At 34.6% G+C, this 72,089-nt stretch overlaps 2 protein-coding genes and 1 long non-coding RNA gene across 4 annotated transcripts; all 3 read right to left on the bottom strand.

The window, feature by feature from the left end:
• Window positions 1-15,160: 15,160 nt before the first annotated feature.
• Window positions 15,161-21,670, bottom strand: LOC127841464 (beta-1 adrenergic receptor-like). Its single transcript, XM_052370290.1, has 2 exons — window positions 15,837-21,670; window positions 15,161-15,621 (listed from the first exon to the last, which is right to left on the bottom strand). The coding sequence occupies exon 1, from the start codon at window positions 19,227-19,229 to the stop codon at window positions 18,288-18,290; it is 942 nt and encodes a 313-aa protein (XP_052226250.1). The 5' UTR covers window positions 19,230-21,670; the 3' UTR covers window positions 15,161-15,621; window positions 15,837-18,287.
• Window positions 21,671-21,989: 319 nt separating this feature from the next.
• On the bottom strand, window positions 21,990-37,517 carry LOC127841463 (delta-1-pyrroline-5-carboxylate synthase-like). 2 transcript variants are annotated; one of them, XM_052370288.1, is made up of 15 exons: window positions 37,350-37,517; window positions 35,973-36,397; window positions 35,032-35,169; window positions 32,663-32,767; window positions 31,301-31,453; window positions 30,751-30,969; window positions 29,700-29,862; window positions 28,895-29,038; window positions 27,386-27,603; window positions 26,909-27,046; window positions 25,752-25,947; window positions 24,511-24,632; window positions 23,755-23,941; window positions 22,581-22,676; window positions 21,990-22,282 (listed from the first exon to the last, which is right to left on the bottom strand). In XM_052370288.1, the coding sequence occupies exons 2-15, from the start codon at window positions 36,369-36,371 to the stop codon at window positions 22,128-22,130; spliced, it is 2,433 nt and encodes an 810-aa protein (XP_052226248.1). In that variant the 5' UTR covers window positions 36,372-36,397; window positions 37,350-37,517; the 3' UTR covers window positions 21,990-22,127. The 2 variants fall into 2 exon arrangements, with proteins under 2 accessions (XP_052226248.1, XP_052226249.1); XM_052370289.1 differs by lacking the exon at window positions 37,350-37,517 and adding an exon at window positions 37,126-37,254.
• A 28,218-nt stretch (window positions 37,518-65,735) lies between these two features.
• LOC127841528 (uncharacterized) lies at window positions 65,736-67,339 on the bottom strand. The gene is made up of 3 exons (XR_008031052.1): window positions 67,166-67,339; window positions 66,022-66,369; window positions 65,736-65,829 (listed from the first exon to the last, which is right to left on the bottom strand). It is a non-coding gene; the product is annotated as an uncharacterized LOC127841528 (long non-coding RNA).
• Window positions 67,340-72,089: the final 4,750 nt, after the last annotated feature.

The raw sequence follows: 72,089 nt of genomic DNA, 5'->3' as shown, positions 1-72,089 counted from the left end.
TGAAAAGTACTCCTTACAGTTTCACGACTTCTCGCGATGTAAATGCTTATGCCATGTCTGTTATTTTCATGTAACGTGACAGAAATCAAGATATTATGTGTGTGTGTTTTCTGTAACATTTTTGACATGAAAAAAGAAATTCTTCTCGCGTTTTCTCCAACGGGACTATTGAGAAGCCGACCAAGAGCTATACATAATAGCAGGTTACTGCACTAGCGTTTTGTAATATATCAGCATCAGTAATCAGTAATTTAGCATCAAAAGCGGCAAGGCTTGTAAACTTCGATAATAAGCTGCTCGCGCAAGTAAACATCATGAAACGACATTAAGCATGAGCATGTGGATAATTACCCTACCAGGCGCCACGAAACTGTTAGTATTTTATATGTGTGAATGGGTGTTTATTTATTTTAGAATTATAAAAAGCCGAAACTCGTTATTTTGAAGTCGATTGAGTAAGATGCTTGTAAATACCGCATATTCGTGATAAGCAAAGCAAAAACGCTTACGTATACAAGGGCATGCCGTTCACAAAATGAAATAAAGTATCGCTTTTGTTCTAAAAAACAACACTTTATGTTAAATCAAATGCATGAGCAAATATTTGTTTTAAAGGTTTTAATTAAAAAAATAATATATATATATATATATATATATATATATATATATATATATATATATATATATATATATATATATATATATATATATATATATATATATATATAATTGACGATTATATTTCTGTAACTAAAGATACAATAATCTGGAGATCGGTGTCTTATCAATATAGATGAGTTATTCCAATGAACAGTTGGATATTTAACTGGCATTACTTACTGGCAAAACATACGTACTGAAGTTACTGCCAATTTCTTAAAGTGCTACTTATTTCTGACAAAGTTAAAGTATAATCAAATAATATTGATATGCAATTGTCAAAGAGGGTAACACTATAAGGAAAGATTAAGAGTGAAACAGCAGGGTGCTTTGGCCTACTGATTTTGCCATTCACCTTTCTAGCCCTTTAAGAAGTATTCTAAATTTGACGTTAAATGTCGATTTAATTTAGATATTTGCTTAAGTGATATAAGCAATTATATTGTATGTTTATTATTTACAATAAGCGTAACTTGTTTTGCTAGCAATCTCGGTTATTTTATTCAAACACTTCGACAGTCTGTTGAAATTAAATAAATACATGTCGATATTTAAATGAAAATTTAATGGACATATGATTTAAATTGTTATTTTGTGAACTCTATTTTCTGAACTGACTAATTACCCTAGAAATTCATTTATATTATGTATGCTAAGTTTGCATCATACATACATTTAAAGATAAAATGTGTTCAATTACAAAAAGCGTGTATCAAAAGGACATTATTAAATTATCTTAGATCTTAAACACATGGGAGGGGGGAGCTTAGAAATTCGCATGGGCAGGATGATACATAATTAACCCCATCGTGACATTTATTTATATGTAGGGGGTCATATAGACTTAAATAAGTAAAATATAAAAAATAATCTTTGGTTAACCAGCGTGTACTTTTATTAGAAATAATGAAAGTTATGTTTTGAAATTTCATAACAAAAATCTGTCAGGTAGATGAATATGCACCGGAAAGAGGCTGCATCATCAGAAAGTATGGTTTCTGCAGAAACAAGTAACAACAAGAATTTAATCAAATTTTAAAATTCGTTATTTGCACGTAAAGATAAATTAGCACTGTTTATAAATAAAGTTAGTATGATAGTTGTAAGTATATAACTGTAATACTCATTTATGCACTATTAATTTCTCACAGTACTCGGCATTTATTACATCTCAGCAAAGGGAACTATATTGAAGTTACTTTGTCGGTCGGTTTATTAGTCTGTTAGTCTTCCATCAAAACATCCTGTTCTAGTAATTGTGTGCAACATGCATATTTAGAAGGTACTTATTTTATCTCCAAAAATTCCCGAGTTATTTGCCGAAGTACTTAACAAGACACAGTAAGGTGGATTTATTTAGAGCTCTAGGTTTCTTAAAATATATAAATTACATTATCTCCAAAAATTATATAAACTGAGAAAACATTATTTTATTCTACATAAATCTTTATTAAAGTTATGTAACATGTGTCATCGTCCTCTATAAATGGTGCTTCCAAAATATGAACTTACTTTTTTACAGTTCAAACATGGCTATATATAAAATAAAACCAAATAATTTATTTACTCCTTCTAGAAGTCACTGAGCATTCCTATGAACATGCCATTCGGCGGACCATATCATTACTGCAAATGTGATTTTTGCTGTTATAGCTGATGGAGTGTTGTGTTCTTGAAAGTGATGCAATGTGTTTTCCAGCGTGCCTGCTGAGTTGCAGAGGACATTATCTCCATACAGTTGTACAAGACATAGACATGTCAATGTTAATATTTTCTTTTATATTTTCCGGTGGTTTAAAGAGACATTTCAGTGAATTAAAACTGACGTCCTTGTCATGACTTACGACGTCATTATTTCAGCAAAAAATACAAAAATCGCTTGAAAGAATACAATAAAAGGAAGATTTGTTAGGTTTGGGGGAATATCGATTTTAATTCACGAATGATCATAGAAAATAATATGTTATATGATATAGAAAAAGTATGAAAAAAATGTCACGTTATGATAGAAATTTGTAGGTGGAATATTTTGGGATTACTTTATTGAAACATGACAGTCACAAAGTGCACATATGTACAAATAAGCTTATCGATGAGGGAGAGATTAAAGAATAGTATAGTTGACACAAGGCCGGGTATGTTTGTATTGGTCAAGCAAAAGTGTTTATACAGATAAAGCTTGTAAATATTTTGGTGGTTTGTTTATCCCGTTCCCAGGGCTTCATTGATTCAGTATCTTTAGTAATCTAGCCAATCAGCAATACGCACGCACAGAACACTGACCAATGGGATTCATAACTGAGTTTCACGGGGTAAATGTTAGAGGGAAATAGTCAGTTAGCATTAAGATCTAGAGGTGAACAAATGGAAAAAGACACAATCATGTAGCAATCACAACGTATTTGTATAACTGAAATTATTAGTTATGTCAGACATTAAACTGGATTAGAAACTGATATATGTGTTGTTGAATATTTTATCCCACATTATGCAGAGAAATTAGCATAAATAGAGAGGGACGGACTTGTCCCATGCGTGACACGGGAAAATGGTAGTTAATGCAAATCTCGTCATCATGGCAATACGCACATGTCGAGATATCGAATGATAGGCTAAACACCAGTAATTTAAGAGTAATGAACATTGTTATAACTATGTGTCGTCCATGAACTATGAACGATTACGTGACACAGGACATTAAATGGTGACCGTGAACCAAGGATTCGAACGAAGAAATACTTCCACTTACGATTACGAAGCCATGAAAAACAACGCGAAGAAACTCCGTTTCGGCAACTTCTGTAACCAGTAACAACGACCGCACATATTCTGCAACTTCCGTTGAGTGACTGTTTTATTTCCTAACGCTTGTATCAAAATGGCAAATCAAATAATCCCTCAATTGTTTCAAAATTTAAATGAACAAATTAAAGATGTTAAAACGGCCATAAGCACTCAGACTATTTCACAGGTTGTACAATCATTTGATGGAAATTCAAAAGAATTTAAAAATTGGATTAAAAATGTAGAAACATATGGAACGCTTACCAATTTAGATGAGAATAAATTAAAATTTGTTGCTTATCAATCTAGTAAAGGGCTTGTTAGTGATTACATACATCGCTTTTTGACCGACGATACGACAGGGACATGGTCAGATTTAAAAGAACAGCTTAAATTAAGATTTGCGGAAATTCTAGACCCACAATACGCTTTCTCATTATTAAAGACGACTAAACAAAAGACCGACGAAAATGTTCAAATATACGCTGAGCGACTTTTATCTCTTGCGACTGATGCATACACAAATATTGAAGGAAATTTAGACATTATAGAAAAATAATTAGTAGAATTTTTTATCGACGGATTAGTGCACGCCTATCTGAGACTTAAATTAATGCGCGAAAATCATGCAACCCTATCAAATGCTGTTAAAAGCGCAATACAGGAACAAAGTATCAGAGCTAGATTTGAGTTGCGATCGCAAATAAATGGACTTGATAACATTACGACCAAGAATGTTCAGACAAATATCTATTTTATTAGGTCATCTATTGTTTGCACATATTGCAAGAAACACGGTCATTCTATTGAAATCTGTCGCCGTAGGCAACGCGAGATAAGTGCCTATACAGTAGGACGGAACGGTCATACGATAAGTCAAAACGGTAACGGGCGCAAGAACGAATATGACAAAAATTGGAAAAATAAAATTGATTGTTGGAATTGTGGTAAATTAGGACACTTAAGTAGGGAATGTACTCAAAGAAAAACGTACATTAATCAAAAAAACTAGGAAATTCTTACCAAAAAGGGGTCTATGGTAAGAATGAAAAAGTCGAGACATATAATATCGCTTTGTGTGGTAGTCCAAATTCTTGTGTTATTTCAACAGGTGGTTTTCAATTTAGGAGCTTGATTGATAGTGGCGCTGAGGTCAGCCTCGTGAGTTAACGTACTTATGATATGTTAAAACAAAAACCAGCACTGATAATTAAAAAAAATAAATATAAAATCGGTAAATGGATACTCATTACATGTCCACGGAAGTGTACAGTTGAGATTCAAAATAGGGAGCATATATAAAGAGCACATGTTTTTTGTAGTAAGTAACGTTAATAGAAATGTTATTTTAGGAAGAGACTTTTTACAAGATAATGTTGTCCGTTTGTACTTTGATTTAGGATGTTTGAGGATTGATAACTGTTATGTACCTCTAGAAGAAGTTGTACACCTTTCAACAATAGCGAGATTAACTAGACATACTGTGTTAAAACCACAAACTGCATATAGACTCTTTGCTCAAGCTAAAAGAAACTGCATACGTTCAAATACAAATTATGAATTCAAAGGAATAAGCAATTCTTTCTTTGATAAAGAACCTGATTTAACAATTGTTAATTCAGTAGTCAAGACAACGCGAGATAGACAATTTCCTATTTTAATTATAAACAATACGCACAAAACAATAAGGCTTAGAAGACACTGTGCAATAGGGCGAATAAAAATCGGTAAATGATAATGAAATATGCACATTACAAGAAGTTATAAAAAATAATCAGCCGAAACCAGGTTTATCTAAAGATGAAATCTTATCAGATTTACGTGTAGATGAAGATCAAAAAGAAAATATGCTCCCGGTACTCTTAAAACACAGAACTATCTTCGCAAGAAATAATTTAGAATTTACACAAACTTCAGCGATAGAATTTACCATAGATACAGGGGATCATCCGCCCATTAAATTGAAACCGTATCGAACACCATTGAACAATAAGGTATTCATAGATAAAGCCATCGACGAAATGCTAGCCGCAAACATAATAAGTCCATCGAGAAGTCCATGGAGTTTTCCTATAGTTTTGGTAGACAAAAAGAAAAATACACATGACTCAAACAAAGATAATAAAGACGAGAAAAGGTTTTGCGTTGATTTTAGACAATTAAACAAAATTACAAAACCAATTGCCTATCCATTACCACTAATAGATGATATATTGGCGTTATTAGGTAAAAATAAATATTTCACCAGTTTAGATTTGATATCGGGGTATTGGCAAATACCTATAAAAGTAGAGGACAGAGAAAAAACGGCTTTTGCTTCGGGATTCAGGGATCTATTACAATTTAACGTTATGTCCTTTGGTGCCTCCTCTGCCGGTGCTATATTTCAAAAATTGGCTAATTAAGAACTCAAAGGTTGTGAGGGCTTCGCTGTGGCGTACCTAGACGATATTCTAATATTCTCACCTGACTTGCAATCTCACTTAGCGCACGTAAATACAGTACTACAGAGTCTCAGTAAACATAACCTAAAGCTTAAACTATCAAAATGTCAATTCTTACAAAGAGAGACTAGATACCTAGGCTTCATCATAGATCAAAACGGTAAAAGGCCGGATCCGTTTAAAGTGGAAGCGATCCGACAATCCCCTTGGCCAAAGTGCGTGCGCGATGTACGATCTATCTTAGAGGCGGCGGGATTTTATAGGAGATTTTGTCCATCGTATTCAGAAGTAGTCGAGCCTCTCATTAATCTCACGAGAAAGAATGTCCCATTTACATGGTCAAAACAATGTACAGATAGTTTCATACAATTAAAAGACTCATTTACGCAAATCCCTTATCTTTCATACCCTGATCCAAAAAAAGCTTATATACTGTATACTGATGCATCTGATAAATGCATAGGAGCCTGTTTGACTCAAAAAAGCGAAAATGACAAAACCGGGGATTATGTGGGTGAGAAACCAATATACTTCTTATCGCACAAATTAAGCCCAACACAATGCAAATATAGTACAATTGAAAAAGAATGCTATAGCATATTTTACAGTCTGAGTAAATTACATCAATACTTACACAACGCTGAATTTGTCATTCGAACGGATCATAAGCCATTAAAATATTTACTGGAAAGTCCGATGCAAAACAAGAAAATACAATTATGGGCCTTAAGTATAGCGGGTTACAACTGCAAAATTGAATATATATCGGGAAAAAAGAATATTATTGCCTACTTTCTAAGCCGACCACCAAAAACCAGAATAAAGAATAATCAATGCGATCAAACAGGACTAGAATTAAATATTAACGATAAACATTTTACGATTAATTCGCAAATAAATAAACAAGATCAAACACGCAAAATTAATGTAATCGACTCCACAAACATTGACCACAAGCAAATAATTGATAATATTAGTACCCCGCAGCCACTCCCAGCCGACGACACGGCGTCGAACGATAACATATCAGGGCTTAATATGCAAATAGAACAAGAAAAAGACCCTCATATATCTGAGATTAAAGCGAGATTAAGATTTGGGAAACAGAACAAGAGTGAAGATGATAGATATATTACGGTTGATGGAATACTATACTACATATCAAACGTAGATGAGGAACCTACTCTCAGGCTTTTTGTACCTAAACACCTGACTGGTTCAGTTGTCAAGCAATATCATGATGAAAACGGTCATCCGGGATCTCAAAGGCTTTTTCATACACTAAAAGAGAAATATTACTGGCCTAAAATGTTCAAAGAATTGAATGATTATGTATCTAAGTGCATTATATGTCAAAGCAGAAAATTAAAAGCAATTAAAGCTCCCATGTCGTCAGATACCTCAATACCACCATTTCCGTTCTCGGTTGTTTCGATAGATATATGCGTGCCATTTCCGAAAACGCTTTCCGGAAATAGATATATAATATGTTTTGTAGATTAATACTCAGGATACATAGAGGCATTGCCATCACCAGATAAATCTTCCGATAGCGTAATACACCTGTTAATGAACGAGATTTATTGCCGTCATAGTTGTCCTATAAGAATTATAACTGATAACGGTAAAGAATTCACTAGTACGGCATTCACTGAAACATTAAAATCAATCAACATTCACCACGTAAAGACGACAATATATCAACCCGCGGCTAATGGCGTGAACGAGCGTTCCCACGGGACTATGAACAATATACTATCAAAACGGGTTCAAGAAAATGTACAAAAATGGGACTTACATTTAAACATGTCTTTAGCGGCAATAAGATTAAGTTCATCCGAGACTTCGAAGCACACACCGTTCTTCTTACTTTTTAATAGAGACCCTATTCTTCCAATAGACAACTTGTTAAAGCGTAGACGTAAATATCACGGTGAAGATTATCATAAAATAATATTAGAAGAACAACACAAATCATTTAAAAAGGTATGTGCCCAATTTCAAAAATCGAAACTTAGACAAGCTGATTATGCGAATAAAAATACGAAAGATATTAAATTCGAAATCAATGACCCCGTTTACTACAAAAACTTTCAACGTACAAATAAATTAGACAGTAAATGGAGGCCATATTATTGTATAATCGAACAAAAGTCGCCGTTAACATACGTAATAAAGAACCAATTAGACAACTCAACTATTAAAGTTCATGCAGACCAGATTAGACATGCTTATATCGATCAATGGCCAGTGATAGATCAGCCGTTAGCGCACCCGATTAGGAAAGCAAATTTAGCCTTTGCAGAAGACACATTATCTTCTGATAACGATTCAAATACGTCAGTACATGGGTTACCTGTTATTACTCAACAGACCCGACAGATTAGAGATAATACGGATGACGAAGATAATATTCCGCTTGCCGAATTGCAAAAACAGTTGAGAAACAAACAATTCGCGGATATACAGTCGAGCTCCAGTGAATCAGATACGATGCATTACGATAACAGTAATTCACAAAACTCACCTGTACGTAGATTTGAAAATGATTCTTCAGATGATCAGATGCAAATTGACGCGGTAGCGTTAAAACACAAAAAACGAAAATTGACAAAAAAGACTTCACGTTCAAATAACGCCATGAAGAAAGCAATTTTCACGTGCCTTCAGACAATGGCTGAAAACATGTTAATGAATGGACTACAAAGCAAAACGAATAGATGTCGAGACTTAAAGACCCCCAAATTTTTGTATATAGAGAAATATGTTTTGAATGTATATGTATTAACTATGTAAATAGAGGATTATAGAGGACGTTATCGTCCGAATTTGATGATGTATCGTCATTAGCATTGATTTCCGGGTTTAGAATGAAATGAAAATGTCATATTTTAGTATACGAATAAAATGTCAATTACCCGTGCTCAATAGCGAATAGCTTGTAACGCGGCTGTATGTTGCGGGTATTAAGGAATTAACATAACAGATGTCAGTTCGGATGGGATATATAATGAAGTTTGAATAGTTGATTATGGAAATATGGTTTTATTTCCCCAATGTAGTTCAATTATCGGGAACATCTGTAATATGGTCTTAGTTCTGGATAAACAATTAGGCTCGTAGGTCAACATTACTTCAAACCAATACATAACAGCCATAACAAGTCCATATTAAGATATGATATATAATGAAATTTAAATAATTGATTATATAAGTGTTATTCCAATTTCCCAAGGTACATAACGATACAAGTTCGGATTGAATGTATATCGGGGTCTGCATAATTGATAATAGAAGTGTTAGGTATCATTTCACCACAACTGCGTTTGTATATACCTCGATCTGGTACAAACATGAAGAGAAAGGTCTCACCTGTCCAAACGACGCAAAATACCTGTATCGTATATCGATCTAATCCTATTGACCGACGCTTTAGTATGTTTGCACAAAGACATTATACAAATATACGCGTATCAGACCAGCTTATGATAACACACTTGACAATGACATTAACTAACGCTAGCTAATGCCCTACAGCGCTCAAGTAAACACCATTTAGGCATAGGTAACATTTTAATACAGTTTGTCAATATCCTTAAAAGCAGAGCACTGTACCTTTTATTAGTATAATCATTAAATTTTTGATACTGATCGTATATGTAGTTTGTTATTTTTCGTTTCTTTATAAGAATGGCTACATTGACACAAGTGATATTTTAGTAAATTTTTGTCCTCTTATAAAATAAAAATAAAAAAATAATAAAGCAGAATGCATTTTATTGAATAAACAAATGTTTATAATTTAAGTGTAACACAATAAATTTGCGTCATGAGAATAGCGTTTCTCCAGCACATTAACTCTATTTGGGTGTGTCTAATCACAAAAACGATAAGTAATCTGAGCGCTAATGCAGCAAGTTTCATTTACTATAAATACGTAGATACGAGGCCCGTTTATCATTTCATGTAATTGACCCTATAAGATTTGCCAATGCGATACAAGTTAAGGAGAAAAAACAGCGCTCCTGACATCGTCGGCGTGGTTTGCCTGCAGCAACATTCGTTCATAACGCATTTGAGATCGTGATCAGATCTTAACGCCCCGACACAGAAGAAGAATATGTCATCGACATACAGATATCTTCGACGACGATGTATCCGTCGAGGATAAGATGACGCAACAGGCGACTTCAACTTGGATACAACATTGTCGACATTGATCCAAATTGTGAACCAGCATCAGTACCATACCACGAGTGGACTGTTAATGGACATTTCACGCGTCGTCGAAAATGATTTTTAAAGATACGTTGATATGAATGGACTTAATGATGAAAATCGCGCGTACTTTGTACATATATTAGGTGAAAATTTTATCGTCTATGAACTTATATATATGTGTGCTACCATAATTACGTGTACATAAACAATTATTATGATACTACAGTCATGAGCGCAGACGTTCTTCAGAACTTTATATAATAGACGTTTGAAGTATTCTAAATCGTGCGACAACCGATGACCAACAGCTTCTCCGACCGACAATCATTGTTATCAATCGGAAGCCGCCGTCTTCAATCGACTGCATGTTACCATCTACAACCAGATGTCACATACTCTCCAACCGGACGTCTCATCTCTTCACCCCGACGCCACATCGCCTTCAGAAAATTGACACTATTCGTATTGGATTTCCCAAATCAGTGACGCATTCCACTTCACTGTGATTGACATTGACTATTCAAATATCCCAACATTTTATTATTTCAGCAGAAACATTCGTTAACAATTTCATTAATAATTTGCAGATTTTCATCATATATATGTTTAGTCACTGATGTTTTCATGTTTGCGTGTTTTATTTTTTCATCGTATGTGTAAATATGTTTTCGTTTACTTCCATACTTAAATTCTTAAAGATTTTTGTGTATCATAAAATACATTAAAATCAAATTGAGATTATAGGTTGTGTCACGTTATGATAGGAATTTGAAGGTGGAATATTTTGGGATTAATTTATTGAAACATGACAGTCACAAAGTGCACATATGTACAAATAAGCTTATCGATGAGGGAGAGATTAAAGAAAAGTATAGTTGACACAAGGCCGGGTATGTTTGTATTGGTCAAGCAAAAGTGTTTATACAAATAAAGCTTGTAAATATTTGGGTGGTTTGTTTATCCCGTTCCCAGGGCTTCATTGATTCAGTATCTTTAGTAATCTAGCCAATCAGCAATAAGCACGCACAGAACACTGACCAATAGGATTCATAACTGAGTTTCACGGGGCAAATGTTAGAGGGAAATAGTCAGTTAGCATTTAGATCTAGAGGTGAACAGATGGAAAAAGACACAATCATGTAGCAATCACAACGTATTTGTATAACTGAAAATATTAGTTATGTCTGACATTAAACTAGATAAGAAACTGATATATGTGTTGTTGAATCTTTTATCCCACATTATGCAGAGAAATTAACATAAATAGAGAGGGACGGACTTGTCCCATGCGCGACACGGGAAAATGGTAGTTAATGCAAATCTCGTCATCATGGCAATACGCGTATGACGAGATATCGAATGATAGGATAAACACCAGTAATTTAAGAGTAATGAACATTGTTATAACTATGTGTCGTCCATGAACTATGAACGATTACGTGACAAAAAGTTTCTTCATGAAAAAGATGTTCTATCGCAGAAAAGATATTTTAAAATCTTTAGATCTTTATAGCTTATTATGATTTTAACACCGCACAAAAAGAAGCGAGAGGGTGTAAATTGGTTTCAGGTTGTTCATGTCTCCTGTATGGGACTCATAGTGCAATAATAATATCTCTTGTGTCTGTATATTTTAATATTGGTTAATGAATTTTAAATTTGGCATATCTTTTTTGAGTTATCAACATACCAAACGATAAGTCGATATGTCTAATTAAAGGGAAATGCCGTGTGTATGAGCGATTAAGCTTGCTTCCGTGTTTTAGAGTAGGGTTTAAAATTTAAATATGCACATTTATATTTTACTGGAACATATGAACAATGCACAATGTTAAGATGTGTCAACAGTGCGCATATCTTTTCACATAATATATATATACATATAACAAAGTCTCTTTTAACCGTTTATAAAAAAATAAAACGCTTTGATTACATTGCCGTAGCTTTCGACCTCTCGGTCTTCTTCAGCGGCATTTATTTTTGAAGCATATCATGTTTAGCGGAAGTGATATAGGGCTATATATTTGAGGAAAGTGCAGTATATAAGAACCATTAGTTTTGCTTTCATAATTGCACAGTTATTGCAGTATGTTAATTTGCATAGATAATATTATATCATGTGTGAATATTAACGAAATGACAGAAGTATCATCATCCTGAAACTTCGAAGGTTAGAAGCTCGAGTTCGGGGTATTTGTAATTTACATTAGCCGTTAATTCTGCACGCATACTTGCGAGGTTATTGCACTTTGTTAATTTCGTACTGAACTGTTAACTCGGACTTTATTTTTTCTGACACAAATATAAATAAAAAATTCTCCAGAAACTCTCCCGTCTATATCTATAAAACCTACTATGTAAAACCACATATCCATCTGAAGAAAATTGGCATGCTGGGAATATTTCAGGCACAAAAGTGAGAATTTAGTATAATTATGAAAACAATCATTCTTGTTTAATCTGATTTAGGATTGAACATATTGTATTTGTATATTTACCTAAATATATATATATATATATATATATATAAATATATAAATATATATATATATATATATATATATATATATATATATATATATATATATATATATATATATATATATATATATATATACGAGTTTACAAATGCATGTGTATCTTTACCATAATGTGTTGACATCTGCTGTTTTAAATAGGTAATTAATGTCATATATCTGATGGTACATACGTATTTGCCTCTTTGTTATAAGACACTTTACGTAGATTAAAAACATAACAAACATCCTTTCAACGAAATGAATGTATAATATCTAGTTAATGTCAAAATTAACACGAAATTATGTCTACACATTTTGAGCAATAATATGTACAAACTAAAAATGTGTCGATACGGCACATGTTCGCGTTCTTTAAATTATATCTTTGTAGATGCTGGTTTGTTGATGTGTTACTGACGAATATATAACGATGTTATATGACTTTTAAAGGATGCCTATTATAGGTTTTTAATTAAATACATTATTGAGGTGACTGTGTAATTTTATTTTTAAACGATGGATTAAAGATAAATACAGTTATAAACAACGTGTAACATGAAGATTTCTCGCAAAAAGTAAATTTCCCACTTCATGCAGTCTTATTTCTCGCAAACAGTGTTTCTATGTTATGTTTTTATGTATCGTTTTTATTATAATAAATTCTGAAGGTTGAATTTATTTCGGACAATGCTAAGCGAATTTTGTGTGATATTTATGGACCAGAAATATTCTCATGGTAGTCATAAAACTGCATTAACGCGGTATATTGTGATATATCACGCTGATAAACATAAAACATATGGACAACTTCTACGGATTACGCATGCATGTGTAAATTATCGAAAAAATCTTCCAAAGTTATGCTTGGTTACGAGAAGGCGGCTTTTAACGTGCAATGTTTGCTTTATATCGAATCGATTGTGAACCTATCGTTTTTATGATATGGATTTTACGATAATGGGTACTTATCAGCAATGACGAACAGTTGTTAAATAAAACTAACTTAGACCGATATTTTTTGCAAAGCTTTTATAATCTGAATTTTAGTTGAACTAGTATTTTAAGCAGTCGGTGATTTTCAATGCATACGTACCATTTAGCAAATACAAAATGATTAACGAGGTAGTTTGTAGTAAGCAAATACATACATATAGTCCCGAGGCCTAACTCGTAAATAATTGATGCAATACAATATCATTTTCATACAAGATTTAATCATTTGTATGGATCGCGATTTTCTTTATATAAACTTCGAGGGATAATTGATTGCATTTGATAATAATTATTTTGCTTTAATGAGTTGATGTGGTAAAATATTAGTAAACACAATGTAAATGACAATAACTCCTGTTAGATTTAACAATTACCTCGCTGATCAGAATTTATTATTTGAGCTTTCAAATAATTGTGTATGTTATATCATAATACAATCTCAATACAATCTCAATATTAGAAACGTTAAGCACTGAGTGTTCACACTCGAGTAAATATTGACATCTATTTCCACGCCAAAATCTATCATTTAAATGAGACCGTTCTTTAATAAAAGCCCCACATTTTTTCTCCATGCAAGTATACAAAATTCGCACACAAATCTCATAAAAAAACAACAGTTAAGCTTACATGCTATTTAATCATTGTTTTTTAATCTATTATTTATTTTAACATTAACAAAGAGTTGTTCCATACATGAAAGCGATCAATAAAACATGACACTCAGGCGAAACAAAGTACATTTTATCGCTTTGGAAACAAAAACAGTGGGATGTGAACATGTTGGTTTTAAAATAAGTTACGAAGGAGAAAAAAAGGTTGCTGTTCATTTTAACTTTAACATGAAAATGATATCACATAGATCAGCTGTGTGTGTGTGTGTGTGTGTGTGTGTGTGTGTGTGTGTGTGTGTGTGTGTGTGTGTGTGTGTGTGTGTGTGTGTGTGTGTGTGTGTGTGTGTGTGTGTGTGTGTGTGTGTGTGTGTGTGTGTGTGTGTGTGTGTGTGTGTGTGTGTGTGTGTGTGTGTGTGTGTGTGTGTGTGTGTGTGTGTGTGTGTGTGTGTGTGTGTGTGTGTGTGTGTGTGTGTGTGTGTGTGTGTGTGTGTGTGTGTGTGTGTGTGTGTGTGTGTGTGTGTGTGTGTGTGTGTGTGTGTGTGTGTGTGTGTGTGTGTGTGTGTGTGTGTGTGTGTGTGTGTGTGTGTGTGTGTGTGTGTGTGTGTGTGTGTGTGTGTGTGTGTGTGTGTGTGTGTGTGTGTGTGTGTGTTCTACCCGATATCCAAGTGTCTAAATTTGAAAACCCTTGAATAAATGACATAAACCAGGTGTACGACATTTGTGGATACACATCAGCAGATTCCCCAACCGTCTCACAACACATCTCTTGCACGTCGGCTACCGTACAATCTCGCTCTGACGGGTCCATACGCGCTATGTGTGTTACACTCACGTGCGGATACACGTCAGAGGTACAATCAACTGTTACATACCAACCTCTTTGGTCATATAAATTACACAGGCAAAATTAAAATCAACCAAAGGCTGTAGAACATCAAGATTTAATCGAATGTGATTTGATAGTTTTGGTCAAAAATGTTTTCATCTACATAATTTTTCGCGATTGTGTTCCCATATAACGCGAACTTCGCGAAGTTTGTTTGTTTGTTTATCAAAAATTACTTTCTCAATGTATTTCAAGCTCATAAACAATCACAACAACACAATACATGTATACGAGAAACACGCAGTTAAATTTGTTTTTGATTTATGACTGTCTCTAAGTATTAACAAATACTAATACACAAACAAGAAAGCATGACTGGAACTATCATTTCTCTAAACAGCGTGATCTTGAGCTTTGAGGTAGGACGACATTTTTCTTATGATGGTTTGTTTTATATCATTATCGCTCAATATATTGGGAAGTCAGAGCTTAGAAAGTAATTTTCTTTAAAGCTGTTTTATTGCAAAAAGAAATATTCGACCACTAAGTGAAATCTGGACCTTTGAGGACGAGACTGAGGACCGATGCACCACGCGAGATGTAGTCTTATATTGGTGGCCATTTATGCAAAGTCCATCAATACCGGGTATATGGGAAAGCTAAAGCTGCGATATGAAATGTCGTACAGACGGACAGACGCACAGATTGACAATGTTACTGATATATCCCCCTTTATTGCAAAATTTATACTTCGATCACTTAGTGAAAGATTGACCTTTGAGGACGATACTTAGGACTGATGCACCACGCGAGATGAAGTCTTATGTTAGTGGCCATTTATGCAAAGTCCATCTATATGAGGCAAAGTTAGTGAATTTCGTACAGACGGACAGAAGCGCCGATTGACACGGTGACTGATATATCCCCCTTATTAAAAAGGGACATAACATTAATTTACCATTGAATAACAGTAACATACAAATGATACGTACACGTAAACTTAACTATACTAAATAAGATTGCATTCACATGAGATTTACTCCGCTAGTCTTAGATTTGAATTTAATTGAAGTGTCCTCATATGTTACATAAGATTAATTGGTTGCAATTATGGCATCGATAATTTATTAATTATGCAGCGCAATTGCCAGTTATGTCCTGTAGACAAACAATAATAACAATTTACACGATGAAAAAGTTGGGATATACTAAATATATTATTTAACCTAAGGTGGTCGTATCAACTGAACGTTAAGCTATGTTAAATATATATACAAACTGTACTAAAATATCAATTCAATGGCAATTATCGCATTACATATATCCTTACTATGAATATAAAACGTGGTAAAGCAACAAGGGTAAACAAAATAGAAACAAACCCATATACAATGACATGTATATGTTAACATATATCAACATCAACGAGAAATAATATGTTGATACAATACTCTTTATGTTAATAATCGAGTCGGCAATTCGTCAATTGTTCATAGAGCATTATTGTAAATGATACAATTTTAAAGGGTTCATAAACTGAATCGATACAAGTTATTAATTGAATAGTATAAAATCATTGTCCGAATGTGGAAGATGCCAAAACAAATGAAATATGCTTATTGATGGCTTTTCGATCTTAAATATGCTGCGACCTGGATATAAGCAAAAAGTCCAAAAGATCTTATCGAATACATTGTAAATATCATTATGCAGAAAACCTGTTTAACATAATAATGTTGACGGATAGAGCGAAGTCGCATATGATGTTACTTTAAATGGTCGAACACCCTTAGGAATTCGTTAGGTATATCACAACACGCAAACGCATAGTCAACCACATCTTTTTTCTTTTTTTTTCTTTTTTTTTAAATTCAAAATCGTGTAAGCAGAATTTGCATGTAATACCTGTTTTAAACACATTTTCATCACAGTGGTGAACCGCGTTCTCACGATTTTACAGATTTTCAGTTAGAAATGCATGCTACGCGTATTTTAACTTAACATGCACACGTTAAAGTTTGATAGAAGTATTTAATTCAACGACCTCAAGATAGCAATCATTGTTTTAATTTAGAAAAGCGGCATATTGCCTTTACCACTCAGAGCATTTCACACAACACAACACTAATTGTCAAACAAATTAAAGATGAGGTCACCACCGCGGAAAATCCATTTCAATCGTATTGGGACAATTGTCTAGGGCCATTGTCAAGTCAGGTCAATTAAAATTCAACTCGGGTATATATGAATATTTTAAACACAAGCTCTGAAGAGCTTTTTTAGCCGACTTATAAACTAAACATTTACATGATAACACCATCGCATATACAATTACATTACTCAAAACACATTATTAAAATGTTAAACATGACAAAATGAACAATACATGGTAACACAATATTGGATAACACAATTGATTATATATCTAACCAATTAATTAATTAATTATTTAGATAATTTAGCAATCATACAATCATTAAAGCAATCGGCTAAAATTGAAACTACTCAAGCACGGATATCTGTAGATACAGATTATGAAACAGCATAATTATTTTAATAGCAGAATAATATATAAAATAAACTGACTAAAGTTATTAAGCACGGATATTTAAATAGCTTTAGCGCAATAAGGTTATATATCAGTAATTTCAATCTGTATTCTATAGTATGAAAATAAAGCAATTAGACGCAAATAGTATTGTATCATCCTCTGGAGAGGGAGAAGGCTAAACTATAACATGTTATATATATGCATATCACATTATAGCATAAGCTTGAAAGAACTTGGTAAGAAATACATTGAAATAAATAAAACAGAATATAGAACTTAAACTTAAAACTCTGCTGATCTTGACCATGGAGGCCTAAAAACTGATCTAAAAGGAAATGAAATAAGACGCTGAAGACTAAATATAAACACAAAAGAGTGACCTATAAAAAGATTGTAAAACACTTATCACCCAAATCAGATTTGGAGAAAACTGATCAGCAGCTACCTCACAGGAAACTCAAATACATGACATTGTCGCATACCTCAGGAAGAATCCGTTAGACATGGTGTTCAATGTCATATTTATAACATGATTTAGTGGTATGTCTTACATATTAATGATAAATGTTCCTAACAAATAGTCATCATATCTATCACAAATTGGAAAAAAGAAAATTATTCAAAACAGCTAGTATTTGCTGTCTAATAACGTGTGACGATTACTTGTTTTTACATTTATCCCCGACCAATACATTTGTTGCATTGCATAAGCAAATATAGAAGTGGATTAGCCGCTGAGTTCGCATATCCCAACCAGAGGGTAAAAATTGTTAAAGTGGTTGGGACCATCCGACCATCGATCGTATCTAAGACGTTTACAACTGTAAACGGCAACCAACAGAACAGAAACGCCCCAGTTAACACTGCAATAGTTACGGTAACTCGAATCCGACGATTTTTAGTCAGCGATTCGCATGATCCCCCCAGGTTGTTATTATTAGCTCGGGTCTTTTTAACGTAGCATATCACGTTTATGTTGAAGTAAAGAACCAGTGCTATAGGAAACACAATGGTTATCAATGAAGCGCCGACCACAAAATATATTCCGACAATGAACTGACATTTCGGTTGGACAACTTGGCACTCAAGTTTCCAAGCCTCCGCTTCGAATGTCTGATATCCTGGCATAATGATACCAAAGGAACATGCAGCCACGGTCACCCATCCAGCTGTATACACTATGGCTAAGCGTTTCTTGCTGCAGACAATCGCGTAACCAAAAGGGTTGCAAATGGCGACTCTCCTTTCCCATGTTAGCATCGTTAAATGAAAAACAGACATGGACGTTAAGGTTACGTCCAAATTGTTTATTACGTCACAAAATTTTAATCCAATATTTGATGCCGCGTCATGAAATAGTATAGTTATTTGCACAGGCATTATAATAATTCCAATACAAATGTCAACACATGCCAATGACGAAAGTAAGAATCGCGTGCGTGTTTTCTTATGGTATTCATTTTTGTAAAGTTTGACAATTACACACAAATTACACACAATAGTTAAAACAAGTAACATAACTAAACAAGCAAGGATTGAAACATGACCTGGATTGTCAGTATCCAAAACAGTTCCATTATTCGTACATGAAGTTTGGTTTTGATTTTCCTCAAACATTGTTTAATAATGTTCAACTGATAGCATGCTCTTCTAAATCAATGCTGACTGATATACATATGACGGAATCCCCCGAGGAATATGATAATTGTTCGAGACTTAAATGCAACACCATTAATCTAAATAATTAATGAATGAAACAGCCACATCGCAAGTATACACTGTATCGACTAGATGCCTCCGGTGAATTGAAACAGGTAAACGAAAGATTTTCTCAACCAGCTGTACACATCAGTTAACACTGACTTGTATACATTCCTCTGTAATTATGGTGTTTTATTGTTGTGTTCCTAATTGCAAAGCTTCAGGATTTGATGAAAATGTTTCCATGTTATTAATTATTTCTTTATCTAAAGTTCAAATTTATGCATAAAAACACATATGTTGCATACTGCCGTTATTAGGTTCAGAACATATATACGCTATAAAAATTACAAGAAAAGATAGTATTAAAATTAAGAATCAATCGATGCTTAAACAGGGCTTTTAGCATTTATTAAATAATATTCTTAGGATGAAGGCTTTTAATATTTATTAAATTATGTTAATTACAAGATTGTGTAAATTACAAGAACATTTATAAAATTTTGTAATTTACAAGATAATGTGAATTACAAGAAAAGATACTATTTAAACTAAGAATCAATAAATGCTTAAACCATGCTTTTAACATTTATTGAATTATATTCTTAGGATTTATAAAATTATGCAAATTACAAGATAATGAAAATTACAAGAACATTTATTAGATTATGTTAATTACAAGATTATGTAAATAACAATAAAAGATAGTATTAAAACTAAGAATCAATAAATGCTTAAACAGGGCTTTTAACATTTATAACATTATATTCTTAGGATAAAACTATATTCTATAAACAGGTTATTGACCTGCAGATGGTAAAATTTTCATGCATTTGTGATTATGTTGTGTTAAGTGATTATTTATTACCGTTGCTGATAAGCATGGCCAATTGTTGAGAATACTTCTTAACCTCATTCAACAGTTGTAAACCACTAGTAATGTCGTGTATTGGCGCGGGAACATGGTCGATACAGTCTATAGCATAGCTGTGTTATTTAACATATCATTAATAAACATGACCGAAACCATTTATGATTTCAATTTTGTAATAAAGAATAATATCTGCACAAAATAATAACGCTACAAGAAGCTGAACAAGTTTGCACACACTTCGTCTGGTTTTACAATTGTGTAATGTATCTATGTAATAATAAATGGTTAACATTCACGAAACTTGCTTTCGATAACTCATAATTATTGCACATGATGTTCTCGACGATAGAGTTTGGATCATTTACATAGCAGGAACATATTATGTGTTATGTTATACCTTTCTTTGTATGTTCAAAACTTTTCTCCAACCAATTGTATACCCATACGTTCACAAACGTTCACATAATCTGTCCTCCTATGAGATGTTGAATACGAGTCAAACAGCAAAGACAGTTTTCAATTTAACACACGTTTCTCATTTAAACACTCTTTAGAAATTAGCAACCCAGCATTCTCCGTCACTAGTTTCGTTTGTATGTAACGAAACAATCGATCACACTCTTCTTTTCAAACCCCGAAACTAACTCTGCAAACACATTGTTTTTATGACATATCGCGAAACGTTTCAAGTTACCTTAAGTGGCTTATTTAATATACAATAACTACAAAAACACGTTTGATACGTTCACAAAATATTTAAAACCTTTTACAAAAAGTATTTTGCTTTTGCAAACTGAAACTATCTGTTTCATTTCCATGGGCAAAATAGGTTTGAAAACAAAGTTATCCATAAACAATATCCCAACAGAATAAAAACGCATTTAGTCGTATGACACATGTTTGTCTAATGTGGTTTTAGGATACGCGTTTTACATTAAAACCGTCATACCATTTGGTTTTGTCGTGAATAATTGTCGCCAAGGATTGTGATCATAAAAACATCTGATGTTTTTTTATACTTTTAGTGTTTTTTTTCGGATGATTATCTAAAGGACCATAATGTCGATAATTGCACTGAATTGATCGCAATACAGGTATTAAATACAGGGCGTGTTTCGAGATGAAAAAAGAACCTCTAGGGGCCAATTGACATTACGTTTGATAACTGAATGTCTGACGTTTTAGCAGAGATCCCGCCAATCGATTACAGTCAGGACAAAGGAGTCGCGTTCTGTGAAAACTTGACATAACGCGTGTGCGTAAAGAGTCGTCCAAGATTAACCTGTGCAGTCCGCACAGGCTCATCAGGGACAACACTTTCCGCTTGTATGACATTTTTCGTTTAATTGAAGTCTCTTCTTAGCATAAATCCAATGTAGGTGGACTGCAAAGGCTAATCTGGGACACTCTAAAATGAAAAAAAATATCCCCACTATCCGAAATCCTTTACCACCCCTTTATATATATATATATATATATATATATATATATATATATATATATATATATATATATATATATATAACATGGCCAATACCATTAAAAGGGCCAAAGATTGTAGGTATCAAATAGGACATGAAAGTACTAAATTTTTATGAGTCACTTTACGATGTTTATCTTATAATGCAGTCCGCACAGGCTAATCAGGGACGACACTTTCCGCTTTTATGGTATTTTAAGTTTCAAGGAAGTCCCTACTTACCGAAAATAAAGTTTAGGCGGAAAGTGTCGTCCCTGATTAGTAATCTGGGATGACACTTTACGCACATGCATTACGCCCCGTTTTCTCAGAACGCGTCACATATAATTCCGAGTTTATTCACAAATGCAAATTGTCATGGATGAACATCATTTTCATTCACTTATAGTAAAACAAAAAATATTAAAGCATATTTCAAAAACAAAATCCTGCATAATTCTTTATTCCCGTATATTCAGAACTACAGTTTTTCGTGGATGTACTTGTACTTCCCCTCAGTGAACTCCTTAACGGTTTGACCTGCTCCTTCCAAGACGTACTTGGTGGTTAGTAGCCCCTCGACCCCAACTGGGCCCCGGGCATGGATACGGGTCGTACTGATACCCACCTCAGCACCTGAGGATGAAAAGGGCAATCTTTAAAAAAACAGTATTTTTACAAAATTGAATTTGCTGAGTTTATGTTTCTTTTAAGCATATTGAGTTGGCTATTTTACAAATCACTCAGTCTTTTATTATTTAAAATATTATGATATCAAATTACAATATATATCGTATATTATATTGTTATACATCAGTTGGTAAAAGCAAGTACTATGCCAACTAGGAATGCATATAATACCAAAACACGTGAGCATTGTCCTGCAAAGTAACGTGATTGAAGTATAGTAACAAAATATCAAAACAACCCCTACCGAGACCATATCTAAATCCATCAGCAAACCGTGTGCTGGCATTGTGGAATACAGACGCACTGTCGACTCTCTCCAAGAAACGCTTAGCAGTGGCTCCTGCAAAAAAACAGGCACATTTTTATTTCATATATGAAATAGCAGATGTGGGCAATTTTAACGACTCTATATTCGATTTGATTTCATTTAGATGCAATATGAAATAAGTGACGAATATACAGATACCTTTTCTTTTTAATATCATTCAATAAATTTCAGAGAGGATATTTGTTGTTTTCAATTTATAACTCAATTCTATTTCATGAGTGGCTATAGATTTCGTTTTGCAAAAGTTATATTCTCTTTTTTTATAAGCACTTGTGAATAAATACACCGTCCGAGACTAAACATATTCGTTGAATGCAATAACACTAAATAACAAAAAATTATGCGAACAAATAAAAGACATACGTTGGTTAATACTGAGATATCAAAAAACGTGCAAAAAAAAACGTCATAAATGAATATGGTTGATAACTAGTGACAGGACTAATATGTGAACCCCTGTAGCTGTGTGCTAGTTTCGTTGATAATTCTTTTGTGGATTAATGATAATACTATTTGAGAATTGCTATGAATGAGACGGGTAAACACATGTTATTGATCGAATCATATTTTTATTTTTTCAAGTGTTTTTCACACAGCGCAAACAAAATAATCTTATATTTCTCACAGAAGTTATCTTTTAAAAATAACGTCCCATATTACACTCAAAAGCATATTTTATCAAAAGCTGTATTTGTCTTATTATATCCTAGGGAGTCTCTAAAAACCACTGAGACAGAGACTCTAAACATTTTATTTAAGACTCTAAAATGCTCAATGGAATTTTAAAAGCCTATGAAAAGTTGTGCATGCAAAGAATAAATAAGTAAGTCCCTATAAATCCAACCATATTTAGCTACTAGACATTAATCAGCTCATTTCCACAAACCCTTAGCTCCTTAATTTTGTTGGGGACCCAATACTTTATTACAAAAGAATACCCTTGTCGTGTATTCACGATTCTCTTTAAAAAACACACACTTATTGGTAGCACATGTAGTCTAAAGGTTATTATACTCCTGCTCTGAAAACCAATCCAAACTGGACGTTTTTTCACGTATTCTGTTCAAACCACAATCGTTCCAAAACTTACGGTTGTTGGTAACGATGGAGTCCGTATGGTTGCTCCCGTACTTGTTGATGTGCGCTATGGCCATTTCCACGTCGTCCACGACCTCCAAGGTCAGTTCAAGGTCGCCGTACTCCTTATCCATGCGCTCGGCTGGCGGTGGGCAAAACTTCATCATAGATTGCAACAGTGGGCCAGAGTAGAGGCGTACCTGAAAGCGAAGCGGGTTTAAATATGAGAGCCTTTCTGGGAAAACTGGGCCTAGTGCGCGTGTGTTGAGTGTCGTACAAGATTAGCATGTCAGTCTACACAGGCTAATCAAGGGCGACATGTTTCGCCTGTAATGAATGTTCATTTAGAAGAGACTTCCTTTAAATATAAAAATTAAATAAAAGTGGACTTGGACAGGCAATTCTTGGACGACACTTTACGCAAATGCATTAAGCCCAGTTTTCCCAAAACGTTTTGAAAGTCTTGTTAGTAGACTAACACAACAAAAATAGGTCAATATCTACAAGCTTTAGGAAACAAAGTCCGAAAACTGTTTTTCGAAAGATGTTTTCTCATTGTTCATTTAATATCATGTAAAGTGTTAATAGCAATGCATTTCTTGGTAGCATTTCCCCTTAAATAAAAGTACGACTTATTGATCACAATTCACTTGTTCATTATTTACATGCAAATTCAGCTGCAGGTAATTTAAAATAACATTAAATTCGATATTAAGAAAATAGAAAGTCAGCTACTAAGACTGTAATCTAAACGAGAGAAAAATATTACTTCATTTTTCTTCAGTTCGTCACAAATACCCTCGAGGACTCCCGAGCGCAGATGTGACTTGTGGATCAACAACGTTTCGATGGAGTTGCATGCTGACGGATAGTCACATTTGGAGTCAACAACTAAAATGATTATGAACATGTCATACCTTGGAGTCAAAAACACATAAAAAAGGAACTATATTTATCTTCAGACAACAACTAATATTATTCTGGAAATGATGGTAATTAAATGCATAAGTTGACAATATAATTTACTTTTTTTAGAAAGTTTTGTTTAAGTTTTCAAGATTCATATTTAAGTACCGAATAAAAATACGTAACAATAATATGTATACAAGCCCATGAATAACAACCAATGAAAAATTTGTGAAAGCCCTGTTTTAAATGTACCAGCTTCAAAAGCATATACTATATTAAATATGAAGGCAAGTAAACCACACACAAAACACAAGTATTATTATTTTACCCCAGGGCTTGTTCTCATCACCATACGACCAAGACCCGTACTATATTGAATTTTAGTGTAAATTTACTATAATTTGAAAAAGCATTTTAACTTTAAAGAGTTTATATAAACTTTGAATAATTATTGATAGAACTTACATGAAGTATACACAAAAAAGACATACAATACTTAACATCAGAATATCCTTTAAATGAAAATTACAACTTTAATTTCATGATATGTGTACTACACAGTTATATTTCCTAACACACGAAAAGCAATCCATAAATTGACAATTAAGATAATGTATTTGGAAGTAAATATTGCCATTGACACATATTGTCATTGTGAATATGACAAAATAACAGCTCTACATTCAGCTAAAAAAAGACCCTGTACTCATATTCGTTCATTAATTCAGGCTTATTCATTGCGTAAATCATATGTGACCATATTAAGTCTTTTTAAAAACATTACAAATAGAGTTTTGTATATTTCCCATATTGATAACGGGGAAAGACACATTATCTTTCTTTTGGGAAAACTGGGTTTCATTCGAGTGCATAAACTATAATTCCTTAAAGCCTGTACAGGCTACTCAGGGACTACACTTTCCGCTTGTATGGATTATTTTTGTAAAATGTAGTCTTATTTTAACGAAAATCAAGCAACAGCAGAAAATGTCGTCCCTGATTAGCCTGTGCGCACTGCGCATGCTTATCTGAGGCAACACTTCACAGGCATACATTAAGCATTGTTTTTCCAGAACAATGCTAAAGTTATCTTCTGCAGACCTATCTTAGTAGCCATCTCAGGGTTGACGTCCTCGTCCACGTACACGTGACAGATGCCCTCGCTGTGACCGAGTACGGGAATCCCCTGACTCTTCTTCTGTATGGAGCGCACGAGACTGCTCGAGCCACGCGGGATCACCAGGTCGATGTACTCGTTAAGTTCCAAGAGATCGTCAATGTCCTCACGTTTGTTGGCCTGGAGAATGAGTTGAGAACATAAGATCATTTCACTGGTACAGAAAGAGAGACTGTTTTACACTGAAGAGGAGAATGTTTCACATGGACAGAGAGGCTGATTAAGATAGAAAGAGAGACCATTTCACCTGGGCAGAGGGACTGTATCACATTGAGAGATAGATTATTTTACATGGGCATAAAATATGTTTTCATTTGAAAAGAAAACATTTCAGATTGAAAAAGAGAACATTCACATGGACAGAGAGACTGATTCGCATAGGCAGAGAGAGAACATTTCACACGGGGCGATGGACTATTTAAAAATGACAGAGAAAACATTTCACATGGGTTAGAGAGACTGTTTCACATTGAAAGCGAGAACATTTCACTTGTGCAGAGAGAATGTTTCATTTTGAAAAAGAGAACATTGCACAGGGGTTGAGAAAATATTTCAGATTGAAAACGAGAATATTTGACATGGGAAGAATGACTGTTTCAAATTGAAAGAAAAAACGTTTCACATGAGCAGAGAGACTGTTTCAACTTGAAAGAGATACAATTTCAAATAGGCAGAGAAACTGTTTCTAATTAAAGAGAGGAAATTCTCATGGACAGAGAGTCTGCTTCACATTGAAATAGAGAACACATCACATGGGCAAAGATACTGTTCACATTAAAAGAGTGTTTATTGTAAATGTGCAGAGAGAATTTTTAACATTCTTACAGATGAAACTAACTAAAATTTATCCAGCGTTTAAATATATATATATATATATATATAGGTTACCATTGATGATTATGTCATTTACAAAATGATTTACACGAAGAAAGATGACGATAGTGAAGCCAAGGTGTATGCTAAGAATTACCCGATATTAATGGCAAACTTGAATATTACAGTCTCAAGAACATCCTTTCTTCCTAAAATTAAGTCTAAGAATTGTTAGATGAATATATGCCCTGATTTGCAGTGTGCCTACCAGAGCCACGGCCTCTTTAAGGTGGACCTTGTCGAGGGCCTCTCTCACCAGCCCAAACAGCAGCTCGTTGCTGTACTGCGCCTCACTGCCCCCCTTCAGCAGTAGACCGTTACCACTGCTGATCGCCAGGGCGGCAACCTGCAGAGTGTTTGTTTATTTAACAGCACTGCGTACAATAGGGCGATATAATTGGACGAGCACCCAGCTGACCTACATTGAGCGAGCTGATAGGCGAGTTCAATTTAAGTATAGTAGCTGTGCATGAGAACAAAAATATCACAGTATTTTACACAACAGTATTGTTTATATTTTGTACATAGTTCAGTATTTTTTTTGTAAATAGTTCAGTATTTTATTTATATGCATTATTAACGTTCAATAAACATAAAAAGTCAAACAGAATATGCTTAGACTTTTCAAAATTTGTTTGCCATGGCAATAATACAATCATTTTCCTTAAAAAATGAAAATTCAAACCTGGGGCAGGCAATCTGGTCGAGATTCAAAAATCACAAGAAGAACGCCGATTGGAGCAGTAATTTTCTTTAGGATAAGGTTGTCGCTGATTTTCGTGGTCTGCAGAACACGGCCAATGGTGTCCTCGCATGATGCTGCTATCTGACGCAATCCTGTTGCGAGCGTCTGCAGCTTGGATAATGAGAGCTCCAGGCGAGATACAAGAACATCCGACAGATCTATAAGCAAGAAAGTGGTGATTAAGGACATGATAATATTAAGTATAATATAGCTTTTATATATTGGACTCCATAGAACTTCCTAAATATTTTATAACTATTTCTTTATAATGGAAAACTGTAGATTATATGTAAAAGAATAGTTCATACACGATTATTTCAAGTATAAATTGGTTATGGACAATATGTCCCTTTCCAGTTAAAAAAGTATGGATTTCAATCAATAAACCGTTCCGTTATTATTGCAAAGAAATTCTCAATTGTTATTCTGTTACTAAATATTATTATCTTTGAGAAAAGTAAAAGAACCACTAGTGAACAAATATTTTCATGTATCAAAATACGACAATAACAAGTACACTTTCAGTTAAAGCAGAAGGGAGTTTAATGCATGTGCGTAGTAAAGTGTCGTTGCAGATTTTCCGGTGCAGTCCACACAAGGATAATCAGGGACGACACTATCCGCCTAAATGATTTTTGCTAAGAAGAGAGATTCTTTAAACGAAAAATATTATTACAACGGAAAGTGTAGTCCCTGATTAGCCTATGTGGACTGGGCAGGCTAAAATGGACGACACTTTACGCACATCTATTAAACTCTTTTTTCACAGAGCACGACCCAATATTTTTATTGCAGGGAAATACACATTTAATGTGATATGTATCACAAATATACCTGGTACCAAGGCATGGCAAGGGCAAATAACACATGAATGTGTGCGTTGACAAGAAAGGAAAATTTGCCTCGCCCCTCTTCACGATGACAGTTTCAGTTCATCCAGTTGAGAAATGTGTTAGCAGTGTGTTACCCTTTTTGGGGGAGGGGGTAATGGTCTTGTTTAGACGACACAGTAACTCCCTCCTCATCTCATCTTATCTCATCTTCGCCTGTGGTCCCGACTGGGGCAAAGCCCACCAACCAGCTTCCTCCTGGCGTCTCGGTTCTGGGCGAGTCTCTCTAGCTGCTAAGCATCTGCAAACAGGTCATGACGCCATGTGTTTTTAGGCGGACCGCTCTTCCTTTTTCCTTTGGGGTTCCATATGAGAGATAACCGTGTCGTATTGGATGCAGGGTGTGGTTAATTAACCGCCAAAGTCTCTGCAGAATGTCTTCTTCAACTGGCTGATGCTTTGTTCTTCTCAATAATTCTTTGCTGGAGATCTTGTCTAGTCAGCGGATCTTGGAGATCTTCCTGCGGCAAGTGTTAATAAAGACCTGTGTTTTCCGTATTTTATTATTGGCCTCACGATGGTATATACTCCCTCCTAGCAAGGTAGAATTGATACTCACTGTTTCTTTTGGCCGCCACTATGTCTCGCTTGTTTGCATTAAGGATATCCGAGGAGCGCTCGATTAGCAAGTCCGCAATATGTTCAATGATCTGGCGACGCTGGGCCGGTTCCAGAGACTGCAAGTTCAAACTTGCCTCTTTGGCTGTACAAATATTAAGTATAACATATTTCGAAACAATTAGACATGCTTTTTAGCAAGTTATAATAAGTGGGTGTCTGACCATTTTAGAAAATGTCATTAAGTAGATTTTGTGATTCGGCAGAATGAAGTCTTTAGAAAATATTAATGTTTGAGTTTAAATTAAGTCACTTATTTGCAAAAAAGAACAAAATGTTGGGCATGTTGACAAATGTTGGCACTATGTTTCTACAGAAAGATGTCTATATGTAGGAGTTCAATACCACAATTCCTTAATGGAGAGTGGGGTGGTGAAAGAAAGGAATTTTAATTCAATTTTAAAGCAGTATTTAGGTTTAAAGTATTTATGTATTATTCACAGCCCACAATACAAGTACATACTAGCATCGCTCAGGGAAAACAGGGCTGAGCGCACAACCGTATTTTTTTGTCCAAGATTAGCGTGTGTAGTCCGCAAAGGCTAATCAGGCACAACACGTTTTGTCTAATCTGGATTTCATTGAATGAAAAATACAAGAACAGCTGACATTGTAATCTCTAATTAGCGTGTGCGAACTGCACAGGGTAATCTGGTAAACATTTTACGCACATGCATTAAGCCCCGTTTTACCAGAGCGCACTCCATATAGAAATTTTGCACTAAAGGTACTGTGCGAAGCGTTACCTTTCACAGCATCCACCTGCACGGGGCTGGCCACGTGCTTGGCATTAGTAAAGAATGTTCCTATGGACTTGCCCTTGATGATATTGGGCAGGGCTCGGTACTCCAGTCCGTTGCATATCACTACAGACACGCCCTTGTCCAGGGCCCATGTTGCAGCAGACACCTGCGGAATTTATGGGAAGGATATATTTTGGCAGCTGGAAGGCGAGGGGTTGAGGGTTGGAGTGAAAAGGTTCAAGTGTTGCGTGACGTTATTGTCAAAATATGCCAATGCAGTTGCACCTTTAATTCCACGTTTATTGACTAATGTTAAAAAAATATTTCTTGACGCGAAATTGAACTTTAAACGTCTTAATGTGGCAATGACCTTTAAGTAAAAGAAACGAGATACAGGTCACACGCAGAACCCATGATAGTTGGTATTTATGGAAAGTAATTTAAAAATTTCATGTTAAGTGACAAAGGTACAGTTCAGACACGCTGTTGTATGGCCATTATCAACCTCTGACCCCTAAGTGTGACCTTGACCTTTTAGGAGAATTTTAGGACATACGCACGGACACTCGAACATAGAAGCAGACTGACAGGGTGATTGTTATATGCCGCCTGCTTTAAATGAGTCGTGTTCTGAAAAAACTGAGCTTAATGCATGTGCGTAAAGTGTCATTTCAGATTAGCATGTGCAGTCCGCACGGGCTAATGTGGGACGACACTTTACGCACATGCATTAAGCCCAGTTTTCTCAGAACGCGACTCAAATGATAGCATTATAATGGACATAAGATTAAGATTAAATTCAACATCTGAATAGTCATGCATTATTAAAATGCATAGTTGCTGTAGGATGTTGGTATTTTTTCTATCTATTGTGTCTGCTAATATCTGGAAAACAAGATAAAGAAAAGGTTTCAAGTTATCATTGTACATCTAAACATCCAACAGTAACATATTCAAAACGCAGACAGTATTACATCTAATTAAACAATACAAACTCACATTAAAAACAAAACAAACATCTTCAGCAACACAAAGAAAAATATAGTTCACATACCTTGGATTCCATTCCACCAAGACCGACACGCGACTTTCCAGCAAAGACTACGTTCCGTAGGTCCAGTTTCGGCGCAAAGGTTTTCATCAGCCTCGATCCCTCGACGTCAGGTGGCGACGTGTAGAGCCCGTTTACGTCGGACATCAGCACCAGAAGGTCGGCATTCATTTCCACGGCAATCCTGGCTGCTAGCGAGTCGTTGTCCTTGACACTGATGACCTTGATACATAGGTTAAAACAGACGTTATGATAATTCTTGCTTTGCGTTCAATAAAGAGAAAAAAAAATCAGGAATGAAAGGAACTTTACAGCGTGTTTTACTGAAATATTTTTGGTTGATTATTGTTTATTTTGGTCGATAATCATTTGTATATCGTGGCATTTTCTGTATTGGCATCGATATAAATTTTGTCCGACCAGTTTATTGCTTTTTGCTTATCCTAATCACATATCCGTTTTTTGTGACAGTTGAACAACCATTAATGGACGAATCCTGTGTCTTGAATATTTGAACTGCAAAAACAAATTTGTTAGTAGGGGCAAAATTTACCCCACGCAAATCCTTGTCTAGTTCAGGTGGTGAGGCAATGGCGTCATTGGTATTGATAATTGGAATGATGTTGTAGATGAGAAGTTCATTCATGGTTTCCGTCAAATGTCTGCTAGTGAACTCATTCTGGAAATCCCGCGAATTCACCAGGACCTACAAGTATATGCACAAACAAATCTTTAACATTAGTCCGCACAGGCTAATCAGGGACGACACGTTCCGCTTTCATGACATTTTTCGTTTAAATGAAGTCCCTTCTCAGTAAAAACCCAATTTAGGCAAAAAGTGTCGTCCCTGATAAGCCTGTGCGGACTGCACAGGCTAATCTGGGACGACACTTTACGCACATGCATTATGCCCAGTTTTCTCAGAACACGACTCATTTCATAGTTTTGTGTATGTTTCTTTATTTCTGACTTTTGCCTACAGTTGATAAAATAAACTTTATTTTAGTTCTGGTGATATGTTACCCATATGTGTTTAATTCAGCCAACCATCTAATTACATCAATCAATAGCAATTTAAGTCCAAAGGCTGACCACATTATCAGTGCTCCGGATAATTGTTCAAGCATTTACTTTATCACCTTTAATTTTCTGGCACAAATAGTGCTTTATTTTTTTAGAAGTAAACATCAATTTGATTCTAATTTTATTATAAAAAGTTATGAAAATATAAAACAATTTAATGATTTTCACATGACATCAGTGATAAGTCACTGTAAAAAAAATAGTATGCGTTATTAAAAGCAAATACTTTTGGGATAATGGTTGCTTATCTGGAGCACTGCATGTTTGTATAATATTAATTACACTACTGATCAAATGAAAAACATGTTGATTCATGAATGAAAAAATTAACACAGCACATAGCATACAACGAATAGATAATGAAAAGATCCACAGTTGTGCAGTGGATAGGCTATGGTGTGCGCATACGAACCAGGAGGTAATCCCACGCTGAGAGCGTTCAAACGATTTCCTTTAATTAATTGAGTACTAATTCTTCCAACGAACAGGACTCGAGAGTGTGTAAATAAACCTAAGATTTCAATAACAATCAAGCTAAAATAAGCTTTGCTCTAATAAATCGGGTTTGAATGTATGTGGGTAAAGTGTCGTCCAAGGCATGCATGTGCAGTCCACACATCAGTGACATCACTTTTAGCTTTCATAATATTTCCATTTATAGGAAGTATGCTCTTAGCGAAAATCAAGTTTAGGCAGAAAGTGTCGCAGTGAATTGTCCGTTCGGACTGCACATGGTTATATGGGACGACACTTGACGCACTTGCATTAAGCACTGGTTTTCAAGAGCCATGCTCGAACATGTTTACACTAAGGAAGAGTGTATTCCCTGTACCTGGGCAGTTTTGAAGCCATATTGCTGGAACATGGCCTCGTACAGTGACATGAGCCCGCTCTGACCCGCTGCTGCACACGCCCTGGGCTCAAAATTAGGTATACTCTAAAAATTGAGAAATTGAGAAAAATGAGTCATAATCTAAAACAAATAAAAATGAGGTATACTCTAAAAATTGAGGTGTAAGCTAAAACAAATCAAATTGATGTATGCTCTAAAAGTAGAAAGAAATAATGTATACTCTAAAAAGATCACCACGAGGTATACACCGTACAGCAGTCGCAGAAAAGATGCAAAACCATCAAGAACCGTACAGTTTTCCAAGGTATTAACTATACTCCCGTTTTCCAAAATCAAAATGTGGTAAGATATGTTTCCCTTAGACCTATGGTCTGACAGCAAAACATGCATGAGTAAAATAAATCTTCAGCAAGGATTCTACTTAAACAGCGTATAATATTTTGAAAATTAACCTAAATAAATAATTTCTAAAAAGAACTAAATAGAAAAAACATACATACACTGTTGCATCTAATTTTGTCTTTTGTACCAATCAACTCAGATATGTTTAAAAATAAATACACATTTTAAATAATGATTGACAGTAAAAACGACAACATTTTGCACAGCTTCGTAATGCCCCTCTTCAAAAGCAAATAAAATAATCAAGACACACATTAATTGTGTATACTGTGCGAGTAGATCACGATTTTTTTTTATCCGAAACAATTCGCTTAGTGCGCATATTGATTTTTAAATATGTTACTGTGTTAAAAGGAGTTAAAAAACTATAAACATTTATAACGCCTGAGCAAAAACACTGCAGGAAAATTAATTATGACATCAAATCATTAGTAATTTGAATGCATATGTTTTTATAGAACTTCAAAAAATCGTATCATTTACGCAAACAGGTAAATTAAAAGGGTGCACTAAGGCCGCTTTTATTTACGGTCTGTGATATTCTATTATATGCCAATATGTGTTTACCAGGTAATATTGGGGTGGCATTGTTTTCCAGATAGATACGACACAAATAACAGATACAAAATAGATGCTACCTCTTCCCCTAACCCTAACCATTTACCCTTCCCCTCACCCTACCCCTATCCCTTCGTGGGAGGAGTTAACACCGCATTCGATTGTGCAATTTCTCTTTGGGTGTGAATCTATTTGGAATACAATGTTCTCGGAAATATCGTAGCAGTTACACAATTAATGACAAATTATTAATGCACAAGTTTATAAAATATGCTAATAAGTTATGCTGGTAGTTAACTAATCATTTTGTCAGTTAACTTTATTTTTCCCTCAAGGAGAACAAATACTCTTTTTAATATTTGTATGTTAATCGCTTTTGTTGAGGTTTGAATAGTTACTCATTTCTTCGATCCTTATCTGTCTTTTGAGCAAATCATGAAATATTCATCAAACACGGTCAGTGAACTGTGCATGTATTAATGTAATGGACCTGGCACTTTCAACATGTAAATCAATCTATCTGTGACATTTCAGATGTAAACCTTTGTCGCAAAACTAGCTCAACATTTCAAAATCTTTGTACTGTAATAGGATATGCGCCATATATAAAACTGATAAAAGGTCAACCACTATAGGTCATCAGAGCGTTGATCGTGTTTCAGACCGGAGACCCAAAGTGCAAGTAGAATCTGGCAGACAAAATACTTTTCTCTCTGAATAGTGTTCACTGACTCATTATTGTAAAATTAAAAATTAAAAGGCTGCATGTATCAGGTTACCTTTTAATTCACGTACATTTTGACGCAAAAATAAAATTCAACAATGCAGATCAAACTACGTGGAAAATACTTTGCGTTGAGTCAGATATTCCGCCCTGTGATAACAGTTGAAAAGGGCATGATTTCCTTACTTATAGTTCCTATTCTATCAGAAATTGTAAGGATTTAGTAATAAAATAAAATATCAGAGTCATGGCAAAATAAGACAGTTTCAAAAACCTTATATGGAGCTGAAAACAAATATTGTCTTGTAATGTTGCTTAGATTGGTCAGATTGATACCTATGCATTTTTTGTATACCATCAATGTATCGATGTTGCAAATACGTTAAGCAAATATTAATATAACATTTTATTTCCATCGTCTCCCAACATTTCAGAGCTGAATAGCTTTTTGTTAAGCAGGAACCTACATGTTTGCCCATTCCTCTAAGAAAATTTGCTTTAAAATGATCATCCAATTTCTATATAACCAGACAAAACTATTTTCTATTTCCCCAACATGTAGAGTTCAGTCCTTTACCCAAAATTAGTACACACGGAATGTATTATTTATTCTAGATGGGCAACAGGAAGGGAAACCGATAAAGGACCCGAATCGCAAGCTTACAGCAGTGACGGATGTAGACAGGGTCTCTCGTACACTCTTTGACATCAAGATCTCGTGTCGCAGTTTCTGCTTGCCAAACGCCACGGCCCCACTGGTGATCAGTGTCATCTGAAAGCCCTGGCTCTGTAGCTCGCACACCTGGATCAGAGAACAACAGTACATTACACGTTACATCAAGTCACCTAGTTGTTATATCAGTTAATGTTAGAAGGTAGTTCATGTCAATCGGAGTCTCTGCTAAAGGCATCATAGTTGGTAACATAGAATCAGATTCAACAAAATAAACAATTTGATACCAAGATATAATATATTATAGACACAAAAAAACAACACGCAAAAAAATTCATATGTTAAGCACAAATGCTCATGACGTCATTATTTACAAGTCAAACGTCAAACATTATATTCAGTGTCATGGCGATTATATTTTTTATTTTTTATTTTTAAATGTGAACGAAGAGGTATGATATACATAATAACTCGTTTATGCTTTTATCAGTGTGTAATATATCAGACTCGGCACGAGTCGCCGTTTTGTTATTCTTAGCTTTACCGGATACATTACGGCAGTAGTCTGTTATTCTCTTGTATACCTCGTGCGACAGTATAATAGGATCTCTTAATGACTTAATATTTTCCCACTGACTGTGTTTCTATTGCATGTGAATTATACGCCGCCGCCTTTTAAATTTCGTATCAGATAACATAATAATTATGTTAAGAATTTAAGACCATTTATCCTGCTTTATATTGATGGACACAGGTTAATCATCATCAGACAGATTATATTCAGAAATGGTTCATTTCTTTTTTTTGCTATGAAAGCAACAAAATAACAAACGCGTCATCAATTAAAAAAAAAAGAAAACATATAGCCTATTTTTCTCAAACTCTTTTGAAAACTAAATGAGTAAAAATATTTCTTCTTTAATTTCACGCACCTGTTCTACAATAGACGCCAGACGACCCAGTGCCAGACCGCATTCGTCCTCTCTTGTGATTACGGCGCTTCCCAGCTTGACTATAATCCGCTCGGCGTTCTTGAGGTCACTTCGGTACAGGAAACGCTCATCACGCGAGCGCTCTGGCTCAGAACCGCTCGGTCGAACGGAACGATAAGACCTTGCATTCAAGTTTGTCAGATCACGAATTGTACCGTTCGACAATGAGGTAAATGATTTTGTATTCAATGTTTGTAAAACTGCTGGAGCTACCTTGAGATTTGACCAGAGTCTGTTTTTAAGCGCTAAAGAATTGGACCAATTCGGCACAGCCTTTCCAACTAGACATTTTGAACAAACAGTAACTGCCTTCGATAGATCTTTCAGGATACGCAGCATTTTCTGCTTGATGTTCACTCAACATCCTATAAATGCAAATAGAAAACAGGTCAGTGATTGTTTTATGCCCAAAATTACCGGCTGTTTCCAAATGGAAAAGGGGAACATTTAACCCTACAAAAAACACACAAATTCCTCCCCAAAAAGCCAAAGGCTTCATATAAAATCAATAAATGGTTTATTGAGTGTGTTATACATGGATATAATTATGTAGCACTTTATACTATTCATTTAAAAATGCAGTTGCAAAGGCTCGTATTAACAATTTAAATCCACTTTTTTATAATCTTATTTATAATGTGTATTTCTTCCCCAACTGTATGTTTTTCCGTCCAATTGTTTTCAATCCAAAATGCACAGGTTGTAAAATATAAAGCAAAAAATATCACTGCAAGTGAAGTTGTCTTTATTTCCTTGGTAAATCTTCCTTATACAGCGCTAGCCTGTAAAGAATATTCAGTGGGCCATCACGGTCTGGTAAACTGACCCATTCATAACTCCCAAATTTAAATATATAATTTTGCTTCAAAACTACGACAGATTATTTACACATCTGAAATAACAAAATTGTAAATACGTGTAGTTCAAAGGTGATAGGAATCTGCTAAAAATAAACTTATTAATACAAAAGTATACACATACACTTAAATTTGTTGAAAAAAAATCTTTTCACCCAATGTTATTTTTGCGTAGCACAAAATATATTTTGAAAAATAAAGTACAGCTGTAAAAATGACTTCAATTTCATACTTACCACAATTACGCTGTTTTATTTGGAAACTTAATTGTTGACAACCATTTGTTTAGCAAATATAATATTTTATCCTCTCTACTCATTTATACACCAATATGTTAGCCTATAATTTATAAATTACAGTTATTATGGTACTCTTTGCAGTTATTGTGAAATCATAGCAAATCATAAATTATATATTAGTTTTACAGTTTCAACACTGACAAAAAACAAGAAATTCTTACCATAGAGCAATAAGCGAACTTAACCCAGTGCCAGCAATTTACAATGAATGCACTTTATGTATTCTTGAACAGATCTCACTAAAAGTCTAATGAATTGAGCCAGCTAACCCAATAGCAAGATAAGGCGTAGTGACTGAATGTCAGGATTCCCACACAATCAACCATTCTTCACACTCTTCATCTATGATAAATGTAGTGATGTCCCATACTATCAACCATTCGTCATACTCTTCAGACATGATACTTAAAATAGTTCTACGTTGACAATTTTGCCTCATGGTTCATTGTTAATTAATATATAAGCAGCGAAGGCATCATTCCTATCAAACGATCCAGCCAACTTATCATTGATTGTTTTCTCATCTATTTGGTAATATAACTTATACCCGTGAAGTAAGGAATGGTAGCGTCAATTTACTTTAAATTGGGAAGCTATATTATAGCTTGATGCATAATACTTTGATACTTATGAATAAGAACATTACGTATGTACTCAGAAACGCTCAAAGCATTCATGAAGAACTAGTATTATATGAAAATCAAATAAGGCATTTACATTTAAAGTAATATTATTAAATACGTCTGTTAACCATTTACCAAGGTGTTAAGATCTTACCGCTGTTTGTTACAATTTGAAAGAAAAATTGAATAGATCGATGCTGATGAGACAAAAATAATTAAACTTGCAAATAATTAGCAGTTATGCAATTTAATGATTATATCATGCATTCCTATTTTTGCCGGTAACACGGGGAACTGACGCGTATCATTTTTTATGGTCGCGAATCAAACATATGGCAAGATAAGGATGCCGTTACACAAATTTAGGGTCAAACTATGGCGTGTTTATATCAAATGGAGATATCTGTTTCAGGCCCAGTCCAATCTAACACGGTAGTCCCTCATCCGGAATGAACACGACAGTCCCGGATCGTCCCGGATCCCCCGGATCAAATTCTGGGACGATCCATGGACTTTTTGGAATTGTTGAGCGTCGACGGTCCCCCAAAGACAATCATTCCGGTGAAAACTCGTTGTCCATCCGGTCTAACCCGTAAAAACACGACCAATCCCGGCATCAATACGCAATTAACACGGCATCCACACGGACTTTCCCGGACCAACATGGCGGAGGTACAGATAGCGCCGGATAAACACGGTGCATGATACACGGTCCATCATGGACCTACTCAACAACCGCACGGATGAACATAGCAGCGATAATGACCAACACGATTTTCACCGAACCGACAAAAATATATCAAAGAAGATTAATTTTTGAAGATTCAATCAATGCGGCTGTCCCGTTAGATCCGTGGTCGGTACTCACGCTTCTAACCTTGCGACCCGGGCTCAATACCCGATTGCGGCAGCATTTTTTATTGTCACCATACCGGACAGCTGGGGTTTTCCTCCGGATACTCCGGCTTCCCCTGACAGCACAAGGCCACACTAATATTCAAATCTTACAGTTAAAAAGCTGGACATTGTAGGTGTGATTCAACACTCGTCAAAAGTTTCGTGAGTGAAGTATATCAATTAGGTAGGAGTGCAGGGACGAACTCCATTTCCTCTTCAAAATGCAACCTCGGGCGCGGAAGGGCCTTATGAACTCCGAAATGCACACTCACACACGCACGCACGCACGCACGCACGCACGATGAATACTGAACATTTACTATGCTCTAAAATAGCCATTATATGCATCTTTTGACGATTTATAAAGCTGAAAATTATCACAAGTTGCAATCGCGGATCGATTGAATAAATTTGAAAGTTCTGTTGATATCGTTATATTATGTGACATTACGAGCATAACTTATAATTATTAAGTATAAAATACACAAAACACTGTATGAGCAAAAATGGCCGAGTGGTTTACCAGCTAGACCTTTACTCCAAGGATCAGGGATTCGATCCCTGCTGCGGGTAATTTTTTTTGTATTCTTGTGATTTTAACCAGGTTTTCGAAGGAAAACACTGGTCATTAGAATAGCGAATGCGGGCGGGCGGGCTGGCGGGCTGGCGGGCTGGCGGTTGGGCGGGCGGGCGGAACAAGCTTGTCCGGGCCATGACTATGTCGTGCATTGTCAGATTTTACAATCATTTGGCACATGTGTTCACCATCATTGGACAGTGTGTCGCGCGAAAGAATGACGTCGATATCTCCAAGGTCAAGGTCACACTTTGGGTTCAAAGGTCAAAAATGGCCATATATGAGCTTGTCCGGACCATTACTATGTCATTCAGTGTCAGATTTTAAAATCATTTGGCATATTTGTTCACCATCATTGGACAGTGTGTCGAGCGAAAGAATTACGTCGATATCTCCAAGGCCAAGGTCGCCACGACTAAAAATAGATTGATTTTGAAACAAGGGGGGGGGGTAACTTTGATGAACAATGTAACAATGCACATTTTGAGTTTTCTCCCTTTATCAGACTTTTTTTTCAAATTTAAATCAAGGTCGCCAGGAGTAAAAATAGATTTAATTTGAAACAAAGGGGGTAACAATGAACATTTTGAATTGTCTCCGTTTATCAGAATTTTTTTAATTGAAAACCTGATTTTGTGATAATTTTGTCCCTTGTTTTTTATTGGAGCAATTAAGTTCCATTGTTCACAGTTATCAATTTAAGTTAAACTAGAAATGGCGCGGCAGAGGCCGACGCGTATCCCCACGCCGAATGTTTGACCTAGGTGTGCCCCAGGGTTGGTAATGGGGCCATGCATAGCTGAGATTGACCGTATTGTCATAAGAGAAGTTCATCATCAATTAGAAGTGAATTGGTGTAGAAATGAAGAAGTTATAGTAAAAGGCAATTTTGGGTGGGTGTGACATATGTGGGCAGGGCGCCCCAGGGTTGGTAATTGTGCCATGCATAGTTGAGATTGACCGTATTGTCATAAGAGAAGTTCAGTATCAATTTGAAGTGAATCGGTGTAGAAATGAAGAAATTATAGTAAAAGGCAATTTTGGGCGGGTGTGGTCTATGTGGGCGGGGCCCCAGGGTTGGTAATGGGGCCATGCATAGTTGAGATTGACCGTATTGTCATAAGAGAGGTTCAGTATCAATTTGAAGTGAATCGGTGTAGAAATGAAGAAATTATAGTAAAGGCAATTTTGGGTGGGTGTGGTCTATGTGGGCGGGGCCCCAGGGTTGGTTATGGGGCCATGCATAGTTGAGATTGACCCTAATGTCATAAGAGAAGTTCAGTATCAATTTGAAGTAAATCCGTGTAGAAATGAAAAAATTATAGTAAATGGAATTTTTTGGTGGGTGTGGCCTATGTGGGCGGGTGCCCCAGGGTTGGGATTGGGGCCATGCATAGTTGAGATTGACCCTAATGTCATAACAAAAGTTCAGTATCAATTTGAAGTGAATCCGTGTAGAAATGAAAAAATTATAGTAAATGGAAATTTTTGGTGGTTGTGGCCTATGTGGGCGGGGCGCCCCAGGGTTGGGAATGGGGCCATGCATGGTTGAGATTGACCGTATTGTCATAAGAGAGGTCCAGTATCAATTTGAAGTGAATCGGTGTAGAAATAAAGAAGTAAATGTAAAATAACCTAAAAAAATGAGTGATAATTTCTGACGCGGCCCCACCCCAACCGCTATAACTTTTGACCCAGGGGTCAGATCAAAATTCCAAATAGTGCAGGGTCGCACATATGCTCATAGCTACCATGTGTGTAAGTTTCAAGGTTCTAGTGCTTTTAGTGTAGGAGGAGATAGTGGCCAGGACGGACGGACAGACAGACAGACAGACAGACAGACAGACGGACGGACGGACGGACGGACGGACGGCGGAGATAACCACAATATCCCCACCTTTTTTTCAAAAAGCGTGGGGATAATGACAAACTTCAATACATGCCAAAAACTGTGAAAAGGTCCCTTCAAATCGAACTCCATGTGTGTTACATTCAGGGTTTAATGCTATGCTCATGTACTACAGAACTATTTAAGTTGTAAAATATCCCACTTTTCAATTCTGGCATGTCAGAATCAATAAAGGACTACACTTTTCTTGAATGAACTATATTTTTCATTAAATAATTCTTGTTGTTCTTTATACTTTACAATATCTCCCAACTTTAAACTAATGCCCACGTGCATGAGTTTGTTTTTAACCGTATCGATTCGGATGATTTAACATTTGATTTTACTCTCACGGTCCGGAGATATTAAATTCGTCAATATTTTAGATAAAGGGGTTTTTACCATTAATAAAACTAGCTCGGAAAAGTAATTACTACGACAGTACGTTCCTGTTGATGCGAAACATGTTCGTGTTATATTGTGTTTAACCTTTTTTAGTTTTAAAGATGTGTTGTAAAAACAGTAACGGATTTATCAACTGGTCACAAGAAAGTACTTCGACCGCCCCAGCTTACATCAAGTAACATGCAATATATATTCCTTATATTTAAAATTTAAGTCGATTATCCATTCACGGCAGAATGCGAGCATGGTTGGTAAAATGTATATCTCTGTAAGAATAACACATATCTGGATATTGCCGCTATAATTTGAAATTCGTCAGAATTTCGTGAATCTAGTAGGAGTGCTGGGATATATTCCGGGTATTTACATCGTGCAAGTATAGGCGCGGATGGCCCACATGAACTTTGAAAAACTGGTTCACAGTTAAATCGAAAACGTATATATTTGAAACAGATTGCTTGACCCTGCGAGAACGGCTTAACCGTGACCTACGCCGTAATGTACCGATGGGGCGTGAGACACGGACACGTTTAGAACCATTTTAGACGTTATCGCTATTAAGCAATAACGGTGGTGTATTAAATGTACTAGGAGAGTTTAAGTTTGCAATTTACACAAAGTTACGGAACATCGTAAGTGCTATCGTGGTTACACATTAAAATCCGAAGGGCGACATTCCGATAGTACGATGGCGACAATGCGATAGTACGATGGCGACAAATAAGAAAATATCATTGTGTGAATTGCTAACATACCGTTTAAAATACGCCTCAAATTATAATAATGTTCTCCTGTCGGTCCCGGTTTCGGATCCCGGGAGTTGCAAACTTGTGTATAAAACTTCTTTTCTCTAGATTTATAATAATGAAAACTGTTCCAAATATAATAGGTTTTTTAGTAAAAACATTTAACACATATAAAAAAAAACTAAAAAAATGTGAGCAAGTAAAATTAAAATCTTTGAAACTATCTACAAATTATTGCTCTATCATTTTTGTTAAAATCCTATACTCTTATCGGCGTGCAGCGATCGATCGGCGAGTTGACTAAATTGCATCCACTGCATGATTTGCGCCGAAAATATTTTATGTCCGAACGGCATTCGTACATACCGGTATACACATGTATATTGTTAACCTAAGCTGGTTTAACTTTGCCGCCTTAGCAATTTTCTACGTGTTTCTGTCGGTTTGTATACGATTTTGAGAAACAAGTAAACGCTTTTAAATAAGATCATGTTATTATCAACTTGAAAGTGATAGTATATTAAACTTCAAAATCAAAAAGCGTTTGAAAGTTGCAATCGTGGTAAAGAATAAATTATACCAAGAGCTTGTCACAGTAGTGCCAAATCCCCGCCGAAATGTGTTTGCTTGTATGACAACATTTGTTTTAGAAAGTAGAATAATATTTATAAAAACAAATAAAGGGAGATAATTCATTATGCTCCGGACAAAAATTTACTTTGAAATTAAATAAAGGGAGATAATTCAAACACAAGGGTAGATAGAGTTATGGTTCTTCGTCACTGCACTTCTCCTTCTTGCCATCTGTTTATATTTCAAGTTTCAAGTAAATCCCTTCAGTAGATTTAGAGTTATGCTCCGGACAAAAATTTACTTTAAAATTATATAAAAGGGGTGATCATTAAAAAAACAAGGTAGATAGAGTTATGGTTCTTAGTCACTGCACTTCTCCTAGTTGCCATCTGTTTATATTTCAAGTTTCAAGTAAATCCCTTTAGTAGATTTAGAGTTATGCTCCGGACAAAAATTTACTTTAAAGTTTTATAAAAGGGGAGATAATTCAAAAACTAAGGAAGAAAGAGTTATAATTCTTAGTCACTGCACTTTCTCCTACTTGCCATCTGTTTATATTTCAAGTTTCAAGTTAATCCCTTTAGTAGATTTAGAGTTATGCTCCGGACAAAAATTTACTTTAAAATTATATAAAAGGGAAGATGATTCAAAAACTAAGGTAGATAGAGTTGTGGTTCTTGGTCACTGCACTTCTCCTAGTTGCCATCTGTTTATATTTCAAGTTTCAAGTAAATCCCTTTAGTATATTTAGAGTTATGCTCCGGACAAAAATTTACTTTAAAGTTATATAAAAGGGGAGATAATTCAAAAACCAAGGTAGATAGAGTTATTGTTATTGATCACTGCACTTCTCCTAGTTCCCATCTGTTTATATTCTAAGTTTAAAGTAAATCCATTGAATTGATTTGGAGTTATGCTCCGGACAAAGTTTCGGCCGGACGGACGGACGTCCGGACAGACGGACAGGACCAATAACTATATCCCCTCCGAATTTTTTTTTTGGCGGGGATAAAAAGGAGGTCCATACCTAGGCAGTCTCCAATGCGAATTTACAAAAAAGAATGATTTCTTTTCCATCGGATGAATGATTGCATGAATGAATGAAAGCATAAAAGACATAAATACTGAATACACGCATAAACTAATGAATGAATACATGAACAAATGACTGTATTAATGAATGGATGAATTAATTATCGCCTTTTGGATGTAAGGACGTCAGTTAACTATATAGTCCCCAACCCGCCCGCGACCGACTTTAGCCCCCGCCCCCCGCCCATCACCACCACCACCACCACCAGGCACGGCTGGATTTCATCTCTGCAAATTCTGCTATGGATCTACATGTAAGTGTCTATGTTCCGCTGCATTTTTATGCTTCTATTATTTCCACGATTAGTCGCATTGGTCTATATCTTGTTAGCAGTTCTCAACCACTTACGTATTATGTGTGTGCTTTCCATAATTGTACCATCCATACAAATAATGTATTCTTGGTACGAGTGCTGGTTACAAGACAAGACAAGACAAACATTTTATTCGAGATCGGTACAGAGTACATTATCTAGAAAATAATGTGATTAAATACAATACATCAGTGGTCAGTTTGTTTAGATAATGTTTTTAACACAAAAAAAATATTGATTCAAATACAGTGTACAGACTACGTAACATACTAATGGAGAGTGATGTACATGTATTACACGGTAACATGTTGTCTGATATCAAGTGCATATTTTATATAGTTTGCAACATTTTTAAGAAACCTGTTTCACATTTTGTGTAACTTGTATATTTTCTTAACACCAGTAAGGTTATAAACTTGTTCATGAAAACAGTCTAACCTCTATGTCCTGCCAAACTGTTGCCTATTCCCACATGTGTTTAAGAACTGATCGTTTTATTGCCATTTAATATTAGTAGTTAACACAGTATCATTAATGTCGGCAAACTGAAATAATAACCACAACTCAACTACGTTGTACATCGGTAGACATCTGCCGAACATGTGAGTTCTTATTTTATTTTCATCTTCCAATTACTAGCTATGAGGGAACACTAATCGTTATATAAATTAATCTTTTTTAAAGTTTTGATATGACGTTCAAACATAAATGTATTTTTTTTTAATGCTTTTATGTGATTTTTGTGTGTGTGTGTGTGGGGGGGGGGGGTATCAATCGTTTTTGACGTCATTATTTCAGCGAAATTCTCAAGTTTAACTCTTTTAAATGTAAATTAATGTTGGAACAAACATAAGATTAAATGAAAATTATCGTATGTCAGAAGATAATTGACATTTATTTACTCGTTGGCCCGCCACTCTTGAAAATTGTTTTTCCTTTGTTCTCTGGTGAATTGTATGTGATAATCTACCAAAACAAACACATATCCTCTATATAAGGCACTCTATTCAGCCAAATGACATAGGGCATGCCAGTTCTCGGAGTGCTCAAGACACAGCTGTTCACATATACATGTACATTTGTTTGTAGTCGTGCATTTTTGTGATCAAATATTGATAGTGGTTAAAATAATTTTATGTTTATAACCAAACTGTAATGAAAGTGGTCGCCATAACGGACCTGTGAAGTTCCATCCGGGTACTCCAATTCCCCACCACTCACAGAGCACAAACCACACATACATGGAACGACTTTTAGTCAAAAAGTAAACAATAGGAAATGGAAGCTAAATTAAACTTGAAGATTTCTTTCAACTGTCGTAAGTCTTCTAAGGTAATTAGGCAGGAGATCTTGGACACTTCGCGTCTTCAAATAAATTAATGCAGCCTCAGGCCCGGAAGTTGCCTAGAAACTTTCCAATTCCCACACGAAAAGTTCGACGCTAGTATTCGTGAAGACTATAGACAAAACCCCGACCAAGGCAACATGTGACGTCAACTAACAACCTGGCTTCAACGCGTTTTGCTGCAAACGGCAGCAGGGGCGATTATATGATCGCTGCATGGAAACGCCGCAATACTTCTTAGTGCTTACTATACCAATACATCAACAAAAGTAACGGCGAATGGTATATACGGCTAATGAAAGACTGGCTACGTAAAAGAAACACAAATCCTAATGTAACTTGACAAATACAGATAGTCGGCAAACGTGAGCATCTGCGAATGAAACAAAACTCTTCTCAAAAGCGAACATAACTGGCATAAAAAAGTAACACGGTGACATTAGGTTAACATACGATTACAGGAAAAAGAGAAAAAGTCGACGCGGTATCATTATAGAAATAAATGTCATCTCAATCACAGACATAATCGTGAGAGCGACGGCTACGAATACGGCAATGTGACAGCAGGTAACCACAGCGACCCCAACAATTGAAGCAACGATCGGACGTTACAAGTGACACGGACTTTTGACGAAAATAACGAATAGTACGATTCCCTTCATCCAGAATATTAGCAATGCGTAAAACAGGACATATTGCCATATTTGTATTTATAAAGTAACAATGGCTTCAATACGTATAAACTAAAAGGTACGCGTCGTCGTAAGTACTGTATTTTCAAGGCGGAATAACACGCCTATATCTCCATTAGCAGTAAGACTCTTGCATACAGTACATGCACTGCTGTCAACTACAAAGCTACAACACTTCAAAACGTTGCTGATTGACAATGTTCGATTCAACAGTTATTATGATTTTAACGCCATTTATAATATTTTATTTTGTACATGAATTGCATATAAATTTACATATATCATAGATTGCAAACGCTCACAAACCTACATATATTATCTGCAAGTATAGGAAAATACAGCATAATAGACTTACTTCTTCAGGCTTATCATCTTAACAGAATTCTCTTTTACTGATTTTACAGACATTTATCAAATTGAAGCTGATATTATGTTAAACAATAAAACACTGTGCATTCATTATAATATACTTAATAAAAACATGTTAGGCAATACATAAATATAACAGTAGTAACAGTAGTAAGAATGTTGAGCGCATTAGATGACCAATTGTTTGAAATTATGGTCATGAATGTATCACAGTTTCATATATTTGTTTAAACAACTAAAAATAAAAAAATAAATCGTGATTAAAAAAAGGGTATTTTCAAAATTGCATTTCCAACGACCCGTCTAAAAGGTTGAAAAAAAGAGTCATTTGTTAAAAATAAGTCTTTGAACTTGGACGTGCATCTGGGAAACCTTGTCGCCTAAATGTCTGTGATAGCGCCTCTACCAACCACTGCGCTATCCCGACAGTTTGCGTGTTCTTGCGCTTTTAATTCAAACGTTCAACGTGCGAAAGAGTGGCTTAACGGACATCGTACTATGTCGTCTGTGTCAGCCATGCAACGAAACCCGCTTCAAAATCATTGTCTATTTGTAGAATGGTCTCAAGATACTATTATTGAATAGTGTAACATAACGCACACAAAAACGCACATTTGGGGCATTGTTGGATTTATATAATGATCGAAATTTGTACCACATTTCATACCATCTTAAATAGGCAGCCATCTGGATCAACAAATCATTAGCCTCGGGTTATAATTACCGGACACGAATATTGCTTACCGTATGTGTCAATCTTCGGTCATTTCCGTATGTATTCGTTAGGTGTCCGTTGCATACGTATATTTAGGTTGCAGACACGTAACTTAACAAACGGCCAATCAGAATTGTACATGTAGACACGTGACGTTACACAGCCAATCAGAATTGTACACATAACAATTATCAAAGCTTTCGTTGTTTATATCTATATTTATGGACAGTCTTACAAAAACGGCCGAACATACAAGTCGCATTATTGCAGGCTTTCGCGTGATGGGCCCATTGCGGGCTTCGCATGTATCTTGTATTTGACAAACATTTTGGAAACGTTGTGTTGTGTTAATAAGCAGAAATAAAACGCAAAGAAATCAGAAATGAACTTTGTTTGTTACTGTGTGATATCAACGAACAATACGCAATTACGCTACAATAGGTATATAACACATTAATAGAAATTTACAACATAAATATGAGATTTTATAACATTTGTACCTACCTACAATATCTTTTTATTATCGTACATGTAAACATATTTTATTATAATATACAGAAGTAAATATACGATATTTATATGCACTTTATCATATAAATATGAATATTGGACAACATATAGGGTCTCAGCATATAAATATGACTTTATTGAGCATCATAATATGTTACTTGTTCATGATGATAATATTAATAACATTTTTTTTTCATCAGCACGATTATCATCATGGACATCACCAACTCTACCACCACCTTCACCATTATACTCATCCTCAAAACACACAACAGAAATAATGTTAACAACACTAATAATTACAGTTGATAATAATGATGATAATACTTAAAGTAATCGTTAACATAAGTATCATATTACACTATTCATTTGTAATATAGTCAGTCTTACCATCACAGAATACAGCAATATCACGATATTTTAGGTTATTTCATGATTTATTATTATAATTATACCATAATCACATAATCGTTTGTATAAAGAATTATTTGATTCATGTAACGCCTTTATGTCATTCTTGGTGACTCGTTTCTGTGTGATTTTTACGACTGAAAATTTATTGTAAGTAAGCATTTTGTGGTATCTTATGGTGTAATATTTTGGCGTCAAAATGAAACTATGATCATGTTTAAATGACAAAAACAATATTGTTCTGTTTCGGACAAACCAAGGATGTAGTTTTCATGATCTGATGATTTTGTTTAAGCCCATAAATTAAAAATTAGCTATGTATGAGAGTTGCATTTTAAAGTCCCTGTTTGGACATTACTCTTAGTATTCGATGAGAAGTAAAGTTAATAACGAAATGTGACTCTGCCCTTTGGTAGCCATGTTTAAGTTTTTAGCCAAAAACATTGTTTATTCCTTGTGGATTTTTAAGGGAGCAGAAACATTTATTAAAGTTTGGAAGATGATTACGCTTTGTGTACGTGTTTAATGTTTCTGAGACTAAGTTTTAATAATTATATAATAATAAAGTACAGACAACACTATGTAGGCACTTTATTTATTGGAATTCATATTATACATTTTACATGTGTCACTGCATACAGGGTAGCTAAATAAGCTCACTTTTGATCTCGATTTCTTGCGATAATTTATGTAGTGGCAACATTGAACGCCATTCAAATTTACATACATTTTCCAAATTTAGCTAATGAAATGATGAAACATTAACTGTTGCATATTTTTTCAATTTACATTAACATGATCGTATTTATTTAGTTTTAAATATAATAACAAGAGTATCTATAGACTACACTCAACATAATTGTTCATAATTTTCTGCAGTTAATCTTATAATCTGACTGTAATGCACTTTCATATGAATCACAACATATTTTATGTGGCAAATATGTGCGTGTCACAATAGCAATTATGATGCTGGTATAAAGCTGTGTGTGTTTTTTTTTATAAAGTACACACTATAAAGTGGTAAATACCTGGCAAACAAATAAAATAATAGCTTACATTTAAATTGTAATTAAATGAATGCATAAAACAAATATATATGTTCTTCACGAGTAAGCTGCCATTAATCTCTTTCTGTTTGAACATGATATAAATTGTTCTAACATAGGTATTTTAACAAATGCAATTTCAGCTATAAGCAAACTAAGATTTATAAGCCCAATATTTGAAAAAATAAACGGAGAATTTAACATGTATCAACTTACTGTTAGTTATCATTTATCATATACCGGTATATTGGACTAGCGTTTGCATTTATTCAAGAATTCGGTATAACTTTTCTTTTCTATCTTCTTCTCATTAAAAAATTGTTGTTTTACTTTTGTATGAACAAAAATGTATATCGTTTTGAGGCCTATTTTATTTATGTTACTTAAGGCAAACTTTCTACAAATTCATTTCAATGCTGAGCGCCTTTTAAAAGACAATCCTTGTCTGTTAATTTCCTACACTTTTTAAATATTCACCCCACATAAGTTTACACACATTGAGTCAATCCATCACAGAATAACCAATTTAGAACAAACACGCATGAATTATATGGAATAAGGATAAAATTCTGAGAACAATCAATAAATGTATGTGTATGCATAGGAATATGAGACCATGAAAAGAATAATATAGAGCACGCAGAAGCATTTGAATACATATACAAAACATGTCGTTAAAACTACACAAAATAACACACCATTTTTTTAAATAAGAAAATCAAAGTTGTGTGACCAATTTCTTGAAAGTATTGTCCTGAACGTAACAATATTTCATTAATGTGTTTAAATTGCTCAAAGAATCTCCATTCGAAATGCATTTTCAAAATAATCAATACACATTGTTGGATATTAATTGTGTTTCCAGCTGATAAAAATGGCTTTATGCAAATAAAAACAACCAGTCATGTTCAGCCCCTTATTTTAAAGCAAACACACTCCTTAAATCATTTTAAGGTATTAGTTATAACTAGATTGTAGATATGCCATTTCTATCGTCTTTTTAATAAAATCTGTGTAATGTCATCCTCCGTTATTCCCTTAACTTTCAGTTCGTCTGTAACTCTGTCAAGGTAGGTATCGTCTGGGTAGCCAAATCTATTCGAAAGAGAAGGAACAGAGATCAGATGCATGAAATAACAAATACATTGTAAATGACGATGCATCTTAGGTGTTTACAAATGTTGGTTGGTCTTGTAAACATATTACTGGCTTCCGTTTGCAGATTTGGAATAAATGTTGACTGAATATTGAATCATATGTTTTTATGAAGCTATGCATTCATATATCCAAACATGTGTAAAGCACCACACCAAAGCCTGAAAAATAGGACCATAATGACCCTGAAGCACTTAATGGTACAACACATTTGACTTTGAGACATATACTTTAGGATTTTATTAACATAGCATTTAAATTGATTAAATTTTGCAAGTGATTTAGGCTAATCCTAATTAGGTCACAAAATATGCATTAAGTGTCTTTCTTTCTGTCTGAGATATGAACTCATTATATAGTTTTCGACACCACTAATTTGTTATGGACTTGCTATTCTCAAGATAAGCATTCTTAACTAGTTTTATCAAAATTAAACATAAATATCACTTCCAGAGAGTAACAGGGCTTTTCTAAGCTTTGACCTTGTGTCAAAGTTTTTGACCCAACTTGACACAGATTTTAAGTACATGTTTGTCAGGGAATTTTCCATATCAATATTCTTACCAAGCGAAATTCAAGAATGAAAAATATGATCACTATAGCTCGCCTATATCACTTCAAAAACTGACAAAAACAAGAGATGTGTTTGTCAGAAACACAATGCCCCCTATTGCGCCGCTTTGAAGCCATATATTTGACCTTGAAGGATGAACTTGACTTTTCACCACTCAAAATATGCAGCCTCACGAGATACACATGCATGCCAAATATGAAGTTGCTGTGTACCATATTAAAAAAGTTATTACAAAACTTTAACGAAGGTTAAAGTTTTAGGAAAGAAAAATACAATGATATTTGATCTTTGACCTTAAAGGATGATCTTGACCTTGACTTGTCACCACTCAAAATGAGCAGCTACATGAAATACACATGCATGGTAAATGTCAAGTTGGTATGTTCAATATTTCAACAGGTATTCCAACTTTAACTAAGGTTAAAATTCTGGGACAGAATGACAGACAGATATACAGACAGACAGGACAAAAACAATATACCCCCGATCTATCACAACATTTTGAGCAAACTCACGATAAAATCATTAATCAGTGACGATCAGACGCTTAAGCACTAAGGTATACAAGGTTTCATCTTTGTGTACATGGAAATGGTGAATGGCGATATTATTATAAATTGATTCAAATTGAATCATTTAAGGTGGGTTTGAGATGAAGCAGATACTGCGTCAATGATAATTGACCTTGAAGGTTGACCTTGACCTTTCACCACCAAAAACATGCAGATGCAACGAGAAGTAAGTAAGAGATTGAATGGAGACACGAATTTTTATTTTTATTTTGACCTTGAAGGATGACCTTGACCTTTCACCGATCAAAATGTGCAGCTCCACGAGATACATGCATGTCAAATATGAAGTTGCTGTGTTCAATATTAAACAAGTTATGATACAACTTTAACGAAGGTTAAAGTTATAGGAATGAAAAATACAATGATATTTGACCTTTGGCCTTGAAGGCTGACCTTTCACCACTAAAAATGTGCAGCTCCACGAGAAGTAAGTAAGAGATTGAATGGAGAAATGAAAAGTACTATAATTTAAATTTTGACCTTTGACCTTGAAGGATGACCTTGAACTTTCACCACTCAAAATGTGCAGCTCCACGAGATACACATGCATGCCAAATATGAAGTCGCTGTGTTCAAAATTAAAAAAAGTTATGATACAACTTTAACGAAGGATAAAGTTTTAGGAAAGAAAAATACAATGATATTTGATCTTTGACCTTGAAGAATGACCTTGACCTTGACTTTTCACCACTCAAAATGAGCAGCTACATGAGATACATATGCATGGTAAATATCAAGTTGGTGTGCTCAATATTGCAAGTTATCAAACTTTAACCAAGGTTAAAGTTTTGGGACAGAATGACAGACAGACAGACAGACAGACAGACAGACAGACAGACAGGACAAAAACAATACACCCCCGATCTATCGATCCGGGGGCATCAAAACGCCCCAAGTTAAATCAAATTTGCACAAAGTATCGCTTGTGTAATATAACTTAAAGTGTTTTCTACATTTTTTGGTGAAATTTAATAGTACAATACATTAATTAAAATATAACAATTGCTTACCATGATATATAAAGTGCATTGTTTAACGCTGAACCAATAATAGTTTGTACAAAGCATACAATACAACGCTTACAAGGAAACCAAATGTTAAAAAATCTAATAAAAAAATCAAAATCTAGGCAACATACTGAGTATTGGGCTTGTGGTCAGTTTTGTGATGTATATCATTCCACGTTATAACATCCTCTTTTCTAGTCGTCCGGTAGCTACCAATTGTAAACACTAGCTTTCGCTCAAAAGCAACACGCAGCATCTCAGCTATCTTTCTTCCGCGACTATTATTTGGCAAATACGCTGTACGCCGTATGCCTTTGTATCGTTTGCAAGGGTTTGGATGACTACTCTGTAATTGTTGTAGCAATATTATTAGATTAACAGAGTATTTACAAACAAATACCCGGTAAACATTTTTATCAAATGAAACCTCAAACAATTGTTGGTTGCACATGATTTATAGTTTTCTCCCTAACATAATATTAAGAAATGTTTACAAAATTTAAAAAATAAGTTACACATTAATAAATGTTGCATTGGGGAAAAAAGGACAATATGGAATGGGAATGGCACTGATATTCAAATCTGTTTAACAGCTGTTTAAGCCTTGTAATGTTGAGTCGTTTATAATAATAGTTATAATAAAAGCTTTATTTACAGAAGGTTACACATAAAGACAATGACACATTATACATATTATGAAAATGAATCAATACTTTTTTACAATGTGGCCTTCTTAAACTAACATACACAAATAGGTCTATAAGTAAAAATATTCAAACAATATTTTCTTACACCCATACATAACACACATAGATAGACACACATGAAATATTATTGATTATAATAATAATAATAATAATAATAATAATAATATATATTATATATTATACAAATCCAAAATGGCCGCCAAGATGGCCGTCAAAACCTATTTATGATCATAAAATATGACTATGAAACTGTCCACTTTTTTATTAATTTGGTGTCTATACCCAGGTTTCAGGGAAAAAAATAACACATACATATCACATTTATATCATCAGACAAAATGTAAGCTAATTATGTTACGCAAACATCCAACACGGCGACCAAAATGGCCATTTACACAAAACAAAGGACCACAACTCCATAACTTGTTACTCAAAAGTTATGGTTGTTATGTAAAACGCCATTGTTTAGGAGACAATGAACACTTTAATCGAGTTGATGTTATCATTAAGCAGTTGAATAATCATAAACTCTAGAATGAAGAGAAATGAGAGAATGAACTAGCACATGACTAGCACACACAGGTTTTACTAACTTCTGTAGATTTCATTTTTTACCGTTGCTGAAAATCATTGAATATTAATTACAGCCTGAATAAGCATGAGTTCTTCCAAAAGGTTAATATTATACACTCTGTGTTCCTTTGACTATTTATTTACATCAAAGCAGAAGTAGATGGTCTTATTGTCCCTTTCGGAGTAATGCAGGATCTAGATGAGCAAATCTGTATCCTCGCCCACCAACTGTGTGGTGCTACGACGGGATCTTTATACTGTTTCTTTAACAATTTCAACGTCTGCATCCACTGAAGACAGAACAACATAGCATCCCATTAAGGCAGAGTTGTGCTGATCAGAGCAATCATGCCGGCCTTTCTCTGTCTAGAGACAAAACGTCTTCCTTTTTTACATGAGCATTCTGTTTCTTGGCTGAAACTCACAATATGATTCACGTTTTTTCATCGTCTCCGGTGCGTGTTGTCTCTGTTATAATGACAGTCTTCGTAGCCATCGAACCCCGCTGTCGCTTATCCGTAATGCATTTTCTATGAATCTACATAAGACTCGGCTTTTGCATTATATAAGTCGTCCTTCTTCATGGTCAAGGATGCAACAAAGTACCACCATCATGCATCTGATTCATGAATACAGTTCATCTCAGCCTCACATGATGTGTCTATAGCATACTCTCAAATTGCCTGAGCGATCTGAGGCTTATCTTCTGTACACAGTATTTTCTTGGTTTCAAAGAAGGCAGCAGGATTGGAGCTCAGTTCCAAAGACAATACGACTTCAAGGGAAGGATCTCCAGATTTTGACACCACCAGGAAACGCTGGAACAGAAAAGCAGGATAAAAAGCACGGTCAGAAGCGATCTTCACAGCCAATCTATTCCCAAGAGCTTTGGCTCTGTATTTCCTCGTGAGTATATAAGCAAAGACCGACCTGCCTGTGATATCTCTTATGGTCGTTTTCCCAACCGCCTCAACTGCATGAACATTCACATCTGACCCAGCCACTATTTTATTGACATGTTTCTCAGAGTAGGGTTAGCTACGTATGGAGAGCAGGTTGTAATCTGTGTCTGCATTTTCTATAGATCGAAAGAATCCCCTTTGATGCACGCCTCAGCTGAATCTTTGTGTTGTGGAATTGAAGTATAGGTCAGATCTGTGAAATCCTGCATCCCATTGTTGTGCTCAGATGATGCAGATAGGGTCCAAGGGGTTTGCATTTCCTCGGCCATTTCACTGCCGCGAGTTAGACCTGTTGTGCTCTATAAGCACATCATCAATTTGTGCTCAATGACAAGATCACGTTCTAGCCCAGCAAAGCACTGATGGCTCCTACGAACAACGTGAAAACCAATACCGAACTTTCGATAAACGTCTGTGTGCGTTTCCGCTAGGTCGCTTATTTGCAGCAAAGATGGATAGCGAATCGGGCACTGCGTTCTAATGCATCAGCCAACACCCAGTACGATATGCCTTATCAACACCCTTCAATTGTTAATCATAAGCTGATAATTCAGCCATACTATGCTTGTCTTTGAGGTCTGGGCAAGTTCATGTTTCTTCTTCTCTGTAGCCCTCTCGGGTTTGATATAAATCGCATAACATATCATCTGCTAGCGTCATTTTGCCCCTAAGAAGGAAAGAGTACAAATCCTTTGCATGATCCAGCAGTATCTGAATGTCTGGATCTTCCTGTGTCATTTCGGCTGTAAGTTGCTGTGTATGCACTTTTCGACAAGACGATGGTCCCGTGAAGCACTCTGGACAGTTTTTCGTGTCACAATGTGAACAATTGTGCGCATTTTCTCTATAGACTGCCTCAAGTATGTTTATGAAAGCGGTTTCTGCCATGAGGGATCCTTTGCCCGCCCCCCCCCCCCCCCCCCGAAATTTCATACGTTTATGAAACAACCCAAATTATAATCAACACTTTAAACTACTTTGTGGCGCATATGTGATGATTTCGGCAGCCTTCCAATACAAGGGTTGGTCAAACGTAACAATGGTGTGAAGGTTGTGGCAAGGTTGCAAACTAAGGTTTATGTTGACATAATGCACGCTTTGTCCCTATTGTACATATAAATCAATTAATCAATTAATTAGGCAATAATTTAAATGACAATAGCAGCCTAGGGTACTGTATTTTCGGGTGCAAGATACGCATCATTCCCTGCAAGTTCAGTGTTGCCTGAAGCTGAAAAATATCAATCCTCTTGTCAAAATCCAAAAATCACGGCAGGTCCAAACTATAACGTTTCACATAACAAGCATCACGTCAAAAGTAATGGACTTGTGGTCCTTCGTATTGTGTCGTTTGACGCCATGTGAGATTTCCGTGTAACATAATACACTTAAACTATGGCTGACAATCGTAATGTGTTCTTTGCCCCTCGAAAACTCGGTAAAGACACCAAAATCATCAATTGTTAGTGGAGAGTTACAAAGTTATGATCATTCATATATTTTGGTGGCCATCTTGGAGGCCATTTTGGACGCCATGTTGGATTTGTGTGTAATATAATAAACTTAAACTATGTCTGATAATCTTAATGTGTTCTTTGCCCTTTGAAACCTATGTATAGCCACCAAATAATAAAATTTGAGTGGATATTTACATAGTTATGATCATAAATAGGGTTTGGCGGCCATCTTGGAGGCCGTTTTAGACGCCATGTTGGACTTGTGTGTACTATTGTAAACTTAAACAATGTCTGATGATCTTTATGTGTTCTTTGCCCCTTGAAACCTAGGTATAGACACGAAATTCATCAAATTTGAGTGGATAGTTACATAGTTATGATCATTAATATGTTTTGGTGGCCATCTTGGTGGCCATTTTGGACGCCATGTTAGATTTGTGTGTAATACAATAAACTTAAACAATGTATGATGATCTTGATGTGTTTTTGCCCCTTGACACCTATGTATAGGCATAAAAATAATCAAATTTTAGTGGATATTTACATAGTCATGATCATTTATAGGTTTTGGTGGCCATCTTGGCGGCCATTTTGGACGCCGTGTTGGATTTGTGTGTACTATTGTAAACTTAAACAATGTCTGATGATCTTTATGTGTTCTTTGGCCCTTGAAACTTATGTATAGAGAACACATTCATCAATTTGATTGTATAGTTACATAGTTATGATCATTAATAGGTAATTGGCGGCCATCTTGGCGGCCATCTTGAAAAAAAACTTTCCGGAGGTCCGATTGTAGTTAACTTGTTTTAGAGGACCTTCTACCCTACCAGGATCAGTTTAAATACCCTTATTAGCAATTTTTTGGTGGTTGAAGGTACTTTTTTCATATATTGACCCTACTAGTACTTCTTGCTAAAAACAGAGTATTGCCATTCAATAATCAGCGCAACTATCAATCAAATAAGCATGAAATGTCATGTCAGCTCGCATGGGATGAAGTGAACATTATTGGCAGTCGTTACTCAACATGATTTACAGTTTATTGTAACTTAAAACAAATTTACCGAGTATTTCACCCACCGTTTGACCTTGTCAACAAACAAACACACTTCCTGTTGGATTAGTGATTATTTGTAAAGCTGTTTAATTATTTATCAAATCCCGTGTCCACTTTGTCAAAGCAATATTAAGATCTATTTAAATATTCACCTGACTTTTGACTTCTAGTGAAAAATGTTAAGCATAGATAGAGCGGCATATCTGGGGCAAAACTATGGTCCCATTTAAGTGACTTATAATGGCATTAAGAATATGAAGAGATTGCTGTATAATATTTATTTAACCCCTCCCACAACTCACTTGGAATGAAAATGGTTTCAACCCTACCCAAAGTAAGACATCACTATTCAGACAATGAAACTGACTGGCACAGTTTCATTGGACATAACATGTTAACCATGATTATACTTCTTGCAAGTACCATGCTCTATCAACTAAACGGTGTATTATCAAAACTGAGAGTCTTCTTTTATGGGTATAAACAGTGCTTAGAAATGACTATTGTACCTACTTAATATTTTATAATATAAGCATTTGTAACCTTGCTTTTATGTAATTGTCTCGTCCAAGATATCATTTGGAAAAATATTAAGACCATGTTTCATGAGCATTGGGCAATCAATGTGACCTGTGTAGTTCTCCACATGTCACCTTTTGAGTGTTCGAAAGATGTTATATGTTAGATAAATGTTTTGTGGACACGTAAGATATGAACACAAAAATATCCCAAAAGCTCACTATGAGCATGTTATGCTCAGATGAGCTAAAAACAGCACACACAAAATTAATTTAAATTTGCCAAGAATCACAATGAACTTAACACATGTCAGGGAGATAGGTATGGCCTTAGTTATACACAATAATATTGAGCGTATACTAGATACTTGTTGTGTTTTCTATATTAATATCTTTGTAACATAAGTGTGAAATCTCTGTATATCTTATGTAATATTGGATATTTAGTATATCAATATACATACTTAGAAAATAAATTAAGATATAAGTAAAAGGATCATATATATAAGAGATGACAATGAGTGCAATATAAAAAAGAATTGATTTCGCCTCATTTAAAAAAGTGCATTAGATGTGTTATAAAGTTACACAAGAGCACCGCATAGCGGGTGCCAACGCTCGGCTGCGGGTGCAGTTGTGAATAAATGAAAGCTTGTCAGAAGAATTTTTTAGAGGTCACAGTGACCTTGACCAGTGACTTTTGACCTGTGGACCCACAAATGGGTGTGGCGTATAGAACTCATAAAGGTGCAGCTACATATGAAGTTTCAAATTTGAAGTGGGAAGCACTTTGATTTTAGAGCCAATGTTAAGGTTTTAGCACGACGCTTACGGCGGACGACAAGACGAGCTGGCTATAACAATACTGCGGGTGTTCTTCGAAAACAGCCGAGCTTAAAATGAAGCAAATTTTTGGTTAAAAATGTATCTTAATGTTCATACAATTATACATTTTTTTTGTTATATTGATGTAAAATTACAGTTTTGCATATTTTTTCGGATTTCGTTAGATTGCTTGCTAAGTAAGCAAGTAAGGCAATGAACCATATCAAATGTCCTTTGTATGAGTAAGAATGTTATGGTTTAATTCGTTGTGAACTTTTTAAAAAATAAAATTTTGTATATAAAAGATTGGTAAATTTTATTTATAAATATCATATTCATTTTGAATGTTTGTGTTTGGAAAAAAAATTCAGTTGATGTTAAGGTTGATTTAGTCGTTCAAAACAAAACTGGCAAGAAAATTAGATATAACTACAAATAATACAAAAACGTTTACAGTTAACACTTATAAATACTAATACCTAACGACATTTAATTATTAAGCAATTTTCATTCCTCAGTCAACATAGGCAAGCAATATTAGAAAATCATTTTAATATTGTAATAATCATAAACCTTCTTTGTACTTTATCATACAATATAATACCTTAGACTGCTCCATGCCTAATGAATGCATGTCACCTCCTGAAGATGAAATATGTGGGGGCGTTGTCTCACGTCTGTCAATTTTATTTAATACAGGATCCGTTGGCAGCATGCCGTTTCCATTAGCAGCTTGGTTATCATCAATTACAACATTTGAAGATTGCTACCATCATGCCCCTTTGGGATTTGGGATGCCAGCATATAGGGGTCAAAGTCTCCAGGTCGAACCATCACAGAGGTAGAGAAACGTTTTGGGTTTGAGGATTCAGTCTTATGTTCGGCAGGCACAGTAGAAGGAAAACTCATTGATCTTGCAAACGAGTCAGTTTTAGGACTGTGTGTTGGGTCTTCAGCTTTTCTTTGGGTGCTCGTACCGGTCATGACTTTATCACCAGAAAATTTAGCCACGTTATTCTCAGTACAAATACACACATACTGTTTATCCAACACTCTGCATATTTTTTTACATGTTAAACACAGTATAAAGTTAGACTAAAATAAAATCCCAGAAATGGTAATTGCAAATGTCTTAAATAATTATAATTGCTTGGAAACCAAGTACTAAATAATGTATGTTCAACAAGAGATGTGTTTGCCAGAAATACAGCGCCCCCTATTGCGCCTCCGCTTTGAAGCCATATATTTGACCTTTGATCTTGAAGGAAAACCTTGACCTTTGACCACTCAAATTGTGCAGCCTATGAGATACACATGCATGCCAAATATCAAGTTGCTATCTTCAATATTGCAAAAGTTATGGCCAATGTTAAAATTGCAGACGGACGCATTGACTGACAGACAGACAGACGAACTGACAGACAGTTCAACTGCTATATGCTACCCTACCGGGGGTATAAACAAATATACAAGTCTAAATGTATAATCCCCAATGTGTATACCTGCAGTTCTCCCTAAAATATCTTTCATGTTGTACCAAGATGGCAAAGAATTCAACGTTATTATTTCACGGAAGGCATCCTGTACTAACTTCACCATTTTGTCGTCGAAGTCGACAAAATGGACTTCTAGTAATCATTTATGGTTTCTGTGATAGTTTACTGTAGTTTCGAACTGCTCTTGCATATGCTACAGCACATATTTGTTTAGGTACACCAAACATGCCTGTTGCGGTTTAGGAAAAGAAAAAAAATGAAACGTAAACAGCATACATAGAAATTTATGGATTAAGTATGGAGCCTCAAGCTAAATCATTTAAAAATAAACCGATTCAAGTAAATGTAGTTTTTTGCTTCTTCAATCATTTAAGGATAAAACTGTTGTGTTTACGCGTTTCAATTATTCTTCATGCTTATTTGCTTCGTACTATTCAAGTCAGTACATTCAATTATTTAACTGTATACATGTATGTGAGATGAACTTCATATCTGGTTTTTCGACACTGTTTGATCAACAAAAAACTTAACGGCCAAGTTAAAGGAATGAAGAACCCTACTCTTCTTCTTTATGCATCATACAATTTCTCATGTTTTTATAATCGTTTTTCTTAGCTGAGATATCAATGGTTAACTGCAGTGTTCTTTTTTATATGTAGATTGATAAACAATATTAATGTAAACTGCAATGTTTCCATAGAATGTTGCCAAAGGCAGGAATATAAAACACATGGTTACAGTGTATTTGGAAGGGGTTTAAAAGTCCTCAACTAGACATTGAAACCCATCTTAAATAAATGTAACATACATGTACATTTGTTTTATTTAATAATTCAGTTAATTAACCCAAGATAACAAATCAACTTAAAAACAACACAATTTCGCAAGACAACGCTACTATGACGAGACTCCTATACCCGAACTGATTGATGGAATAGCCACCGATGTCATTCTCAGTTCTTCTGCTTTAGTCAAACTGTTGAAGATGGCACTTTCAAGCTTTTCCTCACACTTTATGACTGTTTTCTTAAACATTCCAAAATGTAAAGTTTAATAAAAATGTACAGGAAACACAAATCTACATAATTTATATCACTCTACAATTAGTGTCCAAAGATCAGTTCTTTTGTTTTCTTTACTGTATGTACCATTTAGAAATGATATATTACAAATGTGCACATAAGCTAGGCACACAACATAACAACTATGAGTCAGATAGGCAACCCAACATGAAATAAGTCAATTACATTCACAACTTGAAGAAAAACGTATAGGTTTTTTTTGTTTCTGAAATTGAACACAATGCTTTATAATTATTTCGCATAATAAATGTGACTTATTAACATTAATCCGCATTCTGAAAAGTGTGAATAAACAAATGTATAACTCACTTGCAAATGTATACAATCAAAAAATCAATTTTACCTCAGAATAGGGTTTACAATCTGACCACATTGGCCCAACAGCGTGGATAACAAACTTGTATTGAAGATTTCCCGCACCTGTATGGCAAGCCTTTCCAACCTCTATACACCCACGATGCGTTGTTTTCAATAAAGCCTGTCCTTCTGCATCCAACGAATGACCTGCCTTCAATACAATCGCAAGTGAAATTCCTGCATCATGATTTAGATGTCCATTGGCTGCATTTACTATACAGTCAACACGTGTCTTCAATATATCACAGGAGTACACACACACTCGGATGCGCTCTGATGTCCAGATTTCTCTAAAATTAGCTGCTCCTTCAAGAAATCCTGATTTGTGTACAGCTAAAGACTGCTTCGGTCTTGTGCCATTAATGGACTCTTTCATTTTCGGCCCTTCGCCAACTGGTTTCGATGGAGCATGTCTTGTGCCGGATATTGAAGAATGACCTTTGAAAAATGTAAGTATAATAAATGTTACGTCCATGATAGACCTATGTTGCTAATCTGGAAGGAATGGTGACAGGCCCCAATTTTACAATGGAAAGCAATGTTGTATACAGTTAATATAAGATTGGGAAATAAATTTTAATTCTTGAGTGTCAAAAATGTATATTTTTTAATTTGACATTTACCCGTTTTTGACCTAACATTAATAAGTTTTTAACATTTTTGAGATTTTCATACGTGGAATGTGCTTAAAAAGTTTGATAATGATTGGGAAAGAGATGTTACATGACTGAATAAATGTAGATAATGCACAATGGCCACAATGCAACAACAAAATCATTGGTGAGCTAAACAATAAATGATCATATTTTTTACATTACGTAATTTAATGTAAACATGCAATTGCTGTGCAAATGGATTATTAAAAATAATAACAAGAAGTTTGCAAATGCTTGCAAACATATATATCCGACAGGAGCAAACACACCTAAAACAGAAAAATAAGTGTTCAAGAAAGCTACTTCATTTTTTAACCCAGAAAATTGTTCTAGATTAAATTGTCAAATTGTTCAGTTTTAACATTATATATGCCCTTTGTTGTTTTAAAAAAAACTGAAAAAAGAAGGAAGTAAATTACACGAAAGTTTGAAAGTTTCCTTAGTTTTAGACTATTTTTCTTTAACAATAACAGTTTACCACATATGCAAGAGGCAAATTATCTTTTTTGAATTAAGGCAAGAGCTTAATTTGTGAAATTATTTATAACAAAAAAAGCAATACTTACCCATTGTTTCTGCTTTCTTGAAAGCCTGTGGAAAAAAAATGTAATGAATTATCAGACCGCCTGTTCAGCGCAACACTGTTCCAACTATGTTTTGCAAAAATGTTCAAGAATAAGAAAAAAAACTTGCTTTTATGTATACTTTTTTAAATCTAACACATATTTTGGGTTATATCACTAAAAACCATTTCAACGTGTAATTAAACATAAATGAAATAATTTTAAAAATTACTAAAAGAGATATTTAACAGTATTTGAGTTAGAACAGTTTTCCTGTTGTAAATTGTAGCTATGGGGAATTTTGGTTTGGTGCAACACTATTCCAACTCAAGTTAGAACAGTTTTCCACTTATAAAATTAGTTGTTTGGTAATACCGTTTCCGCACAAAACTGCTTCTTGGTTATGTTTTTGTATTCTTTTTAAACAAAAAAGTTATAAAACATGAAAAATGCATCAATATAATTCAGCAAATTTTATCATTTCAGACACGTAGGTGTGTGATTACACCACAATTGCAATTTCACTCTTGTCAAAGCCATTAAGAATGTAACTGAATGTAGCCACTGTTGTATTGACAGAAAATGTATATGTATATTTTGATGAAATAGTTTGTGTTTTTGTAAGTTATGACCTAGTAACCTAGTGTTTTGGAAGCACATGACCTCTATTTGAAATCATTCTAGATATTATAAAGATAAACATTTATACCATGTTTTTTTATTAAAGATTTTACCTGGTGACCGTTTGTATGCATCTGACCCAGATAGTAATGGGGGTATAATAAACCTAGGTATAAACAATAAAAAACATTCTGACAAAGTTCATGAAGATTTAATCATTTATGTGGCCTCTTGAGTTTTTTAAAATAATATTTGACAGGCTGCCCTTATTTTAAGGAAGAATTGATCCAGATACGAAATAAGCATAGAAAAAGTCTAGATATACATTTTGCTGTTCTCAATTTGTAACAAGGTTTTTATAAGATTTGACCTGGGGATTTAGATTTTGGTAGCAATTGAGCTAAATTCGAACTCTGCCTAGATATTGTCTAGATGATCTTTCTGACCAAGTTTCATCAAGATTGGATGACAAATGTGACCTGAATGGAAACGACCTAAATGTTGACGATGCAAACCACACACTGGACATCGAATGACGACTGCAAAGGATGATCACAAGTTTACTTACACACAACTGTGCATCAAAAAGTATGACATAAACACAAAAACGTTTTGCTCTTCTACGTATTATAAACAACAACATGTGTTCTGATGGCCAGAAAATTGTTTACGGCATAAATTAATACACTTTCATACCAAAACTCACTTCAACCAACATAAAACTGTGTTTATTCTGTGTTTTTTTTTCTGTGTGGAAGTTGGTTTTTGTTAGTTAAAGCGAGTTCTATGTGAGTTTAACTGAATTTAAAGTTGTTTGTTTTAAGAAGATGTGTGTTTAAGCGATTTTTGCCCTGTAAGGAGTTGTTTTTTGTGTGTGAAAAGTGAGTCTTTTTAGTCATGAGTTGGTTTATGTGTGTTTAAGTGTGTCTGTTTGTTTCAGAAACGAGTCTTTCACAAAAGAAGTTGGTCTCTTTTAAAAACAGAAGTGGGTTTTAGCGTGTTAAAGTTGGTCTTGTTAAAATAATTTGAAGAGTTGCAACGAGGCTAAAAGACTCACTTTAACACTTTTTAAATAAGTTTGTCTTTTGTTTATTAATATAATTTGTATTAATATAATTAAACAATGAAACAATTATTCTCCAACTGAGTCTTTTTTCATGTTTATAGCCCTTTATAATAACAGTGAATATTAAATGAGAAATGTCATTTTTATCAACAAAAATGTTATGTTATTAATAAATATATCCTCAAAAGATTGAAATGATCATAAAATATTTTGATACTAAAACCCATAATTCTGTTGGTTGGTTATTTCCGTAACTTCGTGTTATTTTGTTATTTTGATTATTTTTATTGAAGTTGTATTGAAGTTGTATTTAAAGCGTATGAAGGACCTAATCAACTTTGAAATTCATACACTAGATCCTATAAATTAAAATGCTTTTCATATTTTCTGAAATTGCCGGAGAAACGAAAAACTTAATAATGTTACTAGAAATGTGGAAATGCATCATTATTACGCCTTTATATAGTTTTCAAAATGCCCTAATTTTATAAGCATGTATGCATTAATGGTATGGCAACACAACGTTATTTCACTTATTACTAAGGACTTAATATGTGAATCAGTAGAACAGCTTTACAATGACAAACACAACGTATAAATAAATCGCACTGTGTGTCACTACTATAAATTATTGAAAGTGTCATAATATTATGTGGGCATGCCAGTATCTATTATATTTCCTCAGCTACATCAAACAAATAAGTATGTGAACTTTCTTATACTGATATTTAACCCAAATAAGTTAGTGTCTAGTGCACGTATTATTATCAGACATTTACTAACACCATTCAGTGTGTTATATTGAAATATTCACAATCAAGTTAAGTTACTAGTGCTGTGTATTATGGCTATTTTGGTGTTTATTTCTGATAGGAACCATAAGAGGTGCCTTTAAATTTTCTGCTCGAATTATTTCTATATCATTCGATGGACCAATTACATTTAAATGAGTCTCATCACTTTACTGCAGAAACGTAAATAACTCAGGAACGAACTTAAGGATGGTCTTAAAATCGATCATCTACTTAAGATTATCGCGCGCGACATGTCATCTTGACATAAAAGATTAATATGGTGCACACGTATACGTACATTTGTATTGCCTCTTGAATCTTTTATACCACCTATGTTGTGGTTCTTGCTGGGATCGAAATCATTGGCAGAATATAAAGCCTGTTCTGCGTCTATATAAGGAGTACATTAGTAATATGGCTGGTTTAAAGGTTGAATAATATTTAATGTTTACATGATCCTATTTTTCCGTTAATTTCATTCAGGTATTATAATTTACATTTTCTTGAAATAGATATTATACAAAAAGAGAAAAGTGTAGTATGGCATATTGTCAGTGTTGTTAAATATTTGAATCCAACTACCTTCTGATGCGTTATCGTTCAACATGCTCAATAATTCTGCACATGCTTTCTTGGCACTTTCACATACTTGCTGTTGAGTACTACACACAGTGACTCTTAAGTAGGCCTACTTCGGGTTGGTGTGTGCATATTCGTGAAAGCATTTCAACAATATATACACAAATCCTGTGTTATTCCAGGTTTTTACCGCGTCGATATTTACAGCAACTGTTCTTGTCTTGGTTGCAACAATTGTTTCTTAACACTTAATAATTCGTTTTTCAAGTTCAGATATTGTGAATTTTTCGGGTATGCAGTATGGAATTGCAAGTTTTATTGTATCTGAATCAATTTTTTTCAGGGCTATATCTGAAAGAAAACAGTGTACAGTTTTGAACAATCGAGACATATAAGTAACAATAGCATATATAACCCTTCATATAAAACTACAGATTCTCATGTACGACTAGTCAAAACCATTATTATACTTAATTTATTTTAAATCGTATGGGCCGCTGATGTGAATTTCATTAAAACACGGCTTTGACGAAAGTATCGTAGAAAGGCACCCCAACCTATTCAAAATAAACTTTACGTTCATAGCTCTTTTTATCTGCACACTTGTTATTTTGCAATATGAAATCCAAAACGCTAAGCAATAGAAAGATTTGTTTTTAAACAATCCTATTTTACTAGTATGATATTTGTGCACTCAGGAAAATGTATTATTATGTGTAATTCTTATTTCATCACAGTCACTTGAGGTTTGACACGTGAAGTAATAAAGGACTATGCATAATCAATTTATAAATTCTTATATGTAAACCAAGTTTCATATTCATATTCTATGCACTTTTAAATAGATAACTTACCTGCGGAATAAGCGACGGGCAGATGTATGAACAGAGTAACGAATTGACTGACAGACAAAAAGCAACATATCGCCAAATAATTATACAAAGTGTTAGTGTCGTATCTTATGAAGTTGTTGGGTAAATGCAGTTTGAAGTTGTTTTTGTCTATTTATGTTACAGTATAAGGACATTTGACAAATTTTGCGGCCGGCCGGTCTGAACCATGGACAGACAGACATAACGGGCAGAGGGAAAACCAACTGGTGTATGCTAAAAACGATCCAATGACCTTATACAGTTTCAAAGGTTACCATGAGTTTCGTCGGTCTCATAGCATTCTATGGACAGCTTGGCTTCGGAGTGAACTAGGCTGTCTTGCAGCACACACACTTCAAATTCCCCTGGCACAGTCCTTTGGAACAGGTTCATGTCAGCCATGGCGATAGATATAAAAGCACGAGGCAATTATCTTCTAAAATAACATAAACAACAGAGTACGAGAACGAAGGACCGTTATTAAATATGAGATGCAGGTAATTTATTTGTTTACTATTTCTTATTCCAGCAGCAGATAAAACTTATTTTATGTGTTATGCATGTTTTATGTACCATGTTTTACAAATTGTTAAAATATGAAATAAATAAATGAAAGGTGTTTCGTTGAACGCTCAATCGAGTTTCCGTAAAGCGTATTTCATGTACGTGAACAAAAAAAGTACTTATATTATAATTACGTACAGTACAAAAATCCTGGAATAATGGTTTTTAATCGAACGTTTCATTATGCATATACAATAAACATATTGAGAACATATTTTATGAAGTCTGACATACAAATTATTTTATATGGGGCCTGTTGGTTTGGCATTTTTTAAATGTTGACTTCATATGTGTGAGTATTTAATACGTCGTGTCCTTATATGGACAGGTTTAATTACCAATCATTATACTGAAATAAGACCGTTGTTTTAATCGATATCTGTTGTATTATCAGAACATCATAACAACCACGTGATCAACCACGTGTTAAGAGTTCTCGCTAAAGCCCGGCGATAATCCCTGCACACTAGCTATCCAGCAACGCAACTGTATAGACGCTTACATGCTACCTGTAAATATGTTAAATAAAATTGTAGAATAGAAGTTCGTGTATCTTGTGATATCGCCTTCACATCAGTGTTGACATTCACATAACAAATACACAATATACAACAATATCTTCTTTAAAGGGGCCTATTCACGTTCAGTTAAATTGACAAAATTGAAAAAAGTTGTTTCGGATTCTCACATTTACGTTTTAGTTATGATATTTGTGAGGAAACGGTAATATTGAACATTTAGCATGCTTTCAAACAGCCAGTATATGCATGTTTTGACTATTTGAAAACCCGGCATTAGCTACTACACACTTCCCCCCAGCTGCTACCCCCCTACAAAACTCTTAAAATTGTCCATTAGTAATACAAAATAACATGACAAATAAAGTTAGTCGAAAACAATTGTTGTACTTATATATATAACAAGATATATGCGACGTAGACCCTTTAATCGCTCAGTTCGGCATACCAGCCAATTTCCGGGGTTCACTTCTTCATCAATGTTCAACCGATTTGCACAATCTTGGTATCAAACAACGCAGAAGACTTCATACTAAACGAATAAATCGATGCATGTTCGCATAAGTGTACCTGATTACCACGAAAATACATTACAAACGTACACACTTCGGTCAGACATTCTGATCTCGCGAAACGGGATTTTTTTAATAATTGAATTGGAAAGGACTTCCGTGTAGTTAGTTTTGACCATGATGATTTGAGAGAAATTATAAGAAAAAAAAAGAGGAAAACTATTTTAAGTTACACACCGAGTATCAAACCCCTGACCATTGCGGTTTCAAAGATGACGATTTTTCGAAGTGATCGATATTGACTATACAATTCTTATAAATAATGTTAGTTCCGGACTGTGTAAGTTTACACGTAAATAAATGTCTTCATTCTTGGGCGTGGCCAGTTTTTTTCCCAACGGACGGTTTTTAAACAAAACTTGGTGGAGGACAACAATAGGATGATACATGCCACAAACCAAACTTTTTGGTCTTGCGGTTTCAGAGAAGATATTTTTATAGTGTTTGCTCCATACATATAAATATGATCACTTGAGTATTAACAATGTACATTTTGACAACAGACAATGCAGGAACGATAATTAACAATGGGCAAAATGTCGTCCCAAAAGCTCACTGTAAGCAGTTGTGCTCATTATATCTAATAAGGACTCTTGCTCGGTCCATCTGTCTAACCTATGCCAGAGCACTGTGAAAAGGGTTTTTATTCCACCATTTTTTCAATAGACTGGGGTCCTTTACGTTCAAAGTAGTTTGACAAAAACGGGTAAACATAATGTTCTTTTTTGTGCGCTTACATACAATATAAAATGGTCAAGAAAAGTATCATCATAATAAAACATTAAAAAGTATACGCAATGCATCTTCTGAAAACAAAACTGTTGACCAGACAGCGTTTTCTTATGATAAAAGAAAAAAACTTTATTAAGTGCGCAGTCACAATTATGGTATTGTAGCAGTTTTGACTAAGCTTCCGACATGACTAAGTTTTGAATTGACACTTCTCTGACAAACTCGATAATAGACCAGCTCTCTTTAATCTTCATTGTTAAGAAGAACTCTTACGGTTATCACGAAGTGGTTGAAGTGTGCGGTAAGTACTTGGTATTAAAAACTTCCTTCTGCAGTATGTACAAGATGAATATTAAATTATTACAATGACCATAAACAAATGCAGCTAAAAGTTTTTATAGACAGTGTTCGACTATGACTATTCTTAGTAAGATAACCTTTGTGCAGGCATTCTGATTTTGCGAAACGGATAAGTAAACAAAGGGATTTTTTTATAATTCAAAGACGATTTTGAATGAGTCCAATGGACTTCCTTGACACAAAACAAGGAGTCCGAGTCTCATTTAAAGAGTCTCGGACTAACGGACTCCCGTTGGTGTTGGAATCTGTTAGACATAACAATTCTATTATGAAATATATACAACACGCGGGCGTTAGAAGCGTTTTTGATCTATAATTTCATCCCGTTTCAGCAACTGTTTAATAGATGTATCACATAATGATACAAGATAAATATTGATGCAAAGCATCAAAGGGCGTCGGGAATTTCAGTGTAAAAAGCACTCAATGAAGATACATCGAACGATTTTTTTTCTTCTGTAAATATAAATATATGTGCCGATTATTTTAAACAAAATAGAAAAAGATACTGGTATAACCATTATCTATGATTTTGTGTTATAACACCAAAATAACCATTATCTATCACTGGTGGTTAGCGTGTGGCTGTGATAATAATTAGTGGAAACATCTATATATATTTGATAGTGATTTTTTTTTTCAGAAAAGTTGATTTTTCGTTATAATATGATAATTTATCATTCAAAATGATGTTTTCACTAATTAGTATCACAGCCACACGCTAACCACCTGTGTAATCTATGATGTTGTGTTATAACCCCCAAATATTTCATAGTTCATTTTATTTACATTGGTTTCCTTTTTTTACTGGCATCCGTGTGCAGTTTTTATTAATGGAACAGAAATGTGTAGGTTTTAAAAAATATGCTTCATCTTGTAAGCGTAATTTCATATTTTTCTCAACTTCAAAGGGAGATGACTCTGAACTTATTCTTACGTTGCTCATTTACGATAGGGGTTGAGTACTCATTGATATGAAAACACTGTAAAAGTTTGAAAAAAAAATGAATGAAAACTGTTAATTGCATAAAGAAGCTGCATTTCACATTACTTTCAAATTCAGTAAAAGATCATAATAGATTTATTGCTCCGATATTCATCATTTTCAATAGGATTCGAGTAATACTGATATAAAAACACTTAACAAGTTTAGAAAGATTCAGACGAAAGTTGTGATATCTTTTAAACAAGTGGCAATTCTTTATTTTCTCAAATTTAATAGAAACAAATTCTGGACTTATTGTCCCGATGTTTCTCATTTTAAATGAGGTAAAAATGCTCATTGATATGAAGACAATGTAAGTTTGGAAAGAATGAAAAATGTTGACATAATCATCTAACCAAGCAGTTTTTCACTTTTATTTTTTAATTCAAAGAGACATAATTCTGGACTTATGGTCGGATAATGATAATATAAGGTTTGGGTTGGGTTCTCATTGATAAAAAAAACCCTGTGCAAGTTTGGGAAGAATCGGATGAAAATTTTGGACTTTGAACAAAGATTTCAAAATTTCTCAAATTCTAAGGAAGATAACTATGGACGTAATGGTCGGATAATGCTAAAGGGTCCATACCACCTGGATAGTAATACGTGTCGCGCTTCGCGCTCTATAAGTGGTTCTTAAAAAAACTCCGAGGAGTGCTTGACTCTTGGGAAACGGGTTGCTGGGACACAGCTCCTCCTTGATAAGCGGCTGCTTCCTTTATTGCAACTCATTGTTACAATCAATAATACGTGTCGCGCTTCGCGCTTTATATGTGGTAGGGATAGTACTTAGGGCAAATGATAGACAACCATTAAAATACAAGGATAATAGATGTGTTGTTTGCATTTATTTGTTTATATAAAAACACGATTATTTTTTATTAGATATTTAAGTGATGTAAGAAATTTTAATTAACGTTGTCAACACGCGGCATCCATTAAGTTTAATAAAAATGTCCAAAAAAAATATATACATTGATCCGTAAAATAACTTCTCCTCCCATAAGCGAAAAAAAAACGTATCACATACGGGTCGCCGCACTACAGTGCGACGCCAAAAACAAAAAAAAAACAACCCGTAAATTCCGTTATGATCTTTTTTATTTAATGACGTCATTACAATCAAAAGACTGTTAATATCCAATTTCAAACTATATGTTTTGCATTATGTAAATCTATTTTCTTATTTTGCCTGGTATAATATTAGATAAATGTAATTAATATTTTTATTAAGGTGCATTTATATACAAGGGTTTAATGAAATATTGTAGGAATGCAGTGTGCCCTTGATATAGTCTCTTAAAATTATATATTACAATTTTCTCCGTTTTCACTACTTATATAAGACATCAGTGTAAAATGATGTTGAATCATCAAAGTCATATCGAGAAATAACGCGTTAAACATTCTATCTTTAAATATTCATAGTATTTTTTGAAATGGCAAATTACTTTTAACAAACATACAC

Source organism: Dreissena polymorpha, chromosome 8 (assembly GCF_020536995.1).
Source record: "Dreissena polymorpha isolate Duluth1 chromosome 8, UMN_Dpol_1.0, whole genome shotgun sequence".
Lineage (NCBI taxonomy): Eukaryota > Metazoa > Mollusca > Bivalvia > Myida > Dreissenidae > Dreissena > Dreissena polymorpha.
The sequence above is the reverse complement of the archived record's forward strand: the minus strand, read 5'-3'. Positions and strand labels throughout refer to the sequence as shown.

Coding starts and splice junctions, on each gene's coding strand:
- LOC127841464 (XM_052370290.1), bottom strand. CDS start 19,229: ATGTTTGAGGAAAATCAAAACCAAACTTCATGTACGAATAATGGAACT.
- LOC127841463 (XM_052370288.1), bottom strand. CDS start 36,371: ATGCTGCGTATCCTGAAAGATCTATCGAAGGCAGTTACTGTTTGTTCA. Junction 30,970..31,300: donor TAGACAAGGATTTGCGTGGG/GTAAATTTTGCC, acceptor CTATGTATCAAG/GTCATCAGTGTCAAGGACAA. Junction 29,039..29,699: donor GCAGGTGGATGCTGTGAAAG/GTAACGCTTCGC, acceptor ATATTTGTACAG/CCAAAGAGGCAAGTTTGAAC.